The sequence below is a fragment of the Erinaceus europaeus genome, chromosome 4, assembly GCF_950295315.1.
Source record: "Erinaceus europaeus chromosome 4, mEriEur2.1, whole genome shotgun sequence".
In the NCBI taxonomy this organism is placed as follows: domain Eukaryota; kingdom Metazoa; phylum Chordata; class Mammalia; order Eulipotyphla; family Erinaceidae; genus Erinaceus; species Erinaceus europaeus.
The window spans coordinates 68,624,123-68,695,960 of NC_080165.1; the positions used below are offsets into that span (position 1 = coordinate 68,624,123).

Below are 71,838 nucleotides of genomic sequence, written 5' to 3' on the forward strand. Positions count from 1 at the left end.
CGCCCACAGCTGCCAAACCACTAAATGCACCCAAGACAGAGACTCAGGCCTTTGGAGCCAAAAAGGACTGTGGGGGGTATTCCCCCTCCTTTCACCTCCCTCCCCTGAAGGAAGCCACACTCTTCTGGTTGAAAGACCTGCCAGGTTGGTTTGTGAAGCCTTTTCCGAGTTGTCCCCCTCCCACGGGAACAGCAGTGGTGGTTTGGGCAGAATGACTCCAGAGGCTCCAGTGTTGGCTGTGGCAGAGCAGGGACATAGGGAGACCAGGGACCTAGATCCCAAGTGGGCAGGGTGGGAAGAGAGCTGTAGTGGGGCTGTGAGGTGAGAGGCCCTTAGGGGTCTGCACTGGGCTGCTTGCTATACAGGCAGGTAGAGGGCCTGGAAGGCTGAGGCCACGCTGCCTTCTGCTAGGCCACCACGAAGCTACAATTGGATGATGGTCCAGGTGCTTCAGGCTTGCAGGGTGTGCCATCAAGGGTCACAAGCATCTGTTGCCTGGGGCAACACGGAGTGGCAAGAAGGGGCTTAATCATCAGGAAACTTTGTCCCTGGATCTCAATGGTCCCTGTGTAACGTGAGGGACCTAGGTTCCCTGAGGTATGTGTGGTTGAGAGGGAGAAAGAAAGCAGAAACTAATAGGGTTAACATTAATTGAGTTCTTATTGGAGCACTGATGCAACATTTTACATCAACTTCATATCATGTGTGTTATCATCTCACTGAGTTTCCCCCACACCCCCATCAGTCATTTTTTCCCTCAGCCCTGCCCATCAGTCTCTCTTTTTTTTTTTTTTTTTTGCCTCCTGGGTTCTTGGTGGGGTTCGGTGCCTGCACAAGGAATCCACTGCTCCTGGAGGTTATTCTCCCCCCCCTTTTGTTGCCCTAGTCATTTTTTAAAAAAAAAAAAAAACAGATTTTTTAATGTCATATGAGTGAGTTTCTTTCTTTTTAAAAATCATTTATTTATTGGATAGAGATAGGGAGAAATTGAGAGGGGAAGGAGAGAGAGAGAGAGAGAGAGAGAGAGAGAGAGAGGGATCTGCAGTACTGCTTTATCACTTGTGAAACTTCCTCTTTGTAGGTGGGGACTGAGGGGCTCAATCCCAGATCCTTGCTCATTGTAACATGTGAGCATACCAGGTGCACTACAAGCCTGAGTGAGAGGGTTTCATAGGAGAGAAAAAGAGAAAGACAAAGAAGACATTCTAGTCTACCCAGCAGCTTGGACATGTAAGTCCTGCACTCTACTAGCGGAGTCACCCCCTTGGCCACCACATCTACCCTTTGCTGTCACTGACTGAGCCTCTGTCTTCCCCATAGGCAGTGTGTAAGACTCAGGGCAAAGGTTGATTCACCCGTTCATCCTGAGACCAGTCATTCTGGCCATCTCTGGTCCCTTGGCCTGCCAAGTGACCAGGAACATGGGAACAGTGGTTGGTGGTCCTAGGGAAGCAGGTGGCAGTGCTAGGGAGGGAAGTGGCAGCACCCCTATAGGTGGTGGAATCTGGCACCAACACCAGACACCCCTCTATGCCTTTCTGCTAATCTCAGCTGACAAGTTAAGCTGTGACAGGATCTCCACACTTCTTTCCTTACCTATGCTATGCCATGCTCTAGTTTTCCTCTCTCTCTCTATCACACACACACACACACACACACACACACACACACACACACACACACACACACCCCTCTGTTTATTAATACAAGACAGAGGAGAAAGAATCAGATCATGACTCTGATTACTCTGGCACATGTAATACTAGGTATCAAACTCAACACTCCATGCTCTTGGGCCCAGCACTCTAACCACTGCACCACCTTGTGAGGGCTGCACTGTTTCTTCTACCAGTCATTCCCTCCTTGTCACTATCTTCATTTGGTAAAGCCTGGCACATTTGTCAAGGCTCAAAGCCTCTCTCTCTCTCTCTCTCCCCCAATTCAGAAGACCTCTCCCTTTGTACATTTAGGACAGAGATCCTGGAGTCCTTACCACCACCCCCTGCCCTGCCCATAACCTGGCACTGATATCACCACAGTTTAGTCATCCCCTTCCCCCACATGGTGTTCTAGAGGAGAAAACATGGAGTGGACAGAAAAGAGACAGGAGGAATGAGAAGTGAGGAAGCAAAGATGAGGAAAGAACAGGGCTGGGTGGAGTTGGTGAGGGAGAGTGGGGCACAGCGGCTCAGGGGGGATAGTCCAGAGGGGGAGAGAGGGAGACTTCATGCTGCACAAATGGGTTTTCTGACCCTGGGGATTTGGTTCAGCCTGAGTTGTTCTGGGGCTGGCTGGGGGTAGTGTCAGAAGTGGGGAGAGAGTTTGCCTGCTTGTTAGCAGCATCTGTCAATAGTCTGTGTGCCTGCCCCTGTGCTGGGCACAGGGCCCCTCTCCCCTGCCAGTTGCTTCAAGCAGGGGAACATGAGTGATGGAGAGCAGGACCCTCACCATCAGCCTCCTGCATCCCAAAAGAAATAGATTCTGGTCCCTACACATAACCTGAAACTTGCTCCCTGCATGGGCTCACTTCTGGAGCTGTGTGCGGCAGGGATGCCACCAGGAGGCCTTGCCAGTCTTGCCCCATGGGGAGCTCTGAGAGGAGTGGGGCTCCCATCCAGGCTGGCTGCCTACACGCCACCCCTGCCCCAGGAAAGTGAGACTTGGCCAGCTGGCTGCTGCCTGGCCTGCCAATGAATCGTCCCCAAGTTTGCTGTCTTGTCTGAATACTCTCATTTCTGAAAGGGACTGGTGACAAAGGGGACATTGACATCCTCCACCAGACAGAGCCACCAGCCCGCACACACAGGGGAAGCCCTTCAGGGCGGCGGCAAAGGATCCAGACAGGGAGAGGCATTCTATTGCCGAATGGCCTGGTGGGCTTGGCTGGCTTCTTGTCCTTCCTGGTTCTGGGCCTGGGGTGTTTGAGGTGACAGAAAGTGTCCTTGGGAGTGTCTGTGACCCAGAGTGACCAGCGGAGCTAGACTAGGGACTTGGGGAGGGGTGAGGTCAAGCTGGCGCATACACAGGAAGAGAAATGCAGCTGCCCTGGACTGGACACTCCCTTTCCCCAGGAACCTGAGGACCAGAACTCTCCCCAGCCTTCCAAAACCCTGAGCCGAACTGAGGAGTGCGGGGAGGGTGGGGGCTGGCACTGTGTCTTTCTTCAGATTAGGCTGGGTCTCTGTCCCAGTGGGCCCCCGTGGCTCCTGGCCAAGTGAGTGGCCTGCGGGTGGGGGCCTTGGTGTTCAGAGTTCTGGATCTGATTAGGATTTTTGTTTGTTCTGAAGTTATTGGGAACAGGATTTTCTGTTGATTCAATTTCATGTGCATGCGTATGTGAACGTTTGGTTTGCTCCACCAAAACGATGACTTTCTGGAGCCTGATTAGTCTGTGGCACCGCCTTTGGGCCTGGGGTAACTCATGCATTTATTCAGCAGATTTTTCTTTCTTCCTTTCTCTTTCTTTCTTTCTTTCTTTCTTTTTTTTTAAATGAACATGAAATGTAGCAAGCAATAACTAACTGGGAATCTGGAGGCCCAAGGGGAACCCTCACCCAGTCTCCAGGAGCATGAGAGAAGGGTTGGACAAGAGACATCCCAGAGGTGCCCTTGATGAACCCATGGAAACAGACAAGTTGTGGGATGGGGTGGCATTCTGCACTGGGTCTGTGGCCACACCATGTCACTGACATCCTCTAAGTGCCCTCTGAGTGTCAGGCACAGTACCTGTGGTGGTTTAGCCCACAAGATTTGCTTTTCACATCATCACCAAAAAACGTGTGTGTGTGTGTGTGTGTGTGTGTGTGTGTGTGTGTATTGGTGTGCATATCTGTGTGTGCACGCATGCTGGGGTGTGTATGTCCACATGCCTAACTAGGAAGGGCACTGAGCGAAAATACTGGCTCTGCCATTATCTCTATGATGACAACAGTGTTGTCTCTATGGCAACTGATGTGTTCTCCCTAACCCTTGGTTTCTTCATCTGAGGAATGGGGATAATGAGAATGGGAGTGATTCCTCATCAATTTTTTGTTATTTACTTATGTGTTTATTTATTACCAAAACACTGCTCAGCTGTGGCTTATGGTGGTGGTAGTGGAGTGTGTGTTTTTGGGGGAGTGGGATTGAGCTTGGAACTATAGAATCCCAGACATGAAAGTCTTTTGCATAACCATTATACTATCTCCACAACCCTTATTAACTTGTTACTAGGCTAAAACTGTAAGCCTTGGGCTGTAGAGATAGTATAGTGGTTATGCAAAATGACTCTCATGCCCGAGGCTCTGAAGTCCTAGGTTCAATCCCCAGCCCCATCATAAACCAGAGCTGAGCGGTACTCTGGTCTCTCCCCCTGTCTCTCTCCCTGCATCTCTTTAATTAAAATAAATATATTTTTAAAAGGCCTTAATAGCATGTAGGAGCACCTTTTGCATATATCAGGCACTTGGTATATATCAGTTATTACTCCTAGTACTCTTTCTCTTGTTAGTATGTTAGATGGTGTCTTAGGTCCTGACCCCCTAGAAGCAGGCCCTTTGCTGGGGATCCCCAGCTAAGTGATTTCCTAAGGGATTGCTCCCAGGGGACACTGAGGAACATAGAGGGATCTGGGGAAGCAGGACAGGGGAAGAAGAAGCCACAGGGCTTCCAGGGATGGTCCAGTCCTTCCTGGGGAGGAAAGAAAACTGTTCTCTGTTTATTGGCTAATAGCTGCTTTGAGGGTCTTGAGCTTCCTGTGCTAGCTGTGCAGGTAGAGGCGCTCCTGCAGCCCGAGGGCTGTCAGCTCAGGAAGCCTGAACAGGAGGAGGAGCACAGAAGGTGGGGAAGGGAACCCAGGCTCAGTAAAAAGATAGATGTTCCCCAGCTCCCCACCTGCAGGGGGGTTGCTTCACAAGCAGTGAAGCAGGTCTATAGGTGTCTGTCTTTCTCTCTCCCTTTCAGTCTTCCCCTCCTCTCCCAATTTCTCTCTTTTCTATCCAACAATAACAATAGCAGAAACAATAACAACAATAACAGTAACAACAACAATGGGAAAAGATGGTTGCAAGGAGCAGTGGATTCTCAGTGTAGGAACCGAGCCCCAACAATAACCCTGGAGGCAAAAAAGGAACCCTGAGGGTGCTCCATAAGGAGTTGCCATAAGGAACACACAAGCCAGGCCAGGCTCAGAGCCTGCATAGGGGTGAGGGGGGCACTTGGGCCTGGCAGCCCCAGACTCCACCCCTCTGGCTACCTGAGGCTCCTAGTCCAAGGCCAGAGTTACCCTGGGGCCCAAGAAGTTCTGACCTATAGGACAGTGACTCCATCCAGGCTCATGGAACTGTCTGAACTCTGTGGTGAATGAGCAGCACTTCTGGTTGGCACAGGCTTACTGAAAGAGAGGAGGGAGGAGGACTGGGACACTGGGACAGCCATGTCACCCCCAGCCAGCTGCTCCCATACATTCTGCCCCTGTCACCTATTCTCTGCCTTCACCTGGCTCTGGAATTCATCCCATTTGCCCCAGGCCCCACAGCTGAGTCTCTGCCACCTCCTGGTGTGGCCAGGGCTTGGCTGTAGCTGCTCCATGGCTCTTCAGTGTTCCTCAAAGGGACTGCCTGGCTGGATGTCAGAGGGAACAGCAGAGGGTTCTGCAGGCCCTGCATAATAGGCATTTGTGAAAAGCCCTGAGTTCCTTCTGACCTGGGGGATTCAAGCAGGTGTGATTCTAGAGGGGTTCCCACACAAAGGGGGGGGGGCAACAATAACCTGAGACCTTTTCTGTGTGTTGAGTTGTGACTGTCCCTTAGGATCCTTTTATGGAAGCCATTTTACTTCTACTCACCACAACTCTGTGAGGGCCAGTTCTGGACCCCCTCACCCCTCACCCATTGCCTGCAGTCACTTTCTCCCCTTCCGTTCCCCCTTTTTGATAGAGCCAGAGAGAAATTGAGAGGGAGAGGGGAGAAGAGAGACAAAGAAATACCTGCAGCACTGCTTCACTACTCATGGAGTTTCCCTTCTGCTGGTGGGGACTGGGGACCTGAACCTGGATCTTTGTGAATGGCAATATGTGCTCCACTGGTATAGTACCACTCAGCCCCTTGGGACCCCATTTGACAGAGGACAACTAGAGCTCAGTCAGGCCAATGCCACACAGTCCTGGCCTGGTCTCCTTGTTTTTCCCTCAATCTGTTTCTAACATGTCAGCAGAGCAGGTCTGGTGGGAATAGTCACTCCACAACTATCATTCTGGACCCAGCAGAAGTTCCACATGTTCTGGGGGAAAGCCCTCTACTACCACCACCACCCACCCTACCATTGTAGTTTTCAGTGCTCACAACCTTCTCTACTGCCACCTCCCCCTTGATGCAAAGCCCCTCCAACCCCCCACCCCACACACACTGGCTGCCGCTTTGCTGATTGTCTGATGTTCCCACTCAGCTCCAGTCTTAGGTAGCATCTCCCCCCCCCCACCCCCCCAGTTTCCACACTGATTTCTCTCTCTTGCCTGAGGTCTTTCCGCTCCAGCATTATTTTCTGGTCACTGCCACTAGCCTCTATTCCCTCATTTGCTTCTTTCTTTCTTTCTTTCTTTCTTTCTTTCTTTCTTTCTTTCTTTCTTCCTTCCTTCCTTTCTTTCTTTTTGTTTGTTTTTATTCTTGTTGTGACCATGCTGAGCTGGATTTTGTTTAGAAAGAGACAAAACTGGCAGAATAGCTCATTTGGACAGTGCACTGCTTTGCCATATGTGCCACCCAGGCTTGGGTCCAGCTTTGCAGGAAAGAAGCTCTGGTGCTAGGGTGTCTTTCACTGTCTCTTTTCCTTGTCTCTATCTTAAAAAGAAGAAGAGGAAGAAGAAGAGGAGGAAGAAGAAGAAGAGGAAGAAGAAGAGGAGGAGGATGAGGAGGAGGAAGAAGAAGAGGAAGAAGAAGAAGAAGATGAAAAAGAAGAAGAAGAAGAAAGAGACTCCAACTCTGTCTGTAGCTAAAGATGAGGAAAAAGAAGGAGGAGAAGGAGAACAAGATGAGGAACAAGAAGAAAAAGAAGAGTAGGAGGAGGAAGGAGAAGGTGAAGGAGAAGGAGAAGAAGAAGGAGGAGTGGAGGAGGAGGAGGGAGAGGAGGAGGAGTGGAGGAAGAGGAGAGGGCAGAGGCCTCCTTGCCAACACAGGTCAGCATTGTCCTAAGCTGCTCTTATTGGTTTACCAGCAGATCCCTTTTCAGCCGGTTCTTGTGCTCTCCTCTCCTGTTGCCTCTGAGGACAAGGAGAAATGCTGCCCTTTTCCCTAAGCCCTGGATTCTCCCCAAGCTCTAAGTCCACAGGAGTTCATCAGACTCTGAACTCCATGTCTAGAACTTCCTCTGAAAGGCCTCCCAGGCCCTCCAAATGCTTGCTCACTCAAAGTTAAGTTCGCTGTGTCTCTTCCTACTGCCCCAGAGAGAATACAGGGGAAGGACCCTAGAATCAGCTCTTCTCAGGGAGCAACTTGGCCCAGAGGTCACATGGACAGTTGAAACTGAAGGGGTTTGGGCTGCTGAACCGGGGTCCAGACCTCCCCATCCTGTACCCAACTTCCTGCCGCAGATGTGAGGCCAGGGGAGGGAACTCCAAAGCCACTCACCCTATTCTCTTGGAATGAAACAATTTCTTGGGCTAGCAGAGGAAGTCTTTTGGAGGAGGAGGGACAGCAAGCTGCCACTTGGCACTTGAGTGACACCTGACAGTCTGAATCCTCTTCCTCAAGCCCGGTTCTGAGAAAGATCCCCCCCACCCCCATCCCCTGTTGCTGACCCCTTTGCCCTCTTTTTCCAGAGGTCCAGAGCCTTACCTCTGGGAATTCCCAGAGTGCCTGACAAGGATATTCTTCCCCCAACCATCTGGGTCCCCCAGGGGAGAGGTGGACTTCCTTTTCTCCATGCACCTGGAATCCTGGGCACAAGCTATTGCCTGCCCCTGCCCCACCTGCATCCAGGCTTCCTAGTTCCGGTACTCACAGGTGGCCACTGGATCTTCCTAATGGACCCATCCATGTCTGTATTGGCCAATGGAAGCACATTCTGGAAGGAGGCGAGAAATAAGAACCTTCACCAGGCAAGCAACCCCTTCTCTGGCCCATGTGAGTCCCTGGGGCAGAGGGTGGCTTGGTGGGGGGTAGCTGGGGGTCAGGAAGATACACACACACATACACACACACACACACACACACACACACACACACCAGCATACCCCTCTCCAGTCTGGTGGTCATCTGGACTTACCTGCATAGAGATTATACAGGTCTGGTTGGCAAGAGGAGGCACCCAAGCCTGGCATCTCAGAAAAGCATCAACAGTTGACCATGAACTTTTCCTCCAGGTTTTGGGATCTAGGTGGGCCTCTGAGTGGGCAGGAGAGAAAAAGACACTCATTTCCCTAGGATCTCATGTACCATAGCTTTGGGGGGAATCCCCAGTACTTCCTCTCTGCCCCCCCCCCATCCCCCAGAACTGAGAGGAAAAGGGGCCTCTCCTTTGAAGGCTGGAGCTGTCCCTTAGAAGGCCGGCTTTTCTGGGGGTGCCCGAGACCCCTGGTTCCTCAGGTTCTGTTCTGTGAGAGGTTGTGTTCCACATCCATGTGGCAGACTGACCTTAGCTTCCAGCAGCTCCAGCTTGTTTGGTGTCTCCAATGCACATACCATCAACCTTCACTGTCTCACTTCTCCTGGGACACTGGGGTCTCCCAGACCAAGAAGACCCCAAGGTTAGGACTCACTGTGACTAGTCTGTACCCATAGGCCCAGAGGAAGAAGGGCCATATAGCAGCTGGTTTATATCTTGTCTCTAGCATTTTCTTTCTTTCTTTCAAAAAAAAGAAAGTTATTTATTTATTTTAAAGAGAGAGAGAGAGAGAGAGACCAGAGCACTGCTCAGCTCTAGTTTATGGTAGTGCTAGGGATTAAATTTGTGATTTCAGAGCCTCAGGCATGAAATCTTTTACATAACTAGTAAACAGTCTCCCCAGCTATCTCTCGCATTTTCCAACTTCAAGGCTTCCATCTTATGACTTTGCCTCTCACTGCCTTAACTTTGCCTTCTATAAGATGGGTAGAACAATAGACCTGTTTCATACGGTTGTGGACAAATTAGCTGTATGGTCATACAAAGTGTGTAGGACAATGTTAGGCACCCACTAGATGCTCAGTTAATGTCACCTGTCACCTCATGTCACCTCCCAGCCTCCCTTCCTGTGAGCTGGGAGACGTTCTGGGGTTAGGAGAAACTAGACCTTCTCCCCTAGAATGACCTGGTCCTGTAGGAGGTGAGAGAGGAGGAAAGAGGCCCTCCCAGAAGCCTCCAGGCCCCGGGGCTTGTGGCCGCTCTGGAAAGCCCCGACTCACCACACTGTTTGGATTGGGTTTACATTCCCAACGCTGGGGAGAGGCCTGCTATTTATAGGCCCTCCATCCCACCCCACTCAGCCAGACAGTGCGTGGGCCGAGGACCGCAGGCTGCCAGCCCGCTGCCCCCACCCCACCTGGACACCATGACCAGGACACGTTTCACATGCTGCTGACCCTGCCAGCTCCCTGGTGCCTTCCTCAGTCCTGTCCCATATTGTCCCACTCCTTGGGAGCAGCAGACACAAAGGGAGCATTAAGGCTGTTCACCTTTCTGTCCTGTTTTCTGTTCTCTAGCAGGGTCTCTGAGGAGAGTTGGTATGTGTGTGGGAAGGAGGGGGTGGGAGTGACACGGTCTTGCTTTCTGTTTCCACCTTGACTGTGGCTCCTGGCCCATGTGGCATCTAGAGTGGTTAAAACACAAGCCCTGGAGCCAGGCAGCATGGTCTCAAGTCTCATTCTGGGCTTGTGCCTCAGTGTCCCCAACTTTCAGGTGAAGCTGCTGGGAGTGACTGCCTCATACAGCAATGGGATACCTGAAGAAATTGCTGCAAATGAAATGACTAGCACTGAGCTGGGCCACTGGAAGCCTTCTATCCACACTGGCATTCCCAGCCTCAATGCTGGAGGGCACCCTGGCTGCCTTCACAGAATCGCTGTCCCTATGTGGGGAAGCTGAGTCTCCAGCAGGGCAAAGAGCCTCTCCAAGGTCACAAAGTTACTGATGTGGAGACTTGCCCTCTGGTGGCACATTCCCATTCCCATTCCCATTCACCAAATAGATTAGACACTCATTCAGGCAGTGCCAGCAAATGAAGATGGGGACCTGGCAGGTGTGTGTCCAGCAGGAGCCCATCCCCTGGGCCCACCTGCCCCTGGCTGGCCACCCCAGCCAGCCCACTCAGGACAGCTGCTATTCTGAGCTTGTGGTGTTTGCTGCTGGTGGGAAGTATTTGCGGAGGTTCGTTCTGGTGGTGTCCCTTGGCTCTGTCCCTTGCCACTGGTGGCTTCAGAGCACGAGGCTTGGGTGAACCTTTCCCCTTCTTCCCAGCATGTGGCCACTTCTCCTTCCCGTTTGCCCTCCTGCCAAGCCCACAGCTTCTGTTCCTGGCTCCCCGCCGCCAGCACAGTGACCGCCACTCCAGGTCTGGTGGGATGAACAAATCGGGCCAAGTGTGGTTTCCCTCCTGGCCCAGCACTGTCCCTACACAGACAAACCTGTGGCTAACCATCTCGGCTTTGCTAGGTGCTGGAAGCAGAGTGCCAGTGGGCTAAGGTCAGCTCTGCCCAGCCTGGCTGGTAGCACAAGAAGGTGTCCTCTGGGTCCCAACCTCAAGCTGGTGGCCCTGGCTGGTTCAGACAGGACCAGGATTGATGCTTCATGTCAGGCCTAGTGTGTGCAGGGGTCTTTATGTCACCCTCCTGGAGTCCAGCTGAGCCAACCCACTTGCCCAGTTGAGTGAGGCTCAGGGCAGGCACATTCCTCTGTGAAGCTAACCCGAGAGCAGGCGGGCAGCCTTAGCAGTGGGTGTGAGTTCAGTTGGGGGAGGCCTGCAAAGAGTGGGCTGATTAAGAGAACAGACTTTGGAGTTTGTGCACCTGTCAGCAGGACACACAGAAGCAGCATGCTCACATCACCTCCTCGTGCCTCAGTGTCCTCACCTGTGAAGTGAGGTAACCACAGGCTTCTTGCAGGAGTAGCGTGAGCTGAGGCTCTGAAGCAGTGGGACAGTAATGGCTACGTGCACTTCTCGACATCATCCTACCAGCAGTTTGGCCCTCTGCCCCTCGCCTCTGATCCTACACATCCATTCCTGTTACTTACATCTTTCTTCCTCCTATGTCAGGTCTGCACTGGTCCCAAAGCCCTCATACTAGCAAGGCCCAGGGCTCCATGATAGCATCTGCCCTACCCTCCTCTGTACCCCCCAAGGCCAGGTGCTGGGGGAAGAAGAGTAGTTATTCCCCTGCATCTTCTCCTGCTAGTGAGGAGCTCAGTGTCCTGGGAAGAGGCTGGCAGGACAGGTGCCCTCCGTTGGCCCAGTGTCCTCTGCCCAGGAGGGTGCAGCAGCTACTGAGCTCAGGTCTATAAATAAGGTATCTGGGAGGAGTAGCTTTAATTTGCACTTTACCTATTGGTGTTTACTTTGCTATTTCCAATATGGTCATTTAATTCTGTAGGGCGCCTGGCTGGGGGCTGAGGGGCACCTTGGGCGTGTGGTTACCTGACCACTCTGGGTATGAGTCGCAGCTCTGGACATGGACACTCGAGGACAGTCACGGCTTGTCAAGGCTCCAAGTGAGGGTGCAGTGGGCCTCGGGTGGGCCTTGTGGCCCCTCTGGACCCAGGCCCACAGAACTCTCCTTCTCTCTTTTCACATAGCCCTGCAGATACCCCTCCTTCTAGCTTTCCCACCCAAGAGCTCCTCTCTGCTGGGGTGCCCGTGTCTCTCTGCCACCCTGGATTTGTTCTCAGCTTTGTTTGGTGTTGGCCATGTATCTTAGGATGGGAAGGTCTTTGTACCCACCTCCCCTCACTTGCTGGAGTTCATAACAATCTTTTTTTTTTTTTTTAAAGATAGAGCCAAGGAGATAGATAGATAGATAGAGAGAGAGAGAGAGAGAGAGAGAGAGAGAGAGAGAGAGAACCACCAAAACTTCCTTCAGTGTGGTGAGAACTGGGCTTGAACCAGAGTCACACACACATAATGAAACAACGCACTGTCCAAGTGAACTGTTTTGCCAGTGCTACATTTTTTGAATGCTATGTTTTTGATAATCTTATAAGCTCTTTCCCCAGATGGGGGCTCCCTGGGGGCAGAGAATGTGATAAACACCTGAGATTAGGGTCTCTCTGGCCTAGGGCCTCCCTAAGGGCACAGGAATCTGTCTGCCTTATCTTAACCTCTATTTTCCACCATGACCACCAGTGGTCCAGGGCCTGAAGCTCCCTCCAAACTGTGCTCCCATTGGGCAGGAATGCCCATTAGGGTGACCAAGACTCTTCTTGTCCTCCTTGCTGAAGGTAGGCTGGGAAGGTGACACCACAGGTCACTCAGTCACTTGTAGGCCCCAGGGCACCCCTTCTCTATCAACAAACACCCCAAGTTACATCTCAGAACTGCACAAGTTCAAAGGCAGACAGATTCCTGTGTTTTTAAAAAATTTTTAAAAATATTTATTTATTCCCTTTTGTTGCCCTTACTGTTTTATCGTAGTTATTATTGTTGTTGTTATTGATGTTGTTGCTGTTGGATAGGACAGAGAGAAATGGAGAGAGGAGGGGAAGACAGAGGAGGAGAGAAAGATAGACACCTGCAGACCTGCTTCACCGCCTGTGAAGCAACTCCCCTACAGGTGGGGAGCCGGGGTCTCGAACCGGGATCCTTCCGCGGGTCCTTGCGCTTTGCACCACATGCGCTTAACCCGCTGCGCTACCTCCTGACTCCTGCAGATTCCTGTTTTAAACAAGCATATTTTCTTTGACTCTGAGGGTAATTTTGTTTTCCTTCTGACTTAAAAATAAGTCCAACCATTTCCACAGCCTCCGGGACATGTTGTGGACTAGTGCTGTGCCTTGTGAATGAACTGGGATGGGGGGGGTCCTTCCTGGAGGCTGGGCAGAAGAGCCAGTGCTGGAGGTGTGTGCGGCAGAGCTGGAATCCACAGCGCACACTGTTGGCAGCGCCACAAGGGACTCCCTGGACTACACACAGTTGATGCCAGGTGCTTCTCTGGGCACCCAGTCACCTTTGTCTTAGCTAATCCTCAGTGGTCATCTTACAGGACAGGCGTTGTGATGATGCCCTGTTTTTCAGACAAGGAAAATGAGACTCAGAAGAAAGGCACTGGCTTGAGGTCACCCTGCTATTAACAGAGTGTGGACAGGGGAAGCAGACAGCCAGTTCCAGAGAGTCCAGGTTTTTCCACTGAGGTGAGGGTAAAGGTCCAGGCCTAACTTAGAGGGGGATGAAGGAAGGTGACAAAACTGGCCCTGGAATCTGCAGCCTGGGGGGCTCTCTGCTTAGAGCTGAGAGGCTCTCAAACTTGATTCCAGGCAGGGATTCCTGATGAAGCCCCCCCCCACACACACACACACACACTACCCTTCTCTCTCCTCCCCTCCAGCCACCTTATTCTAAAGACTGAGAGTTTCATTGGGGCTGGGCGCTGTGGACCGCAGAGGGTGAGAGAAAACCTCTAAGATGGGGGGATGAGGAACTCAGTGGTGGTGGGGGTGGTCAGCATTGATGGGAACCCTACCAGTGATGGAGTGGGGGTGCTTAGAGTCCTGCCCAAGGTCCTCAGTCACCTGCTCCTGCTCAGCTGGTCCAGTTCATCATTTATTGCCCTTTTTTCCTTTTCTGAACTTTCCACTTCTTTCTATTCTCCCCTTTCTCCTCTTCCTCCTTCCCCTCTTCTTCCTCTTCTTCCTTCTCCCCCTCCTTCCCCCCTTCTTGCCTGCCTTTTGGCCCCATCAATCCCTTTCATGGCCTTATCTTTCCCTGCTTCTTCCTGTCTCCCTTTCTGTCTGTGCTTCCTCCTGACTCTGTCTTTATTCCTCTCTCTCTCTCTCTTTCTCTCTTTCCACCCTCCACCTGCGGCTTCTCATCCTCTGTCTCAGAGAGCACCTTTCTCCCATCACTGCCTACAGCCTGTCTGTCACTCAGCATCTCTTTGTCTTTTTCCTTCTGCTGTTACGTTGAGACCTGACAGTGCCCAGCCCAGCAGGGACAGCACATTCTGCAGGCAAATGACCCAACAAAGGCAGAAAGAGAACGTGCTTTACGGAACGGTAGAGACCAGCCCTGCTGTGTGTGCTAGGACCCACGGGAGGGGGGCAGGAACTGATCAGGTGTGGATGCACCCCCCCCACCCCCGCACACACATTGCAGGGAGGGGCTGGTGGCCACATTGGAGAAGGAAAGCAGGAAAGGCCTTTTGTGCAGATCCAGCTCCAATTGGCTTTCAAACAGCAGATCTTTCTTCCAAAACCAACCCTTTGATCCCTGGGGACACAAAAGGACACATCTGCATTTGCCTTTGGTATAGATAGTGCACTCGAGAGTGTGTGTGTGTGCATGTGCGTGTATGTGTGCGTGTGTGTTGGGGTGCAGAATAAAAAGTCCAATTAGCAGACATTTACAGGGTATTAAGAAGGGTCACTCTGGACATTTTTGAGCCCTGACTTTAACATCCACCACTGTGCCTTTGAAACTGGGGATTTATCTAGACTTATAGAATGACCAACTGAGGAGATTTCAGCAACAAGAAAGAGAATGTGTTGGTGCTAAAATACCCTGTCAAAGGGGCTTTGAGGCTTTGGTGACGGCTAGGAGGGAGCCACGCCTTCCTGACTCACAGGGCTTTCTTTTTTAAAAAAATTCTTAAATGAATTAATACTGATTTACAACATTATAAGATAAGGGGGCTGGGCAGTAGTGCACCTAGTTAAGCACACATAGTCCAAAGTGCAAGGACCCTCACAAGGATCCAGGTTTGAGCCCCTGCTCCCCATCTGCAAGGAGTACACTTATGAGTGGTGAAGCAGGTATATAGGTGTCTTTCTCTTTCCCTCTCTATCACCCCCTCTTCCCTCAATTTCTCTCTGTCCTATCAAATAAAATGGGGCGAAAATGGCACCAGAAGCAGTAGATTTGTTAGTGGCAGCATGGATCCCCACTGGTAACCCTGGAGGAAATTTACATATGTATATATGGTAATAGGGGTATGATTCCACACTGTTCCTACCACCAGAGTCCTGTGTCCATCCCCCTCTAGTGAAAAAATGCAATCTCTGGGCTTTCTTTCTTTTTAATATTTATTTATTTATTGGATTGGGAGGGTAGGGGGTGACAGAGAGGGAGACAGACAGAGAGACACCTGCAGCCCTGCTTCACCATTTGTGAAGCCACCCCCCTGCAGGTGGGGAGCCAGGGGCTGGAACTGGGATCCTTACTCTGGTCTGTGTACTTTGCCACATGTGCACTTAACCTGCTACACTACCACCTGGCCCCCCAATCTGTGGGCTTTCTTTAAATTCTTCATTCCCTCCAAGTCACCCACCTCTTCCAGGAAGCCTCCTAGATTAGCCCCAAATCCCTAGCGTCTTTCCTGGGCCTCTGAACCCTTTCTGTTCTTCTCTATGTGCTTACTCTCTACATGAGAATAGGTTCTTATTATTTCCATTTCTCCAGAGGGTGTTTCAGGGCAGGGTCACATTTTCACATTTCCTACTGGCTTTGGGGTCTGATCCACGTGGGGTGCACAGGGGATCCTTGGTTCCTCTGTGTTTTTGAGGTGCCTCTGGCTTTCTGGGCACTTTGGCAGTTACAATAGCATGTAACTATTGACCCTTACCTGGCCTATGAGTAAGGCAGGAAATGCACAAGCACCCCCATTTTATAAGCCAAAATACATATTCAAAGAGGTCAAGTCACCTGTTGAAAGCCAGTTAGCAAGTGGTATTGGTAAGAAACCAATAGCCTGTGGCTCAGGAGATAGTGCAGTGAATAAAGCACTGCACTCTCAAGCATGACCACTGCACAGGCAGAGTGATGCTCTGTTTCTCTCTCTCTCTCTCTTTCACACACACACACACACACACACACACACACACACACACACACACACAAATAAATAAATAAAACTTAAAAATAATAAAAAGGAAATTAGGAACCTGTCTTTAATTCCCATCTGACAGATGAGGAAACTGAGATAGAGTCTAAAGACAGAGTGCAGACTGAAGCCTGAGCTTCCAGGCTCTCTCTTCCTAAGCATGAGGACTGGGCCACTTCTAGCCCCTGCCACCCCCACCCCACTCTCCCAGCTTGTGGAGACTCTTGGCTCCCAGAGAAGGTGCAGAAGTTCCTGGTCTGGTAGGGGCCTTGCCAGGGCAGTTTGCTGTGTTTGAGGGATCCCTGATGTCCTCTTGGAGCACTGGCCAGCGGATAGGCCACTGCTCTGCCCGTAGGTGATGGGAAGCAGAGACGTGGGCTGGTTGAAGGACATTACTGTCTATTTCTGTCTCTCTCGTGTGTCAGGTAGAGTGCAGGGCTCCATCTTTGACTCCCTGGAGAGGATGACTGTGAGACGAAGAAGGTGGGCTGGTCCCAGGAGCTTTCTATAGCTTCTCTTAGGCCCTGCTCCATCCTCATTTCAGATAACAAGAAACTTATGGCCTGAGAAAGAGACTCACCTTTCTCCAGTCACGTCAGTTCTCCCTACCTGATGCTCTGGAGTTCTTGGCCTGGGCCCCACCTCTCCCAGCCCCAGGAGTTCAGGATTAGTGCCCTGCCAGAGGACCATGTTTTGTCTACTAAACACACCATATTTATTAAGCTCTGATCCACCTGCCCCATTTTATTAACAAGAGGTGCCTGCTCCTAAGATAACCTGGGTTTCCGGTGTTACTGCACTGACACAGGGCCAGATAAAGTCAGAGATCTGGCATGTGAGTTGAGGTAACCAGAAGGTTAAACAGGAAGTGTCTGAGTTACTGGGAAGAACTCAGGGACTGTTCTGACTGTCATCACAGACTCCTGAGGCTCTGGGTCCCATGCTGTGGATGCTAAGAGTCCTCACAGGGCTCATCTGTAGCAATATGGACTACACTAACACAACATGCGCATGCGTGTGCGCGCGTGTGCGCACACACACACACACAAGCATATTAACATACTTGCTTTGGAAGAACCCTCAGGTTGGGCCCAAGGTGACATGAATTGGTGGCCCCCAGCTCTTTGGGCTCAGTTCTTTCCTCAATTTGGGCCTTGTACCCTCTCATGGGAGGTTGTTCTCTTGAGCCCTGCCCCTAGGCAGGGCTGAGGTCTGAGTTGGGAAGGATACAAGAACAAGAATATACAAACTAGCCTGCAGATAAGACCGTGGGACTGAAGGCTCAGGTCCAAGCCATGTGAATCATCGCTATAGGCCAGGGCAGGTCCAGGAGATGAGCAGAACTGGGACCCAAGTGGAAAGCACTGGGGAGTGGCAAGGAGCCCCTGGCTTCTAGGAGCTGGCTGTTTTCTAGCTTCCTGGATTCCACCTTCAACATCAGTTTCAACATTTTTTTTTTTTTTGCCTGTAAGTTTCCCTTCCCAATCAGATTTGACTTCAACTGATTTTATAATTTTTCATTTGTTTTATTGCCACCAGGGCAATTTGTTTTATTGTCACTGGAGCTTGGCACCTGCACAATGAAGGCACTGCTTCTGGCAGATACCCTCCCCCTCCTTTACTTTTTACTTGATAGGACCAAGAGACATTGAGAGGGGTGGGGGGAGGAGAGAAGGACAGAGGAAGAGAGACTCCTGCAGCACTGCTTCATGACTCATAAAGAGTCCCCCCTGCAGGCCCTTTGCATATGGTAGGTAACATGAACTCAACTGCATCATGGCCTGGCCTCGATCTGATAATTTTAAAGTACTTACTACCTGTCATGGAGAGAGTTTCATATGAAACATGCAGTGTCATAACTAATGTGTAACCCTTGAGAAAGTGTCCCGGCAGAGGGAGGGAGCCAGAATATGTGCTCAGAGCTGGGGGAGACTTAGCTGGGGGTGTGGCTGTCAGTCATGACAATCTCCTAGGGATGCCAATGATCCCCTAGGTGACTCACAGTACCCATGGGACCCGGGGAAGGTGGTAGATGACAGCATTGCAGTCTGGCCACCAGTCTGAGATTTATTTGCAACTCATCAATTTAAAAAGCTCTGAGAGGATAGGCAATGTTACACCCAGCTCAGTCCCCACCTACAGGGGAGATGTTTCACAAGCAATGAAGCAGGTCTACAGGTGTTTCACTTCCTCTCACCTTCCACTCTCAATTTCTTCTTCTTCTTCTTCTTTTTTAATATTTATTTATTCCCTTTTGCTGCCCTTGCTGTTTTGTTGTTGTATTATTATTGTTGTTATTGATGCTGTCATTGTTGGATAGGACAGAGAGAAATGGAGAGAGGAGGGGAAGACAGAGAGGGGAGAGAAAGATAGACACCTGCAGACTTTCTTCACCGCCTGTGAAGGGACTCCTCTGCAGGTGGGGAGCCGGGGGCTCGAACTGGGATCCTTAATGCCAGTCCTTGTGCCATGTGTGCTTAACCCGCTGTGCTACCGCCTGACTCCCCTCAATTTCTTTTTAGCCCATCAAATAAAGAGGGAAAAAAAGAAATAAAGAAAAAATGGCTGCCAGAAACACTGGATTCATTGTTCAGGTACCAACTTCCAGCAATAACCCTGGTGTCAATAGGGAAAAAAAGAAAAAAAAAAAAAAAAAAAGACCTAGGAGCAGATCTTGCCCAGCTCCTTGGTGTTACAGACATAGAGATTGTCATTGAATTGAAAGGGACCTACCGTCACCCCACAAGTAATAACTGAGAGCCTACAACTTGAGCCTCATGAAACCCAGTCCAAAGCTCCCCTCCACCATAAGTTCCTTCCTGCAAGTAAAAGGCTGGGGGTCAGGCAGGGAAAGAGGGGTACATATGAGGAAGGGGCTGCATTGGGTCAAACTCTTCCTGGTGTGTTCCTTCTCTCTGAACCTCAGTTTCCTTATCCAGAAAATGGAACGCTTGCCTGTCCTGAGCTCTATCCAAGGCTTGCACATATCCCTGACCAGAACATTCCTTCCTGGCCACAGAGGCCTCAGGAGATGGGATGGAGCCAGAGTGAAGTGGCAGAAAGGATCCGAGACAGCAGGCGCCGGGGGTGGGGATTGGGGGTGTGGGTGGGGGAGAAGACAGCAAAGTTAGTGCTGTGCCCTCCACCCCAGCTATTTTTACCTTAAAGAGCTGGACTGCCAGAGGCCTGGCTAAAAATACCAGCAACCCCAGCTCTGGGCATCCTCTCCCCAGAGAGCACAGGGGCTGGCAGGAGCTGGGCGTGGGACTGGGAGGGTGAAGAGCATTTGTCCTTCTACTTTCTGGAGCTGGCGTGACATAGGGGTGTCCAGAAAATGGATCCCTCTCTTTAGAAAGACTCTCCTTCTAGACAAACTCCCTTTAGATGATCCAAGAATAAATTTGTTTTTATTTTCAGCAACTTAAAAAATAATTTTCCCAGCCAGTGCTATCCATATATAATAATCAGAGTCAATTACAGTTGTTTTCTACTCTTTTCCACTTATTATTTCACAAACATTTTGTTGTTGCTATGTGGTCTCCATACCAGTGAATCTTAATGGCTGCATAATACTCCATCCAAGGGACATGTCTATGCCTAGATCATGAGGCATTTATGGTTTCCAACTGTCCACCATTATTTATAAAGCTGCCTTGGACATCTTTGTGCCTGTGGCTTTTTCCTTCTTATTAATTATTCCTGTAAGATAAATGCCCAGGTCAGCAGGCATGGCTGTTTTGGTACTTTCTGATGTGGTTTGCCAAACTGCTTTTCAAAAGTGAATGAAGGAGGTTTAATGTAAGGATGCACCCCGCACTGAGAGCCAAGTACAGTCAGGCTTCAGGGAAATTGGAACTGGGAGCCAACATGAACTTAAATGGTGCTTCCAGCTCCTAGGCACTATCTTGTTCCAGTTTCTCTGCTTTCCCTGCTCCACCTACCTTGTAGGCTTTGTACTTACTTATTTACTTAGCCTAGTAGAGCTACCAGCTCTGGGTATGTATCATTTTAAAGTGACAGCTGTGTAGTCTGGGAGCTGGCACAGTGAATAGAGTGCAAGACTTGCAAGCATGAGGTCCTAAATTTGATCCATGTGTCAGAATTATGCTCTGATTCTCTCTTTCTCCCATTGCCTGTATTAATTGCCTTAATATCCACAAACAGTCTGGGTTGGGGATGATCATTATCCATAATTTACAGATGACAAAGCCAAGGTGTGGAAAGACTGAAGTAATTTGTCCCCAGCTGCAGTCGGCTATGGGAAGAAGGGGAGACCAGGTCCTCATGATCCTCTCTCACTTGAGAGGAGTGTCCTCATGCACTGCACCAGTCTCCATCAATGGTCTATCTGTGTCTCTGAGTTCAAGTTCTGAAAAAAAGGAGAATCTGGTTGGATCAGTCCATCTAGTAGGTGGGAAGCTGACAAATCAAGGTCCAATCAGCTGGGAGGAGGGAGTTCCCTAGGCTATTGAAGAGGCAGCGGATGATGGGGGAAAGTGGAGCTACCCACCTGATGTTCCAGCATTGCGTTTTGTGGAAAGAGGTTGAAAACAATGAGAGTTCCAGAGAGTCTCAGGAGCTGCCCAGAGAAAGGAGGGCTGATAAAACCAGGAAGATAAGGCTGCATCTCATTGCTGGCTCCCTAGTATGTGTACTGACCCAGAGTGTGCAAAACCCAAGATGACTGACATTCTTGAGCCATTATTCTCTGTATGTCATGAACAACAGGTCAGAGATTTTCATATATTTGCTCCTCATGCCAGAGATTGCCAGAGATGTCCACAGAATCCTTAACTTGCAAGATCAGCAGACAGAATGTTCCAGAGCTGGTCATGTGTTTCCTGTTGCTGAGACCACAGTGGCCTCTATATTTGCTTCTATAATAACAGAAGTTCTAGTAGGGGGCAGGGGAGATAGCATAATGGGTATACAAAAGACTTCCATGCCTGAGGCTCTGGGTTTCTGAGGTTCAAGTATCTGTCCCCAGCATCACCATAAGCTAGAGCTGAGCAGTGTTCTAGTCTCTCTATTTCTGTCTTTTTCTCTGTATCTCTCTTATGAACAAGCAAGTAATATGATAATGATAAAAAAGAAGATGAAGAAGAAAGAGGAGGAGGAGGAGAAGGAGAAGTTGTTATTTTTGCTGGGTACAAAGCTCTCCACTAAGGACTGCAGTGTCCAGTTTCCCTTGCTGTTTGAATGTGGCTTGCAATTAAGAGCTGGCCTATGACAAAGAATTTATCTTCTCTTTCCTGCTGACTAGGTTGCAAATGTGATGCAGGAGCTGGGACAGTCATTTTTGGATGATGAAAACTGCATTGAGAAAAGCACAGCAATAAGACTGAAGGGAGTTTGTACCATTAAGATACACATGCTCTGTGAATTACTTACTTGCTTGTTTATGGAAAGAGAGGGCAACTTCAAACCTATTTAAGCCTCTGCATTATGGAATTCTTTTTTCAGCAACTGAACCTACATACTCATGACTCAGTGTCTCTCAGTGACAAGGCCACACTTCGGTCTCCCTGGCCGTGTCCGGTTACTGGTGAGGCTAGGGACCCCATGTTCTGGCAGATGATGACTCTGGAAACCCATATCTCAATGACTCTAGACTTGGCTGTGGCTAGTGGAACCTCAGTCAGTGGAACTTCAGCAGAGACTTGGAAAGAACTCAGCACTGTTAGCTTGTCCAGTAAGAACACTGACTTCCAGGAGGCTCCTTCTCCAGCATCCAGCTGCCCTTCATGAGAAAGTAGCATAGATATCAGAGACAATCTGAGGTGGGGAGCAGAGGCCCTGCCTTCAACCCCAGCAGCCTCTGTACCCCATGTTTTGGCATGTGAGTGAAGCCATCCTGGTAGCAGAATGGGCTGTCCAAACTGCAGAATTGGGACGACTGATGCAATGACTCTTGTCTTAAGCTATTAACTCCTAGGGTCCCTTGTTAGTTGGCATTTGGTGATTAAAGCACAAGTGGCTAGCCCAAGGTTTTTTAAATTAATCAATTGATTAACTTACTAACTAATTATTGATAAACCAGAGCACTGCTCACCTCTAACTTATGGTTAGGTGCTGAGGATTGAATCTGAGACCTCAGAGCCTCAGGCATGAAAGTCTTTGCATAACAACTATGCTGTCTCCCCACCCCTGGCCCCAAAAGTTCAAAAATCACTCTGATTTCTTCTGCATCAAAATGCTAAACATCACCACCCTTGAGAGTTCAGCTCCACTTAGGAAATTTCTGATGGTCTGATCATATGGGGACAGTTATGCCCTGTTCTCAACCCCTGGAAGAAGGTTATCATTTGGCTTTATGGTTGTATTTTTTAAAACTTTGTTTATTTATTAAAGAGAGAGAGAAAGAAAGAGCATACCAAAAATATCATTCTGGCCCCTGTAATGCCAGGCATTGAATTCAGGACCTCACGCTTGAGAGTCCAGTGCTTTATCCACCATACCACTTCCAGGATACATGCTTGTATTTGTAGCTTTGGAATAGGTGACAAGTTCTAGCCACCACCCCTGCCTTCTCACACAGCTACTAAAGTGCCATAGTTTTTCAATGAGGGCTTAGGATAGTGTTTGGCAGGCAGAGGCTGTCCCTATAGATAGTGGGACCCCAGTGAACCCATGAGTAAGTGCTGGAAGGACAAATGAATGAATTAGTGAACTCTGAGGGAAAAGTAACTGGTGTGGATCAAAGTGACAGAGTTATAGAGAGATCTCCAGGGAGGGCAGTGTGAGTGGAGAGTCCAGGTCTAATGAGAGATTGCTTTGGAGATATTCAACACTTTTAGAATCTAATATAATTATAGCAACCTGCAGGGCCGATGAAGGTGGTGAAGAGTGCAGCAGGTATCTCTTAGTCTCTCTGTCTCTTACCTTCTATAAAAATTGGCCACTGGGAGTGGTAGAATTATGTGGGCATGAAACCCCAGGAAAAAGTCCTAGTGGCAATAAATAAATTAGTTACTGTAGCCAACCTTACTGAATTCTCCCTATGCAGTTGGAGCTATGAAAATGCTTTATGTAAGTTACTACATCCATCACCTCAGCAACCCTGGAAGGGATATGGTATAGCCTTCACCCCATTTTATGGATAAAAAAAAAACGGAGGCCTAGAGAGGATAGATAACTTGCCTGAGTAGGGGTAGGTGAGTTTGAATGTAGTCTGGCATAGATACCCAGAGGTATAGCTGCCATGCTCTGAAGTCCCATATTCTACTTTTGGACAAAGTTATCAGGCCTGGTATGCTTTAGGGTGGGAATGCCAACTCCAAGCCTACCCACAAGTACCTTGGAAACTGAAGTCACATCTGAAGTGGCAGCAGATGGAGGACGAAGAGGAAAAAGAGGAGGAGGAGGAGGAGGAGGAGGAGGAGGAGGAGGAGGAGGGGAGTGAGTCTGAGGTCTATGTGCCTACCAGTGGGTGCATTGACTTTAGAATCTAGAGATGGTGTTGCCTGCTGCCCCAGCACCCACTAGCTCTTCAGAAAATGAGTCTGGTGTGTTCACATGTGTCCCTAATTCCAGGTTCCAAGAAAGCCACCTAAATACCTGGTATTTGAGATGTAAAGGGCCTGGCCTCCCTGTACTTAGCACTGCACTAACTTTTCCAATTATAGAGCCCTATTTTCCAAGGTCTAAAATGGACATATGTTATAACTGTCTTGGGCCCCACAGTTGCAGAAACACCCTTAAGGTTCCTGAAATACAATCTTGTATTTTAGACTAATTCCTAAAAGGCCAAGTGGGGTGATCTTTAACATCTGCCAGCAATGCACACAGACACATCTGCTCTGTCTGCAGACTAGCTTGGGGTCTGGGCACATGGCAGCCCCAGGTATACCCAGCTCAGTGCTGGGCTGACCGGGAGACACAGCCTGGGATGGGGCTGGGGTGAGGCAGGGGGCATAGTTCTGCTTTCAGGGAACCCTAGTCTGGGGGAACTCCTTGCCTAGAGAAGTCCCCAATCAGAGAAGGAGGCATGACTCACACAAAATCTAGCAAACCACCTGGCAACAGCTGGACTGAGTAAAGTCTGTGATGCTGTTGTCACAGGTGGGCAGGTGGGCAGATGACAGAGTCAGGCAGCGGGGCTGTCAGCCTACAAACTCCCTGAATAGATAGGAGCGGGGCATGGAGCTGAACTTTAAGTACTCCCTGTGTGAAGTCACGGTGTAACTTCAGGCCTGCCAACTGGGGCATTCTCTGGTCAATCCCTACCATCATTATTAAGCATTTATTATGCAAGGGAGATGTGCTTTTCTGGTTGCAGCCCTTTGGCCAGTGGACTTGGTGAGTAAATGGACTAGAACTAATCCTGGAGCTAAACAGTGAGGGCTTCAGGAAGGTGCACGCCTCCTGGACTAGCAGCTCCCAGGGAGGGGTAAGGCTATGTGGTCCCAGTGCTCCACCCACGATAGGAGAGCCAGCGGACCGGAGCTCATTAAGAGATAAAGGACATTAATTGGGAGTTTGAAGAGGTCCCATCAAGGGACAGAGCCCCAAACTGGTTGGAAGGGAGCCAAGTTCAAGTCAGTTCATGCTTTAATTTTCAGGGCATGGCCTTGGAAACTTGAAACTGGGAAGGGCACTCTGTCCTTTCAGTCAGGTCTGAAAGAGGAGGGAAGGGGGTGTATTCCCAGTTTGAAGGGGTGGGGATGGGGGTAACAGCCAGTCTGAGCAGAGAGAAGACAACCAGATAGGACTCATAATTTTTTTAATTATTAATTTATTTTCTCTCATTACTTGCCCCCCAAAGGCCCAGGCTCCTGGGGCAGACTCCTGGAGGGCACCATTATGGCCCTGAACACAGGCGGGAAGTGGGGTAGGTGCTTCACTGTTGTCTGGAGTTGGCTATTGGGCAGTGCCTGCCTCTAGTCCCACTTGAGTCCCACAGCTCAGACCCACAGTAGGTCCACAGGGCCAACCAGATGTCCCTCTGGAACTAGTGGGTCCCTTTTGTTCTGGACAGGGAAGCAGTCTGGACTGACCCTTTCAGTAGAGAGGGTCAGGAAAGGGGCAGATCTGGATCTGGGAAAGTTCCTTCTCAGACCAGAGGTTTGGATGCCAGGACTATCCACTAGAATGTGTGCTTTCTGAGGTGAGGACAAAGTCCTGTGCACGGCTTTGTCCCCAGAGTCTGACACTGGACCTGGTTAAAAAAAAAATCATTGAACTAATCAGTTCCTTTTTCTTTTTCTTTCTTTCTTTTTTTTGCCTCTTTTTCTGGCACTATGAATCCACTGCTCCTGGTGGCCATATATATATATATATATATATATATATATATATATATATATATATATTTTTTTTTTTTTTTTTTGATAGAACAGAGAGACATTAAGAGGGGAGGGGAAGATAGAGAGGTAAAGAGAAATACAGATACCTGCAGACATGCTTCCACTCATGAAGCATCCCCCTGCAGGTGGGGAATAGGGGCTCAAACCAGATCCTTTCACTTTGTACTATATGTGCTTAACTGGGTGTGCCACCACCCAGCCGCTGCCTTTTCCTTTCCTTTTTTTTTTTTTTTTTTGGTATTAATTTGTTAGCTAGAGGCAGAGAGACAGAGAAAGAGAGTAAAAAAGACCACAACATCAAAACTTCCTTCCAGGTTATGGAGGCCAGGCTCAAACCTGGGTCGAGCACATGGCAGGCAGAGCAGGGCACTATCCAAGTGAGCTATTTTGCTGTCCCTCATTTCCCCTTTCAACACTAATTTAGAACTCACCTCAGATGGGGAAAAAATAAGTTCTGGATAAAGCTTTGCCTACTGCAGTGACAACTACTAAGCAGCAATGACTATAATATCCATTTGCAAACATAATCAATTAAATGCCAACAGCTTGCTATTTTGAGGGGGAAAATTGATGAAATTCAACCGTCATTATTTTTATGCAACAAGTCCTATGCTAGTTGCCTTATAGATAGAATATTCAAATAGAGGAGAGACATCACAACATCAGAGCTTCCCTTGGTGCCCTGGCACTCCCATGTGGCACTGGGGCTTGACAGTGGACTGGATACAACAAGGCAGACATCCTAGTCAGTGAGCTATCTTGATGCCCACATTGATTAATTCTTGAAGGAGGGCCCTGTTTTACAAAGGAGACTGAGGGTAGGGGAAATGGCACCGTAGACCTGAATCCAGGATATTTGCAGATCTGGGATTTGAACACATTTTTGACTTGACCCTTCCTGACCCCCCCCCCCCACACACACACACTAAATTACATGGGTCTTTCCTTTTCTTTCTATCTCCTTCTTTCTTTCTTTCTTTCTTTCTTTCTTTCTTTCTTTTTTTCTTTCTTTCTTTCTCTCTTTCTTTCCTTCTTTTTTTCCTTCCCCCCAATATTTACGTGATCCAAAAGTAATTCCACAAAGATTTGCTAAGCTCTTGAGTGTACCCAAAACTCAGCTATCAGAACCCAGAAGCCCCAACCCCAGAGCCCCCAGGCCAAGGGACAGTGGAGTACTATGCTTCTTCTTGGAACAGCTGTTCCAATCTCCCCCTGGCAGTGGTGGCCCTGCCAGCCTTGGACGTAGTGACACTTGCAAGCCAGTAGAGCTGAAAGGATTCATCCTACAAGCTGTCTACTGGGAAACCTTCATCTCTATTGAGACATTCTATGTGATTCTTCTCATGTTACTGTGAGTGTGTGTCTTGTCTCCTGTTATTACACTCTTAGTCTGCATTCTACTCTGAGCAGACATGATTTCTTGCGTTCTTTAGACTCCATCTCTGTCACTGAAAGTCCTGAAGGCCAGAGATAAGATTTGAGTCTAGAACTTGCAACATCAAGGAGAACTGGAGTCTTTTCTTCTGTCTATCAAAGCAATTTTTAAAAGTCCATCATTTAAAACAAAGTCACACACAAAAAAACCCAGCTTTCCACACATCAATGTGATATCTGTGTTCTTAGAATATCCCTAGAAGGAAAGAAACTGGTTGCAGCATGCCCCAAGGAATGGGTCCTTTAAAAAAATTATTAATGAAAGAGAGAGACAGAGACAGATACAGAGAGAGAGAGAATATGCACCAGGACCTCATTCTGGCACATGCCATATGAGATTTCAAGAATCAAACTCAGGAACTTATGCTTGAGAATCCAACTCTTGATCCACTGCACCACCTTCCAGCCCTGAGGAATGAGTTCTTGTAGTTTGAAGGAATCTTTCCTCTTTCCTTCTTTTCCATTTAATTGATTTTTTCTTTGCTTTTTTTTCTTCATATTTTCAAAAATATATGGAAAATTCTGTTATGCTTATATTGTTAAAACTAGGAGGAATGTTATATTTACACACACACACACACATATGAAAATTATATTTCAAAACCATCTATTTCAGGTCTTTTGTCAGAGCTCCCATAAGTCCTAGTGTTGGGTCTTGGACAGCTATATTTGGACCTAGGGTAGGCACCACAGCCTCCAGATCTCAGCCCCACCTCTCTGCCACTTCTCCCCTCCATCATGAGTCCATGGCTAAGTACTGCCACTTCATGCTGGGTGGTGGCCTTAAATGTCTATAACCCTCTCCTCAATTTCCCTCCAATAACCTTTTCTAGCAATATGTTATAAGCCTTAGATCTGCCAATATATCAGTACCACCTAAGGACAAAACCCCTGTGTCATGTGGTCCCACTAAACACCAGAGGTGTCAGCCTCCAAAGCCAACAGGTCTTTCTTTCATTTCTATGTTTGCCAGAGTTCTGCTCAGCTTTGGCTTATGGTGGTACTGGGGATTGAACTTGGAATCTTTGGTGCCTCAGTCATGAAAATCTTTTTGCATGACTACTATGCTTTCTCCCCAGTATAGGTCTTTTACCTCCCTCCCTCCCTTCCTTCCTTCCTTCCTTCCTTCCTTCCTTCCTTCCTTCCTCCTTTCATTTCCTTTCTTTCTTTCTCTCTCTCTTTCTTTCTTTCTTTTCCTTCCTTCCTTCTTTCCTTTCTTTCTCCCTTCTTTGTTTCCTTTGCTTTTTTCAACCTGTTATCACAAAGTTTTCACTGTTCTGGGCTGATTTTCTAAGATAGAGAGAGACAGAGAGAAAGAAGCTCCACAGCACCCAAACCCCCAGCGCCATAACACTCCCATGTTGTACTCCAGGGACTTGAACTTGGGTCACAATAGGCAGCTAGGCAGGTGCCCTCCTAGGGGAGCTATTTCACTGGCCCTCAATCTACATTCTTAGGAGTATCTTGTAGAAACAGGGAGCTTCTAGCCGTACTGTGTTACTGGTTGACTTTCTCACTCTCTCTTTTGTCAGGAGACCACAGCCAAGCAAAGCATAGCATTTCTCTGCTCTGAGGCATTTATGGGTATCTAACAGCTATGTGAGAGTGAAGAACTCTGGAGCCAGACATCCTGGGTTCAGATCCCCAGTTCTACATTTAGACATGTGGGTTTGGGGCAAGTTTCTAATCTGTTTAACATGAGGCTGAAAGAAGCTGAGACCATATGCACAGAGTTGCACCTGACCAAGCAAGATCGAACAAAGGGTGATGCTCACAACGATTCCAATCTCCAAAGGAAGACCAATACAAGGTAGCAATAGACATTGGACTTGGGTGGCTGACAGCTTGGCATCCAATTCCCACTCTGTGTCTTTCCAGCTCTGCAAAATCTCTCAAGTTCTCACTTTTCTCATCCACAGGAAGTGTGTGTGTAGGGTGGGGGCTAGTGGTCATTCCTAAGTCACAGGAAGATTGTGGATGATGCCTGGGGCCAACTAGATGCTCTACAAACATTTAAGAATGAACCATGGAGGACTAGTAAAATAGCTCGCTTGGATAGTGTGTTGTTTTGTCATGTGCTTGGCTAAGGTTTGAGCCCAGCCCTTACTGCACTGAAGGAAGCTTTTGTGGTGTGATGGTGTATCTAAAAACAAACACAACAATAATAGAATGAACCACAGAGTGAAGATGGAAAGGGGACCCTGATTGGAAAGTGATGGACCTGGCCCTCCTTCCTAACAACTTGGAATGATCAAGGAAGACCACCACTGTTCATGAGGGCCAGGGGGCAGGCCCACCACATCATGCTGAGAAGCTGCCATCAGAAACATTCACATCCAGGAGGAAACACTGCCTCAAGGGTGGGAGTCTCATTGGGCAGCAGGTGGCTTTCTTGTCAGTGGGCTTCCAAGATGTTTGGGCTTAGCTTGAGGGGTCACAGGACAAGCTCAAGTGTGGTGTGTGGCAGTGCTTGCGGCATGAGCCCCTCCTGCCCTGTCCACTGAGAGGAACTGCCCCTTCTGCCTCTGGGGAGCCTCCCCCTACAGCTCTGCTTCAGGGGACCTCTCTCCACCTGTTCCAAAGGACAAGAGGAAGGCAGCCTCTGCCCTCACTAAGCCTACTATCCACAAGATAGGGCCCACTGGGCAGGAGGTGTTAAGAGCCCACCTTTAAGCACAAATAACCCATCTATGCCTCAGTTTAGTAATTACTACTTAGTAATTACCTCAACTCTCCCAACTCTTTTTTTTTTCTGCCAAAACTTTGTCTGGCATTGGCCTTTTCATAATTCTACTACTCCCTGCAGACTTTGTTGTTGTTTAGATTTTAAAAAAAAAAAAAGGTGAAAAACATAGAGAGAAGAGAAGAGAGATGGCACAGCATAGCAGGGCTCCTCTGCTGATAAAACTTCTTTGTGTGGTGACCAGGGACTTGAACAAGGGTCCTTATGCATGGTAAAGTGGGTGCTCTATTGGGTGAGCTCTCTCCCAGTACTCCAAGCTCCTCTTTATAGGCTAAAATTCCCATCAGGGAGAGGCAAGGTCTTATTCATCTTACCACCATTCCTAAGAGCTAAGTAGGTGAAGTTCAAGTGCAGCACTATTGCTGATATCTCAAAGATAAAGGATCCAAACAGTAGCGAGATTAACTGAGCATGTGAGAGGGGCTAGGCAGTCCATGAAGCCTTGGCCAGGCTGAAGCTTATTTAACCCACATGATTTAGCTCTAAACATCTTGATACAGAAAGAAGAAACTGAGGAAGCGAACCATAGAGTATGCCTGAGGTCAGCTTGAGGATGACAGGAGCCAAACCTCAGTTCTGTGGATTTGGAAGGCCCTTTGGGCTACACCCCAGGCACCTGGAGGCATGTGTGGAATGAATGAGCCACCAGCTCCATGCAGGCACATGGTTGGGGGGCGGTGGGTGGTATTGGGGAGACTGGAGAGCAGGGCCCTGGCTTCTGAACTGGCTTAAGGCTGAAATCAGCAGCTTGGCATCTGAAGGCCTCTGGGCTCTGGCTCCTCCTCACCCCACTACCCACCTGCCCCCACACAGGCAACCCAAACAGGACTTGGTTGCTAGGGCCCTGGCAGGGATGCCTTGCCTGGTAATCCCAGCCCCCCAAGGAAACCTGGCCTCACCAGCTACACAGTCAAGGTCACCCAGCGTGACCTGGCTGCAGGCTGCTCCTGACATGCTAGGCCAGGTACACAGCTCACCCTCCCAACCCCCAGGCCTCCCCAGAACATTTTTATTTTCTTCTTTCCTTCTCCTCCTCCTTCTTTTCTAAGTCTTTTCCTCCTTCCTTCCTTCCTTCCTTCCTTCCTTCCTTCCTTCCTTCCTGTCTTTCTTCATGACTTTCTTTCTTTCTTTCTTTCTTTCTTTCTTTCTTTCTTTCTTTCTTTCTTTCTTTCTTTCTGTCTTTATTCCTTCCTCCCTTTCTTTTCTTTTTTTTTTTCCTTTCTATTTTATTTGAGAGGATAGAGAGAAATTGAGAGGGGAGAGGGAGGTAGAGAGAAAGAGAGACAGAGACATATGCAGCCCTGCTTCACTGCTGTGAAGCTTTCCCACTGCAGCTGGGGAGCAGAAGCTGGAACCCAAGTCCTTATAAAGAGGAACGTGAGTATGAGATGAATCAAAACACATAAAGGTACACTTTTAAGCGTGGTACCTTCTAGCTTTTAGTTTTTGTGACTATTATATTTCCTCATACCCTTGTTTATTTTAAATGTACTTACTTTTTTCAAGCCATTTTTCATTTATAATTAATTTTAGTTTATAAGATTGTAAAATTACGGATATAGTTCCATGCCACACCCACCACCAAAGTTCTGTCCTCACAGACTTCTACCTGTCAGAGATAACTACCGTAGTTCTTGTAAAGTCTTAGAAACCAATTGTTTACTTCTATTTTTTTGCAAGTTCATATGTGTAAATTCTCTAGATTTCACATATGAATGATACCATCCAATAGTTGCCTTTCCCCTCTTTGCTTATTTTGCTATGCTAATCACCTCTAGTTCTGTCCATTTTGTCCTAAATGATACAATATAACTTTTTGTTGTAGAGAACTATTCTGTGAAGTCTATATTCCACAACTTCTTTGGCCAGTCATCTGTTGATGAACATGTAGGTTGCTTCCACTCTTTGGCTATTGTGAATAATGCAGCTGTGAACATAGGGGTGCATATGTTCCTGTGAATTAGTGTTCTCATTTCCTTTGGATAAACGCCTCAGAGTGATATTACTGGACCGTAAAGTTATTCCATTTTATTTGTTTAAGGACTTCCATAGTCTTCCAAAGGGGCCCATCAGTTTGCATTCCCACCAGTAGTGTAGCAGAGTCCCTTTTCCTCCACAACTGTCATTTCTTTTCTCCTTCTCCTCCTCCTCCTCCTCCTTCTTCTTCTTTTTTCCTCCAGGGCTATTGCTGGGGCTTGGTGCCTGCACTATGAATCCACTGCTCCTGGAGGCTAATTTTTCCCCTTTTGTTGCCCTTGTTTTATTGTTGTTGTTATTGCTGTCATTGTTGTTGGATAGGACAGAGAGAAATGGAGAGAGGAGAAGACAGAGAGGGGGAGAGAAAGATAGGCACCTACACACCTGCTTCACCGCCTGTGAAGCAACTCCCCTACAGGTGGGGAACCGGGTGATCAAACCGGCAACCTTATGCTGCTGATCCTTGTGCTTCATGCCGTAAGCACTTAACCTGCTGTGCTACCGCCCAAACCCCCACAACTGTCATTTATTTAACTTGCATTTAAATTGATGACTAAGTAGCTTACACAAAGGATGGGATCTGGAGGACAAAAAATTTAATGGTGGCTAGTCTGATGCACCATTAAATAATAGCAGAGTAGAGTGGCCAGCACATCCCTTGGATCTCACATAAAGGAAACACTGGGTGGGTAGGGGTAGGAAGCAGCCCCACTTCCCTGTGCTGGTGTGGACTCGTCCTCTGATGAAATGAGCAACCAATACCACACATTCAAGACTCACAGCTGGGCTGGTGTTAACTACAGACACACAGACTTCTACCTGCTGCACAGAAATGATTGAGTGCACATGTCAGCGTGTGCAAGGATTCAGGTTCAAGTCCCCAGTCCCCAACTGCAAGGGGGAAGCATCATAAGTACTGAAGTAGTGCTGCAGGTGTATTTCTTTCTCTCTCCCTTCCTAGCTCCCCCATTCCTTGTCAATTTCTTTCTCTCTGTCCTGTCAAATAAACAATATATATTTTAAAACATTAAAAAAACTTATCAACATGTGTATTCGCCACAGAAGCACACAGTTCTCTAAGCTTCCTTATGAAGAGGAGAGCTTTCTTATTTATTTATTTATTTATTTATTTACTTACTATTGATTTAATAATAATTGAAAAGAGCATAGGATAAAAGGGGGTAAATTCCACACTATTCCTACCACCAGAGTTCCATATCACATCCCTTCCATTGGAAGCTTTCCTATTCTTTATCCTTAAGGGGCATGGACCCAGGATCATTATGGGGTACAGAAGGTGAGAGGTCTGGCTTTTGTAATTGCTTCTCTGATGAAAATGGGCATTGGCAGGTTGATCCATACACCCAGCCTGTTTCTATCTTTCCCTAGTGGGGCAGGGGTCTGGAGAGGTGGGGTTCTAGGACACACTGGTGAGGTCATCTGCCTAGGGAAGTCAGGTTGGTGTCATGGTAGCATCTGTAACTTGGTGGCTGAAAAGCATTAAGATATAAAGCAGGAAAAATTAATAATAATGAACCTAAAGGTAAGAATATAGTAGATGAGATTTGGGGTCTCCACTTAGGAAAAAGCTAGTAGGTCTATTTTAGGTATATTCCAAAGGGCCCATGACTTTACTACTTTTACTGAGCTTGACAGCTAACATACAGGTGGTTTAAAGGTATAGACTGGAGAGATGCTGTTGGAGTTGGATATAGAACCAGAAAGCTAAACCAGGGAAGAGAGTAGCTCCCAAATATGGGAAGAGAATATAAATGCCATTATCTGTAAACCCCGTCAATCTGATATGGGACCCATAGTCAACATTGGAGCCTGTGTAACCACAGCAGAGGTTTCTGACTCAGCAGAGGCGGCCAGCTTGATGGCAGGGACAGATTGGCCAAGTGTCGGCTAGCCCTCTGTTCCCTTGGGCCACCATCCACCTCTCCACCATCCCCATCCACCACAATCCCCATGTTGTGCCAGTCAGATGGGGCTAGCATGTGACCTTGGACAAGTACTGACAGCCTGGTCTGAGCCAGTTCTCTGAAGTGTGATTGTTTTCCTTTCCTTTGCTTGTGCTTTCTTCTCCCTGCAATCGATAACTGTTCTTTTTATTGTTATCTGCTCAATTATCAACATTCTTAGAATGAGCTCAGTTGCTTCTTGTTTTATGATATAAGCTATGTTTTATGATATCAGTTAACACCCGCTGAGCCAGGCACTAGGACTCACTTAGTCCGTTAGCCCTTGGGGATATTGCATAGTGATGACTTGTTTGACAGATGAAAATACTGAGGCACAGAGAGGGTAAGCAACTTGCTTGAAGTCCTGGAGCAAGGACAGAGTCTGGCTTCATACCCAGATGATTACCATTTTGACCTTTTCTCACACAGGGGCTGTGTCCCGCTGGGCCCCTTCGAACACTTCAGCTTCTCCACCTCTGCCAGGCCAATCTTTGTCTTTCTGTTTTTGTTTTCCACTGGGCCTCCATGGCTTCAGACCAACTTTTACAGAAACAAAGAAAGACAGAGGGAGAGAAAGAGACTACAGCACTAAAGCTTCCCCCAGTGTAGTGTGTAATGGGGGGATCACGTGCATGACAAAACAGCCACTCTCCCAGGCGAGCTGTCCTTCTCACATCCATTCTTGTTCTCTTACTGATTTCTCTTTTTTATTATTATTATCTTTATTTATTGGATAGAGATAGCCAGAAATCAAGAGGGTGACAGAGAGGGAGAGACACAAAGAGACACCTATAGCACTGCTTCACCACTCGCAAAGACTTACCCCTGCAGGTGGGGACCAGGGGCTCAAACCTGGGTCCTTGCGCATTTTAATACATCTGCTCAAACAGGCGTGCCACCACCCAGCCCGGTTCTCTTAGTAATTTCTACCTTTAAGTTTATTTTAATTAGTTAGTTAATTAATTAATTTTTAGTGCTACCAGGGTTACTGCTGGGACCCAGTGCCAAGAATACAAATCCACTGCTCCTGGTAGCCCCCTCCCTTTAAAAAGAATATTTATTTGTTTATTTATTCCTTTTTGTTGCTCTTGTTTTATTGTTGTAGTTATTGTTGTTATTGATGTTGAATAGGACAGAGAGAAATGGAGAGAGGAGAGGAAGACAGAGAGGGGGAGAGAAAGATAGACACCTGCAGACCTGCTTCACCACTTGTGAAGTGACTCCTCTTCAGGTGGGGAGCCGGGGGCTCAAACCGGGATTCTTACGCTGGTCTTTGTGCCGGTCCTTGCGCTTTGCGCCACCTGCGCTTAACCCAGACCTACTGCTATCCCCCTTTTTATTTCAATTATTTTAAATTTGATAACAATGGAAAGAAATTGAGAGGGGTGGGGAGATAGAGAGGGAGAGACAGAGAAACACCTGCAGCAGGTTTCACCACTTATGAAGCTTATGAAGCTACAGGAGGGGAGCAGGGGCTCGAACCCGGGTCATTGAGCATAGCAATGTGTATACTTCATGGGGTGCACCTCTGCCTGGCCTTGTAGGTTTATTTCCATGAGTATATAGCAAGCTCAGTGAGGGCACACCCTGTGTCCCACTCCTCTCTAGTCCTCTCTAATCCTTCCTGTGCCTGTCAGAGCTCCTGCTTGTCCACATCTTCTCCCACATCAAACCTCCCAGGCAGGAGGGAGGCAGGACAGCAGCCACTGCTGGTGGGGTTACAGCAGGGCTTAAGGAGGCTCAGAAAAGCCACATTAAGTGTCCCAGAGCCTCATCACTAGGGACCTGGGATCGGAACCCACTCCTCTGACTGCAGTTTCAGGACTGTTCCCAATATACTTGACTGCCTCCTATAGGCACAAGCACACCACGCTCCACACAAAAGCATGGAAGCTGTATCTACATGCATCATCTACACATGCGTTAGGCACAAACATTTCTACGTGAGTATGCTATATACACATGTAGACAGGCATAGCTGCACTACATATGCAAGCATACACATAAAACACATATCACTTAGGCATGCTGATTACACAGGTACGCTATACCCACAAACATGTTTTATTAGCACATATGTGAATCTATGCGTATCATACATTCACATCAATTGATATGTAACATGTATGCAATGCTCAGACAAAAAGATCTGTCTACTTAAGTATATGAATATATACACTTAAGCCATGTTAGCACAGTACATGCTCAAACACTAGTGACACAATATGTATACAATACAATATTCAACACAACTGCACAAATCACACGCAAGCACAGGAACATGCATGGGGTGAAAACTTGCCCAAATGCACCCCCACTTATATGCACATACAAATACACCTGCACATGTGCCTATGCACATGTGTATTCCTGCCTGGTTGAGTTTGTGGGGGGTGGGTGGCAGGAGGCTGGTATGTCCAGGTCCAGCCTGTCCGCTTACACACTTCAACAAATGGAACATGGAAGGTTGGCCAAACCAGTGGGAAAGTCCACTTAAGCCAAGTGAATCTGAAACCAGTCTTCAAGAGTCACAAGACCCATATGTTGGAGGACCCAGCAGGAGGGTGGAGATCTATATACAGGTGGTACTGTATTGCTACAGGCAGAGTGGACGAGGCCATGGATCTGAAGGCTAGTAGTTCTCTAAGACCTGTGGTTTGCCATGTGGTGGTGGTGGTCCAGGATTTGGAGTTAGTGTGGACTTTCTGTATGTTTGGGGATCAGGCCTTCATCACCTGGTTCTGTGTCTGCTGGGGCACAGCCATGGATGCCCCTGCAGATACTCCCCAAGTTGAGTCCTTTCCTCCCCTCCTTAGCCTCCATCCCCAAATCAGTCTCCTTGCCACCCCAGGCTCTCCAGCTGGACACATTCCTCTCTCTCAGACATTCATCTCACGGGCCCAGCAACTTCTCCACAGGACTTGATTTGCTGCCTAGGCATTTCCTTGAGTGGCCCCTGGGTATTTGCCCTTGTCCAGATGGCATCCAGATGCAGACAACTCTGCTTGTCTCTGCTCTATCTGTAACTCTGGGGGAAACAAATCCTCATGTCATTCTTCCCCCTTCCCACCCCACCCAACTCCCACAGCCTCTTTACATCACTGGCTTTGCTCCTTGGGCCTAGGGTCAGAGCACAGGCTCACACTTCTGTCTACATTTTTGCCAGAGCCAGGACTCTGGCTGTCCTCTTACTGGCCGCTCCTTGGCCTTTGTTTAATCCACCGGGGAATTGCTTTATGAGCCAAAGCAAATGTTAGCTTGATAGCAAGGGCGATAGGATGAGGTTCTGGCCCTTGTGGGGAGGGGGAAGAGCAGGGTGTGTGGCTGTATCGAGGGAGCAGGTGCAAGCACCTTGGCCCTCCACCTGAGGACTAAATGCAGATGGCCAGAGAGGGACCAGATTGTGATCCTGCTGACACTTAGGGACCAATGTTTAAGTGCCATAGTAATCTAGATAGCAGCTCATGCAGTTTCCCGATTATCCCCACAGCACAGACAGGGAGGTGAGGCTTCTGTGTGCTGGGCATGACAGGCAGGTCAGCCAGCCTCATCTTTGGAGCACTTTAAGAGCTGGCCATGCTTGTCTCCACATAGACAACAGAGGTGGGGGGGGATCTAACTACCTACACCAGACTCTGCTACTTCGAACATGGCAGAACTTGGCTGTAGACCCCAGGTTCGTTCCCCACCCCCTGGGGCACATATGCATGACCTGGCTGGGTCATCAGCAGGGTCCAGCTTTCTGAGACTGTCCCTAAGCCCTGTTTTATTATACACAGCCAGCCACCGTGTATGGGAGGGGACTTCTCCAGAAGCCCCAGGAAGAGTCTTTGGTAGTAGTTCCTATTCCTGGAAAGTGGGGGTGGGGTGGGGGGTTAGCTTAACTTTCCCCAAGAGGCCAGGTTCCAGGATTTCCCACTCTGTTCATCACTGAACTCTCAACCTAGCAGTGACAGCCAAGCAGAGGCCATTGTCCTTAGAGAAGAGAGAGGCAGGGCAGCCCTTGTTGGTCTCCATTTAAATGCTTTCTCCCACCCCCCCCCAAAGTTAATATTTGTACACATCAAAGTGGTCAGGAGGGTTTCTCTGATCTGAGATGCCCAGGACCCCCAAACCACTTATAGGCTCCAAGCAGGGTCCTTGAGACTGTTTCTAGCCAGAGAGATGGGGCAGTAGTTCTATGCTGAGATGGATGCTGTACTCTCTGCCTTGATAGAAGATGAGGCAACTAGCTCCAGCTCACTTCCTGGTACCTCCAGGCATCAGTCTCCAGAGGTGTGAGGAGGGAAGCTGACCATAGTGGGGTGCCTGATGGCACCTACATGGGCTTGAAGTGTGCAGGTAAGGTCATTTCACCCCTCCTAGGGAAGCACCTATTTCTGGTCTTCCCAGCCCCATCAACACTGGAGCTGAACCCTCAGGGAAATATAGGATCAGAGTGGGAACTTCATGCCAGTCTGAACCACCACCCCCAACACCTCCTCCAGGTGGCCTCCCAGCTTGCTGCGGGAAGCAGAGTGTTTCAGCACTGAACTCTTACCACCCCCCATTCCCTTTAACTTGCCTGCCAACCTTCCTCCCAAAGTTTATCCAAGGTTCCTTTCAGAGGATCAAAGGTGTTGCCATTACCAGAGCTGACCCCAAACCCCAAGGAGCTCAAGGGAAGGTCCTAGGCTGCACAAGAGAAAGGATCATCCCTGCACCACCTGGCTGGCCAGGTTGCACCTGAGGATCATCGGGTGGGTGCTTTTTGCTGGAAGCAGGCGAGTAGAGGCCTGAGAATAGCAGTGACAGTCAGGGGAAGAGGATTCTGTCACCAGCTGCCTGTGGGTGGCCAGGTGGCTTGGGAAGGGGCACAGTGGCTGGCATGTTTTCTCCTGCAGGTTAATATTTGACTGGATGTCACGTGTTTTTCCACTGGGTATTTTTATCCTCTGTACCTGGCAGTGGACAACTAGGCACCCTCCTCTATGGGCAAAGGAGGGAGGGGGCACTTTGTAGAGGTTGCACTGGGCAAAGCAGGAAGGCAGAGAGGCCAGGGACAGCTGCTTGTGGTGGGGGAGTGAGGAGACATGGGGCGGACCAGTCCTCCTTAGCGCTGTCCTGAATCTACTCCAGCCCATAGTTGTCCTCTCCTGGAAGACTGGGAGGGGCCTCAGGATACTCCTGGGGTAGATGGGGGCAGTGGTGGTACTGTAGGAGCATTATGAACATACTGCTTTTCAGGAAAGTTTGAAATGCCCCCATGTATTAGTCTCAGTAACAACAGATCTCTTGCAGCCTAGGAGGAGACACAATGGATGAAGTATTGGATTCTCAAGCATGAAGTCTTTAGTTCAGTCCCTGGCAACATGTGTGCCAAAGTGATCCTCTGATTCTCTCTTTCTCATAAATAAATAAATAAATAAATAAATATTTTTAAAACAATGGGTCTCTTTCAGATTCCAGATATCACAAGGCAGAGACACCTTCCTTCTGGTCTTATGCAGATGGGAGTGGTAGTGGTAGTAAGTCAATGATGATGAGTCCACCCCTACTCTGAAGGGTCAGTCTGATGGGGGAGCAAAGCCCTACTTCTACATAGCAAAAGCTATGTCCTTTTGTATCCAAGGAACCTAAAATTGAATTTAAACCATTATTGTGTTATTTACCCCTGAGCTTCCTAAGCCCTTACCGGCTCTTGGGTTTTTTCTCAGCACTGGGCAGTCTGGTTTTATGAAGTTATCGACCACTACTTAACCAGAGGCCCTCTCATCCCTCAGGGGTGAGAGGGAGCATGGGGAAGGGAGTTCCCTCAAAGATCTCTCAGTCTAGAGCTGACAGATGCCACAATGCCAGCCCAGTCCCCACTATGAGGATGAGAAAGAGTTTGAGTTGATGCTTGACAAGTCTGCTGAAAAGTAATACTACCCCCCTTCCCAGCTGATCTGCCTACCAGATGACCCCCTGAACAAGCTTCCCCACCCCTGGTTCACAGCATGGGATCTGAAATAGGATGGTTAGGCTGTCTCTAACACCATATTTCTCAGGTTTCCTGGGGCTAGAATGGGGTTGGGGGGACCATCCAGGAAGGAGCCATTCTCAAGAACAGCCCCATGAGGGGTTCCTTAGGACTGTCAAATCAGAGCCCCCAGATCAAAGGGGGCTAGAGAGGTTTGTAGGAAGAACAAAGATTTCCAGAGAGGGGCCTACTCCTTTCCTTCTTCCTGCTTGAGGTCTTGATATGGGGCATAGGAGCAGGATTGGGGTATTGTAAACAGTCAAGTTCAAGACTACCACCAAGTGTGATAACATTTCCCCCAGGGCAGCAAGCTCCCTGCCTCCACTCTGCCTCTCAGTAGACCTTCCCTTCTTAAATTGCCTCTTGTCAGACCCCACCACCTCTGTTCTCTAGCCTGTGCCAGGCACCAGACTGGAGTCCCCTACCTCCAGGTTTCCTCTATTTCAAAATACAGCCAGGGGATGCATCTCCCTATGCCCCCACTTACAAATCAGGATACTGTAGAGAACATCACTAAACATTTAACCCAAGTCCACTCAACCAATCAGTAGTGTGGCTGGAGTTTAATTCTAAAATCTGTCTGGCTCTGGATTCAATCAGCTGAGAGATCCCATGGGCCATTCGGATTGCTGCTGTCCACCAGCCTCATGCCTCTGACCACAAGAAAATTATTCCTAGGGTGTAGTATTGGTGCTGCCTGCTGTTTTTCACACTGGGACCAACAATGGTGTAGTAGAGCTGAGTTTTGACACTTGTCTCTGGAGATGGGCATTCCTCTGAGGAATTGAAAGGTGAGTTGCTCCTGGTTGTCCTAAGACCAGGAGGCTATGACACTGTCTCAGGGCACCTTCCAAAGGAAACTTAGACCTGGGAACTCTCCCATCTCTTAGTGACATGGCAGCAGATAAGAAGCAAGCTGGGTCCATCAGAGGGTCCCTGGCTTCTGGTACTGATTAAATCTCTGGGGAGAATTTGAGGCTCTGCCCCTGGGGGCATAGAGAGCTCCTGGCCCAGAAATCCCCACTCAGTCTGGCCCTCCCTGCAGAGGAAGCACTGAGGGGAAAGGACTGGGCTTGCACCCATTCCCCGAAATGCAGGAATCTGGTTCCTCATGGGGTAACAAGGAAGGGAAATTCCAAAGGCCTGCTCCAGAGACCTGGCTTTGGACCCACTTCTTCGGATTTCCTAGAAGCCTACTGCTCTCTGGGGGAGTCCTGCTCACTCTTGGCTTCTGCTGACTTTGGGACTGAGCTTGGCAGGTGGACCACATTGTTCCCACCTTGGACAGGGGAAAACACAGACACAACTGGGCTCTTCAGGCATCCTGGCCTGGGAAATTAAAATAGAGACAGCCCTCCTTGGAGCCCACCTGAATTCCCTTTGAGGCTGCTTTGCCCCTAGAACACCCAGATCAGAGGAAGCCCCCTGCCTTTCATAGTCCCCTGGTGAGAAGTGGGGAGAGGAGCAGCCTGGGCTGTTGACCTGGGTGCTATCCATCTTTACCTCTGTTTCTAGGTAGTTCTGGTCTTATTCACATCCTGACCAATAGACACAAGTTTTCTCTGCTCAGTGCAGGGCCCCAAGATAAATTCTTTGCCATCCAATGAGAGACACAGCCACATCCACAGCTCACAGTGCCAAAGAACACAGTGAATGTCCCTTTAGTCCCTCCAAAATGAGATCAAGTTCAAGAAAACCCATTCAGTCCTCTACATACACCCTAGGAAGTCAGTGCTGGAATTTATGCCTTTGACAAAGGGGGAAGTCAAGGCCCAGTGTGCGTGAGTACTGTGACCCAGGAGTCTCCCAGCTAGGAAAGAGGGAGCTTGAATTCCAAGTAGTCTGTCCCATCTCTAAGGATCTTATGCTGTGTACCTCCACCACCCAGCCCCACAGCCACTAAACTTACAGGGATGAGCTTCATTATAAATGAAACAATTACAGTAAAATACAACTACTAGCAGGGCTGGGCTGTGGCACAGTTGGTAGAGTGCACACATTACTATGCACAAGAACCCTGGTTCAAGCCACTCACAGGAGGGAAGTTTCACAAGCAGTGAAGCAGTGCTGTAGGTCTCTCTCTTTCTCTCTTCCTCCTCTTTCCATGTTTCCCTGTCCTATTAAAAGAAAAGAAATGAATAAAATAAAAGAGAGTATGAGGGCCACCAGGAATGGTGGATTCTTTGTGCAGCCTCTGAACCTCAACAATAACCCTAGTGGCGATGAAAAAACAAAAAAACAAACAAACAAACAAAAACAAAAAACCTGCAGGTGCAGTTCCTCAGTTACATCAGTCAGTTACTTCAAGAACCTAATGGTTCCATATGGCTGGTGGCTACCATATTGAGTCATGTAGATACTGAGTTTTTATTGTCTCAAGACAGTCTGTTGACTTGGCATCAATCTCTTATGTCTCTCAAGAATCTAGACGGAGCAGTGAAGAATCATCCTGCAGTTTATAGAATAAAATAATAATTAACTGTAATGATAATAATGGCTATAATTGACGGAGAGTTTCCTACGTACCAGGCACAGCGCCAAGCCTGTAATCCTTACCCAATCCTGGACTCAGGCAGGTTACTCAGGGTCACAGTGGCCAGGAAGTGAGTGTAGTTCTGGTTCAGCCCAGCTGGGTTCTTCCCCTGCCTCCTCCACTCCCTGCTGTGCCCTCAGGAGGAGTTTAAAGCCCCTGGGGAAGAGAAGGAAAAGACAAATGCTGAGCAGTTCACAAGCTCAGAGATCAAATGGGCACATAATTAGCATCATCACATTTCCTCCAGCCCACTGGCCAGAGCATTGTGCTAATGAAATCAAGGTCTTGATCTTGAGCCCTGCAAGCATTTCTTTATTACACACAGAGAAAGCCTCTTAACTCCTGACCCCAATGGCATCTATCAGCTCTCAGATGTTGTAGTTATGTCTGCATAGTGGTGCACCTGGTAGAGCATGCCATGTTCCCATGTAGGAGTACCTGGGTTTAAGCCTCTGGTCCCCACCTACGGGGGGGGGGGGGGGGGGAGCCTCACAAGCAGTGGAGCAGTGCTGTAGGTGTCTCTCCTTCAGTTTCTGTCATTCTGAGACCATACATTAAAAAAAGAAGAGGACAAGAAAAAATAGAGAGAATGAAAAAAGAAAAAATAAAGGAAGCCTAGAGCCTGTGGATATGTCAGGAAATCTTGTGACTTGGTATTAGGAATCCAGCTTAGGACAAATTGCTCCAGCTAGAGCTTGACGTGACTCAATGCATCGATTTGTCCTGTGGCCCCACCTAATAGTGAAGGGACTGGGAATCAGGCAGGGCGACCTAAGAGTGTGTGCTGAGTGGTGAATGTCTCCACCTTCCCGCTTCTCTTCTCAAACCCAATTTTCTCCTCTTATGAGGACTCTGCTGTCTTTTAGTGCTGGAATTCCAGGTCTCCGTGGTATGGCATTCCACATATATTTCTGAGGAATCCTTCCAAAACACTAACAGACCTTGGTTATATTTGACATTGTCCTCTCAGAGGTCAGCTTTATTACTATTATTTTTAAATCTATTCAATTAAAAAAAACAGGTGAAATGTATGAATGAACAGCTTCTTATGGAAATAGGTGGCAAATGAGCATATAAAAAGATGTCCAATGCAATATGTCATTTGGAAAATCTGAATTAAAACAATGAGAAGCCACCACATACCTATAAGAAAAGTCACCACTGCCACACATACCCCTAAGTGACATCAACAGTCAATGGTGAAATTTGGAGTTACAGGAACTCTCATTATTTCCTAGTGGGAATTCAATATGGCACAGACATTTTGGAAAAGTTTTGCAGCTTCTTACAAAACTAAATATCAGATTACCATCTGATTTATTGATTGCCCTCTGAGGAATTTACTCTACTGATTTAAAAAAAAAAAAACCAACTTACAGTCAGGGCCAGATGGTAGTGCACCTGTTTAAGTGCATGTTACAATGTGCAAGGACCCAGGTTTGAGCCCCCAGTCCCCACCTGCTAGGGGGAAGCTTTGCAAGTGGTGAACAAGGCTGCAGGTGTCTCTTTCTCTCTTCCTCCCTATTTCACCCTTCCCTCTTGGTTTCTGTTTGTCTCTATCTAATAAATAAATAAAGGTAATTAAAAAAACTGATAGTCACACCAAAAAAGTACAGTAAAGTCAGCAGTACCAGAAATATAATTGCCAGAGTAACCAGGATGTCCTTAATAAACAGGTAAACTGTGGTATACAATTTAATACTCTTCAAGAAGAAAACTAAACAAACTATCAAGTTATGTGAAGATAATGATGTATCTGAAAATACAGGTTACTAAGTAAAAGGAGTCAGCCTGAATAAGTTCCATGCTGTCCAATTCCATTGATACAATAATAAGGGAAAAGCAAAAGTCTACAGATGGTAGAAAGAAGAGTTTCTGGTAGTTTGGGGGGGAGACTGGTGAGGTAAAGCACAGGTAGTTTTCTGGTAGGGTGGTGAGACATGTATGTGACACCTTGATCATCAAAACCCACAGAACTTTATCAACACAAAGAGTGAGCCTTAATGTATGCAAATTAAAACACGAGCTCTCGAACACACACACACACACACACACACACACACACACACACACAGGAGATGAGGGGATCACAAGATATAGAGTGTTACTGAAAGCATCTACATGTATTTCAAAAAGCATAAGACCACTTTACTGAACTGACTGGGAGGACAGATGCTGGTGAAATCATTCAGGAACCAAGGTGAGTCTGAAAGACTGTAAGACAAAAGATGGCCAAAGGGGGCATATCTCAGTGGGTAGAGCACAGAACTTGCTCATTTTGCAAATCCCAATTTGATTCCCAGGTTCCAGGCTGAGCCCTTAGTAGCACATGTACTGGAGTGGTGCTCTGTCTTCTATCATGTGAAGCTCTCTACTTACTATGAAATAAACCTCTTTATAAAAAAAAAGAAAGACTAAAGACTGAGGGAAGTGCACTTAAGTGCTGCACTTAACATTGATTCAAATATTGTAACAAATACGCCCTACTAATTACACATTCACTACAAGGAACCCAGATGTGGAACCTATGAGAACTCTATTACTTTTGCAACTTTTCCCTGTAAATCTAAAAACATTATGTGAAAATAAAAAAAAAAACATTGGTTTTAAATTTAAAACTTAATAATATCTTCAAAATTATTTTATTATCTTGATTTATTTATTGGATTAAGACAGCCAGAAACTGAGAGGGAAAGGAGAGATAGAGAAGGAGAGAGACAAGAGATACCTGCAGACCTCCTTCATCATTTGTGAAGCTTTCCACCTGCAGTTGGGGGCTGGGGGGTTTGAACCAAGGTCCTTGCACATTGTAACATGTACACTCAACCAGGTGCACCACCACATGGCCCCTTAACTTGTTATTATCTTCTTAAAATATTTATTTATGGTCAAAGCGGCGGAGCCAAGATGGCGACTGAGAAGCTGCTAGTTGCTTGAGCTCCGACAACATCTGCTGGAAATGCCACGAGGTTCCAGATGCCATCAGGATGCCGGCCAGGCTTCCCTGGACTGAAGACCCCACCAATGTGTCCTGGAGCTCCGCTTCCCCGGAGACCCACCCTACAAGGGAAAGAGAGAGGCAGACTGGGAGTATGGACCGACCAGTCAACGCCCATGTTCAGCGGGGAAGCAATTACAGAAGCCAGACCTTCTACCTTCTGCAACCCACAACGACCCTGGGTCCATGCTTCCAGAGGGATAGAGAATGGGAAAGCTATCAGGGGAGGGGATGGGATATGGAGATTGGGTGGTGGGAATTGTGTGGAGTTGTACCCCTCCTATCCTATGGTTTTGTTAATGTCTCCTTTCTTAAATAAAAAATTTTTTAAAAAAATTTATTTACTCAGTAGTGAAATTGAGATAGATAGAGAACCAGGGCAACACTCTCGCACATGTGATGCCAGGGATCTAACTGGGATTTCATGCTTTATAGTCCGATGCTTTGTCCACAGATCCACCTCCCAGGCCACAGAAATTTACAATTTTTTTATGTTGAGAACGACAAGGGCACCACTCAGCGGGATGCAGTACCAGGGATCAAACCCAGGGCCTCAGGCATGCCTCAATGCTAAGTCCTCTCCAGCCTGAGCTAACTTTTTAAAATGTTATTTGAAATCAAATTGAATGAATATTGCAACTAAGTTTGGGTTTAGAAAAGCCTGATTCTATGTGGTCAGTTGAACTGATTTCAGAAGTGCTTATAGGAAGGGCCACACAAGAATCTGGCAAGAATATTCTGAAAGCAAGAGGATGCTTCAGGCTGGATTCACCACAACTAATGCCCCTGGAAGGAAGGAAGGGGGTTGGCGACAGAGACTGGGACAGTGAGGGGATGAAGAGTTTCTACCTGATTTTTTTGTGGCATCTATGGATACAAATACATAGAATGTACAACAAAAACAAGAATAAAGCACTGAACAAATAGTCAGAAGAACTGCTCCTTTCTGTGCCCAACATTGGGGATGATAACTTTACTATTGTGCATAAAGTTTTGATACTTTTGGTGTGGGGCAGTGGCATACCCAATAGAGCACCCAGTAGAGTCACCATACACTATGACTCTGGTTCAAGTCCCTGGTCCCCACCTGCAGGGAGAAAGCTTTATGAGTCATGAGGCTGTGCTGCAAATTTCTCTTTCTCTCTTCATATCACCTTTTATCAAAGAAAATGGGGAGGGAGATGATTATCTGGAGCCTTGGAGTTGTTGTGCAAGTACTGAGTTCCAGTGATAAGCCTGGTGGAAGAAAAGGAAAAAAAGAAAGAAAGAAAGAAAGGAAGAAAGAAAGAAAGAAAGAAAGGGAAAGAAAGAAGAGAGAGGGAGTCGGGCTGTAGTGCAGCGGGTTAAGTGCAGGTGGCGCAAAGCACAAGGCCCGGCATAAGGATCCCGGTTCGAACCCCGGCTCCCCACCTGCAGGGGAGTCGCTTCACAGGCGGTGAAGCAGGTCTGCAGGTGTCTGCCTTTCTCTCCCCCTCTCTGTCTTCCCCTCCTCTCTCCATTTCTCTCTGTCCTATCCAACAACGACAACAACAATAATAACTACAACAATAAAACAACAAGGGCAGCAAAAGGGAATAAATAAATAAAATAAATATTTTAAAAAAAAAAGAAAGAAGAGAGAAAGGAAGGGAGAAAAGGAAGGAAGGAAGGAAGGAAGGAAGGAAGGAAGGAAGGAAGGAGGGAAGGAAAGAAGGAGCAAAGAAAGAGGGAAAAGGAAAATTGTGGTGCATTTTTCCTTTTAAAAACTCCACCTGTCCTCTCGATGACCCTGCCTGAGAGAAGACATGTTCCTTGTTCCCTGGAGTGTCAGTCTTCAGAATGTGTTCTACAGAATCTGTTCTACTGTCTCGCTGTGTGACCCTGGGACATTAGCCAGCCTCTCAGCCTTGGTCCCACTTAGGCCAGAGTCCTGCTTCCTGGAGGTGATGGGAAACTGCAGAGAATGTGTGTGAGCTAACAAGTTCAGCGCCAAGCATGGAAAAGGCCTTCAACTAATGACTGTAACAATCTCATTCATGGAGGAAAAGCAGATTAACCCAGATGGCCTGTACTGGGCTGTGCTCTCAAAAGGAAGAGAAGGTCTTGCTGACTGAGCCACCACAGGAAGGACCACCCTGTGTCCCATCTAGACAGGTGGGAAAGGCTGAGGGGTGCATGTGAGCAAACCCTGAGGGATAAGGGAGGAAGGGGAGAGCTGGCTGTGGGGGAAGGGGCTCAGGGGTGGGCAAGACCATCAGACCCCAGGAATCAAACCCTCTAGAATATACTCAACCTCGGCTCTCTCTGGTCACCCTGCTACTCCAAATAAATCAGTAAGGACCAGCAAGATAGCTCCCCTGGACAATGCAGCCCAGATTCAAACCAGGCCTCTGCACTAGAGGAGGCTTTAGTGCCATGGTGTCTTTCTCTCTCAGCTGTGTTTCTGTCTCAAAAAAAATCACCCCAGAGCAGTAAAGCTCTGGTGATGACAAATTAATAATAATAGTAATATTTAATAATAATAGTAAATCAAAATAAGTGGTAACTGAAGATAGCATAACAGTGATACAGAAAGACCTTCATGCTAGAGCCACCAAAAGTCCCAGGTTCAATCCCCAGCACCACCATAAACCAGAGATGAGCAGTGCTCTGGTTAAAAAAATTAAAAATAAAAATATAAAAAAAGGTAAGTGGTAGGTAGTGAGTAGCATGTCTGGAGAAGAGATGGAGCAAGGTTAGAACTAACCCCAGGACTGAGAAGGGGCCCTGATCTAAACTGGGTTTTGGTAGGTACTCAACACCACAGTACCTCTCCTTGGAAGTCTAAGAGCCTTTACCCTCTGGGCCATCCTGACCCCTGAGCCTTCCTAAGATGGTGAGCCCAGGTGGGGTAGTCCATGATCTTTGCAGACAGGATCAGGCCTGCACCTTCAGGTCTAGTGGACCAACAGGAAGCAGGAGTCTACTGCTGGGAGGGGCTGGTTCTCCCCAGGATGGGACCTCTCCTCTCTCTTACTTCTCCTGGAGTTCTTCTACCCAATACATTCTTGGAGTTCAGGACCAAAGTGCTTGCTAACTTAGAGGATCCAGGAAACAGGAGCTGAACTACAACAAAGAGAGGATTTTTGTTGTTTTTCTGCTGACCAATTTCAAAACACATCCCCCCCCCTCTCTCTCTCTCCCTCTCTCTCTCTCTCCCTCTCCTTCTGGTGGGTAATAAGATGCCTCCCCTGGGCCAGCAGAGCTGAGCTGGCCCACCCACCCCCACAGGGGGGCAGCCTGGCTGAGGCCCGCATTGTAAATAGTTTAACAGTGTTTATATAGGAGTAACCTGTACTGGCTACCTTCCATAGCAGTCACATTCAGAGGGCAATCTTGGGTGACTGGCCTCACCTTGCACACAGGCTGGCAGTCGCTGTAGGGGTGGGTGGCCTGAAGGCCCAGCTCCACTGTCCCAGCAGCACTGTTGTGGAGCAGTCCCTGCCCCCTCACCCCCCTACCCCCCACCCCCATGCCCAATCACGTGCTTGTTCCTGATCAGCAGGAAGCCGGGCCTCTGCAGTACACCCACCTCTCCTCCTTTCAGGCAGGGGCAGGGGCAGGGGCACATGGGGATTGACACTTGCCTATTGTGCACACATGCATGGACACAGGCCCCCACCCTGCTTTCAGCACTAACCCAGGTTCCTACTGCTACAGTAGCCGCTCAGGTTGCTAATACCCACTCAGCTCTGTGGAGCCCAACTAGGGGCCAGGCATCCTGTTTCTCTTGTCAAGCCTGCATGTATTTTTGCCACCAAGGTTTTTGCTAGGACTTTATACCCTACACAATTCCACTGTTTCTATCAGAGTCTCCTTTTGTTTTCTTCCCTTTCCTTTTCTTTTCTCATCTTTTCTTTTTTCCTGTCTCTTTCTTTTCTTTCTTTCTTTCTTTCATCTTTCTTCCTTCTTTTCTTTCTTTCTTCCTTTTTGCCACCAGGATTATTGTTGGGTCTTAGTACTACTTTACGATTCTACTGCTCTGGCAACCACTATTCCTCCCCTTTTTTATGAGGTAGAAAAAAGAGAAATTTCAAAGAGAAATTGCTAGGGGATAAGAGGAGATAGAAAAGAAGAGAGATAGAGAGACACCTGCAGCATTGCTTCAGCACTCCTGAAGCTTCCCCCCTGTGGGTGGGAAATGGGACCTCAAACTCAGGCCTTTGTTGCATGATGATATGTGTACTCTACTAAATGTGTCACCACCTGGCCCGTATTTTCTTTCTTTTTCTTTTCTTTTTTTAGATAGAGGGAGAGACAGAGAGAGAGACCACAGCATTGTTCCACCATTCATGAAGCTTCCTCTTTTCATGGTGCTCCCATGGGGTGCTTAGTGATCTGAATCCAGATCTTTGTCCTTGGTAAAGTTAGTGCTCTATCCCGTGAGCTATCTCTTGGCCTTTACTTACTTGTTTATTTATTTGCCACTAGAGTTACTGCTGGGACTCCATGCGTCCACAGTTCCTTCTTTCCCAGCAGCCATTTTATTTATTTTTTTGATATAGGATGAGAGAAAGTGAGAGGTAGGGACAGAGAGATAGGGAGACCGCCATAACACTGTTCTACCACTTGTGAAGATTCTCCTCTACAGGTGGGTACTGGGGACCTGAACCCTAGTTCTTAAGCTTGGTAATGTGTCAGTAAGTCATGGTCTGGCCCGTATTTATTGATCTTCTAAAGGAAGAGATGCCAGAGCATGGAAGTCTCCCCCAGTGCTGTAGTACCGCCAATGTCATGTTCCTTGGGCTCCAACCAGGGTTCCACACATGGCAAATCTGGCACCCTCCCAGATGAGTTATCTTTCTAGCCTTTTTTTTTTTTTTTTTTTTTTTGTATTAGTATAAATTCTTTTGTGTCAATTCCTCTAGTAGTATGAATCAACCCAGAAAGAATCCCTATTCAACATTCCTTTAAAAAAAAAATTGTTACGTAAATGTTTTTCCAGCCCCACATGGTTGTCTCATAGTACAGTTATGTTTAAACCTGCCTGGTGGGGGTTGTATGCCATTCTGACCCTGTAGTGCTGTTCCAGAGACTTGGGAATGGTGTCTTTGTTAACTATAAAAAATCTTTATGATGAATGGGAAATCTGTATGTAAAAGTCACATTAAGTTCCTGTAGTCCAAGTTGTTTCCACTTTGAGAGAACATCAGCTGCTATCACACCTGAAGAAAGATCTTGTTCAGGGATGATATGTGGTAAGAAATCCTTATTCTCTCTTTTAAATTTTTGTATGACATGTTCTTTAAAGTCAAACAATTTTTTTATGGATCCCACTTTCTACAGTAATCATTTAGATTATTACAATAATCATGTTTGTTCAAAGTAAAATGTTAAGGCGGGTTTTGACTTAGGCTTAATATAAGATGTCATGGTGTAATATAAATTGTGTGACTAAGATGTCTTGGAATCATTAATCTTTGTGATCATAGCTTTTCTGAGATGACTTACTTTCTTTGAAACTTACCTGAAATGATGGAAAAAAATTTTTTAATTAGCCCATTATGCTTTGATGACGGCACATTGAAATCTTGAAATAATATTGTTTAATGAGTAGCCAACATTCATTCCTTGAGTTGAAATTACGTTTTCCTCCTGCAGAATATTCTGATCTAGAGTGTTGGTTCTGTAACTCCTAGAGAGTACAATCTGTACCTTATAGTGAGAGAAAATCCATGTTACTGCTGAGTATTCCTTTTACCTAAAACCTTTTCTAATTTTCTATTCTGAGAAGTGCACATGAATGCCAGATGTTTTACACTTGTTTGCCATATTTTTTCATTAAAAGCCCTATGAGAAAGCAAAGCAGAAACTTCTGACATCACTAGGTGACATCACTGGGACTTCACTGCTCTAGGATGAGTTTTTCAGATATAGACAGAGATGGAGAAGAGGGAGAGAGAGGCAGGAAGAGAGAGAGAACACAGCACTGAAGTTTCAAACCTGGGGCGTGCACATAGCAAAGCAGCATACTAACCAAGTGAGCAGATTCTGTTTCTCATGCTGAGTATAAATGATGCCTTTTCATTTAAAATATGAGCACATGGCCACTCTGTGTATGGTACAGTGGAGAATATTAAACATCCAGAAAAAGAATTTCTTCCTGGGGAGGTAACTCAACCTATTAGAATACAGAACTTACATAGCTAAAGCCCCAGAAGCCCCAACTTCAATCCCCGGCACCACCTTATGCCAGAGCTGAATGGTGTTCTGGTCTCTCATACTCTGTCCCTCTTCTCATTCAGACTTTCTCTCTCAACATTTTAAAGGAACACTTTAGTGGAAAAAGAACAACTGTAACAAATTATTTGCCATTATTGAAATGCAGGTTAAGGTAAGACTATTATTCTATTTTGAAGTGAAATGGTCTATGAGTAAAAATGAAATGTGCTAAAAATTGTATTCAATTATTTAATAAAATAAGCAAAGAAATAAAACACAGACAAGCATTTATGTGGAGTTAAGGCTCTAAATCTATAGTATGCCACCAAGCTTGAGAACATAGAAGAGATAGATAAGTTCTTAGAAACATACAACCTCCCAAGACTGAAGCTGAAGGAACTAGAAAGCTTGAATAGATCAGTTACAATAATTTTTTTAAAAAATTGAAACTGTGGGAGTCGGGCTGTAGCGCAGCGGGTTAAGTGCAGGTGGCGCAAAGCACAAGGACCGGCATAAGGATCCCGGTTCGAACCCCGGCTCCCCACCTGCAGGGGAGTCGCTTCACAGGCGGTGAAGCAGGTCTGCAGGTGTCTATCTTTCTCTCCTCCTCTCTGTCTTCCCCTCCTCTCTCCATTTCTCTCTGTCCTATCCAACAACGACGACAACAACAATAATAACTACAACAATAAAAAAAACAACAAGGGAAACAAAAGGGAATAAATAAATTAAATAAATAAATTAAAAAAAATTGAAACTGTAATTAAACTTCTCCCCAATAGTAGAGGACCATGTGGTTTTACCAATGAATTTTATAAAACTCTTCAAGGAGGAGATACTCACAATACTTTTTAGGCTCTTAAAAAAAACAAACCTGAGGGTACAGAAGTACTAACACTTTCTGGAGTGAAGCCAACATCATCCTGACACCAAAATGGACACAACCAGAAAACTGTAAACTAATATTTCTGATGAGCATAGATACTAAGGTACTGAACAAACACTATCAGTCAGGATACAATAATATATTTAAAAGATAGTACATCATGACCAAGTGGGATTATTGCAGGGATGCAAGGATAGTTCCGCCTACAAAAGTCAATAAACATAATTATCACACTAGCAGTAAGGAAAACAAAAATCAAATGATTATTTTCATAGATGCAGAATAAGTCTTTTTAGGCCAGAAACCATCAAATACATAGAAAAAAACACTGGGAAAACACCTCATGATATTTGTTTCTAAAACAACTTTGAAGAATCAAGTCCAACAGCAAAGAAAACAAAACCAAAAATTAGCTAATTAGCTAATTAATTAGCATCAAACTGAAAAATTGCAGCATAACAAAAAGGGAACCAGTATAGAACAAAAAGACAACCTACTTAGTAGAAGATCCTTACACTGACATATATCAGATAAGTAAAGATAGCAATAATATGTTACTTCACATCCGTAAGCAAATCATATATCAGAAAGAACAGAAACAGCAAGTGTTGGTGAGTTTCTCTCCCCAAGAAGAAACTTTTCTACAGTGCTGGTAGGTATGTAGATTGGGCCAATCTCTACAAAAACAGCCTGGAGATTCATCAGAACACTGTACATGGACCTACTCTATAATCTGCCAATTCCTCTTCCAGGAATCAATCCTAAGAAAATGAAAATACCTGTCCAAAGAGGTCTTTGTACACCTATGTTCACAGAAGCACTCTTTGGAATAGGCCAAACATGGAGGCAACCCAGATACCCAGTCACATGTGAGTGGTTAAGGAAACTGTGGTATATAGGTATTCAGTGGAATACTAGTCAGCTATCAAAAATCATGAAATCATCTCCTTCCCTCATCTTAAGGGGAACTTGAAGAAATTATATTAAGTGTGATCAGCCAGAAGAAGGACAAATATCAGATGATCTCACCTTTTAAAGGTGGAACAGGAACAGGAAAAAGCAAAGCACAGGGAGAAACTTGGAGTAGGCATGGTCTATTATCACAATGCCTAGAACTGGGGGATGGGAGAGAGAAGCAGTTGAGTGGACATTAATAACCCAATATACTATGCCAGAGGAGTAGTGTTGGTGGTGAGAGTGGTGTACAGACACTTATTACAGTGGTGAGGAAAGTGTATCTGTGTGACAACTATGGTGTAAATCATTATTTCCCTAATAAAGCAATAAAAAAGAGAAAGAAACATCTATCAATCCATGTGGCAAATAATAAGTGGGTGTTTTTTTTTTAAAATACTTTGAAACATTTTAGTGGTAGGCAAAAGTACAAACTAATGCAGTAAAAATTCCTAAATCAGAACACATTAAGTTGATATTTATGGTTATTCTTCCAGTGTCTAAAATGAAGTTAACAGTCAATAAGAAATTTTCTAAGTCTGTGGTCCGGGAGGTGGTACAGTGGATAAAGTGTTGGACTCTCAAGCATGAGGTCCTGAGTACAATCCCTGGCAGCACCTGTACTGGAGTGATGTCTGGTACTTTCTCTCTCTCCTCCTATCCCTCTCACTAATAAATAAATAGAGGGAGTCAGACGGTAGCGCAGCGGGTTAAGAGCAGGTGGCGCCAAGCACAAGGACTGGCATAAGGATCCTGGTTCCAGCACCTCGCTTCAAAGGCGTTGAAGCAGGTTTGCAAGTGTCTATCTTTTTCTTCCCCACTCTGTCTCCCCCTCCTCTCTCCATTTCTCTCTGTCTTATCCAACAATGACGACATCATCAACAATGGTAACTACAACAATAAAACAACAAGGGCAACAAAAGGGAATAAATAAACATTTAAAAATAAATAAAGAAATAAAATATTTATAAAAAATAAAGAAATTTTCTAAGTCAACAAACATGGTAACAATTTACCTAATTAAGATAATTATCCATTTTCAAGCAAACTATAAGCAGTTAGGCATAACCAACATGAAATAAGGGAGTGAATTTAAAAAAGAAGAAGCATTTTCATTCTTCATGTGGCTTAAAATTAATATATTAAAACCTGCACAAAAATTTCCCAAAAAGATGTTCAGAAAAATAAAACTAGTTTGCCTCATTACTCAGTCAAATTAAGTGGATATAAACTAATGAGGCCTGTGGTACATCAGTAAAATTAAGAGGCTACTACCAAAAAGCTGCCATGGAAACAAACCCAATTGCTGTCACACTTTGTACAATGTTACATGGTGAGGGAAAAAAAAAAGTTCATCATTATAAACTTAATTACATAGACTCAAAGCTTAAAAAAATTTAAAATATCTGCTTCACTTTTTCTTCGTCATGTTTGCAATTTGCAAGATTGGATGGGCAGTCTGTGAATTAAATGCTATAGTCTGTTCTGTGTTTTGGGGTTTTGGGAACTGGATCTTTAAGGGTGACTGTGTGCTATGGCAGAGAAGAAATAAATGGAATAGTTTTCTCTGCTTCTATTCCTTCCAGAAGGGTATCTGTAATTGAAATAAAGCTTATGGGACAACTGTCCAAGTTTATGACTAAGAAGCAAAGGCGGGACTGGCTGAAGAAGTTGGAGAAACTTAAACTATTGTTTTATAAAATCACTTAGTGTCAGAAATAATGGTTCCCAGGGCCTTCCCAAATGGCACATAATGGCCAAGTTGAGAGCAATCAGAAAAGACTGGAGAAGCAGACAAAACTGATGTGGAAGTATAATTCAAACAAAATCCTAATGAAAAGTAAATATCATCAGAGTACTGCTGCAGATGGTATATAGCACAACAACATTATATGTTGCTGATGTTTTAAAAATGTTTTTCTTTATTGGGGATTTTTTATTTATTTTTATTTTTTATGCTGCTGATTTTTTCCCAAGTTTTGTTAAGACTAACAGTGCCACTATTTTTCTATTTTTTATTAGTGATTTAGTCATCAAGATTATAAGATAACAGGGGTACGATTCCCACCACCAGAGTTCTATATCCCATCTCCTCCACTGGAAGTTCCCCTATTCTTTATCCCTCTGGGAGTATGGATTAAATTTCTTTATGGGGAGCAGAAGGTGGGACGTCTGGCTTCTGTAATTGCTTCTCTGCTGAACATGGGTGTTGGAAGGTCAATCCACACCCCCAGCCTGTTTCTATCTTTCACAAGTGGGATAGGGCTCTGGGGAGGTGAGGTTCTGGGACACATTGGTGAGGTTGTCAGCCCAGGGAAGTCAGGATGGCATCATGGTAGCATCTGCAACTTGCTGGCCAAAAAGGGGGAAAAAATGGATAAAAATCAGGAAAAACTGTTTAATAATCAGGAACCTAAAGGTAGTAGAGCAGATGGAACTAAGGATCTTCATGTGGGTAGAAGCTAGGAAGCCTATTTTAGATATGTTCCAAGGGGCCCATGACTTTAGTAGTTTTTTCCTGAGCACAATAGCTAACATGGAGGTAGGCCAAAAGTATTGTCTACAGCTATCTATATTTATATATATTTGCCCATTATTCCCATGGTTCCACTTTCTCTTCCTTTCCAAGTCATACATTCACCTATTATTACTTCTGAATGTCCCTCCCTTTATCGTTTTTCTCTCTCCTGGTCCTGATGGAGTTCGAGTTCAGAGCCCTCTGGTCATCTTCCCCCCCCCTACCACTTCTCCCACCTGTCCAGTGCTGGGTACCCATTATCTTGGGTTTTCCTGAAGACTTGAGGCCTAACTAGGGAATCTGGATGCTTTGGGCAGGGCAGGCCTTAGAACCCCACCCCAATATCCTCTTCCCAGCAGCATAGCATTTCTGAGCAACCAGGCAGGTGTGAATCACAAGGCAAGCCCCACCCTAAACACCTGTCTTCCTAGTCCACCCAGCATCACACCATCCTGGCCTTGTCCACATGCTTCCAGGAAGGTGCATGGCTCAAATCTTCCTGGTGCCCAGTCCTACTATGCCCTACAAAGTGGACCACATGAGCCCTGCCCAGCTAATGAGGAGCCAGACACTGATGTGTCACAAAAGAAGACCCTCTGAAAAAGGGGTTGAGCAAATGAGCCCCTGATCAGGGTCAGCTTCATGGGTGTGTGATCTCCAAGGCCCCATGCTTACAAGGACTCCAAGCCCAATTTGATGCTCTGCAAGTCACCATTTTGAAATTATCAAGAATCTTGAACAAGGATCCTGACACTGGCTGAGGTTTCTATGGGGGTTGCTACACAGTCCTGCTCATCCTGCTCTCCATCCCCAGCCTTCTTGCTCCTCCTCCTGCATGTCCCTTGATCACCCAGCCATTGCCAGCTAGGGCTCTTGCCCCAGGCTGACTCTAGCTGCTGGCATGTGGGCGGTTGTGGTTTCCCAGAGCCCGCAGTGAGACCACAGTGTTTGAAGACGCACTTCAGCAGTGCCCTCAGACCATGTTCCTTCTGTCGCCTAGCTGTGGGTCTCTGTTGCTGGTTCTAACTCAGGCCAGCAGAGGCACAGGGAGGGACGGGGGCCTCAGCCCACACTCTGCTTTTGACTGCACACTCACAGGTAGATGGACTAGTGTCACCCCACCCTGAGGGATTCCAGCTCTCTCCACCCCGTTGCCTTAGATAACATGGGGATTCAGAAGTCTTTCTGCAGGGTTGGGGTGAAGAGTTCTAATAACACATAAGAGATACCTGGTGGGAAATATGATTGAGAGTGGGTGCTTAGGGAGGATTTCCTTCATTTTATTATCATTTTATTGGGGGAGGGGTTAATGGTTTACAGTCCAGTTGATACATGGGTGCAATTTCTCATCTACTCATGACAGGTATCTGTAAAATTGTTCAAACTTTTATTTTTATTATGGAGGTACCTGGCACTGAACCTGGGACTTTGGAGCTTCAAACATGAAAGTCTTTTTGCATAGCCATTTTTCTATCTCCCTGGTCACCAGAGGATCTCATTCTAGACACTCAATTAGTTCAGCATCTACTGAAAGCCTGCTGAAAATTCAGCCAGTGAGGGATAGCTCCTCCCCTAAAGAACTTGAGGATAGCTGTAAGGAAGCCTGTGAGTATACACATAGCAGGGAAACTGAGGCTCAGGGAAAGGGTATGACTTGTCCACACTAGGACTCAAGAGTCTTGCTCATCCACAGCCAGACACCACTTAATGAGAAGCTCTGTTGAGTTCTTAGCTGTGTGTGTGTGTGTGTGTGTGTGTGTGTGTGTGTGTGTCTGTGTGTGTGTGTCTGTGTCTATAAGTTGTGTTCCTTTTTTTTTTTGCCACCAGGAACATGGCTGGGGCTTGGTGCCTACAGCATAAATCTACCACTCCCAGTGGTCATTATTTTTTCCTTTTTATTAAATTTTATAAAGTTTATTTGACATGACTGAGAAAAATTGGTGAGGGAGGAGGGAGATAGGGAGAGGAAAAAAAGTAACACCTGTAGCCCTGCTTCCTGTATGCCTTCCCCCCTGCAGGTGTGGACTGGGGGCTTCCTGGGTCCTTATAGATGGTAATGTTTGTGCTCAATAGGGTGCACCACTGCCCAGCCCCTGCTTCAGGGTCCTCCTGCAGTCTGAGTTGGGATCTCCTCCATGGGAGTGTGGACATCACGCCTGCCTGTCCACATCCTTCAGATCACTGAATATTTATCAGCCTCACCTTCTTGTGTGTAGTTTCTGTGAAGGTTTGGTGACTGTCCCTAGGACATACTGCAGTAGCCTCTGCAGGATTCTGAGCAGTATGAGAGAAAGGCCAGCCCTATCAGTCTGAGGGTACTCCAGAGCAAAGTGTCAGTTGGTAGCAGGGCCCTCAGACTTAACACCCCTTCTAATTCCCATATCCTTGTGCTAATGTGTGTGCGTGTGTGTGTGTGTGTGTGTGTGTGTGTGTGTGTGTGTGTATGTGTGTGTGTGTGTGTTTAGAACAGGGGTAGGAGACATGCGTAGGTTCATCATCCAGGGGTCCAATCCACTCCAAACAATCTTTGGTGAGGCTAATCTAGTGAAAGCAGAAAGTCAAAAGGGGGGCCCAGATGAAGGGTGGTCTTGGTGGTCACTAAAAAGAGTCAGAGCAAGGCAAGAGTGGGAGGGAGCAGTTTTGTTTCTGCTGGTGTTTGGGAAGGGGTGGAGGGGGCACTGAGGGACACCGGAAGGGTTAACATGCAGTCATTGCAAAGGGCAGATACCTGCCATGAGGAACCTGAGCTCTCCAGATGGGTGGGGAGGTCTCCAGAGAGGCTTGGATATAGGCCTGTGTCCTACAGCCTGTGTGCCCCCCTTCCCAAACCCCTCCTGCCTAGCTTGGGAGCATCTCTAGGTCAATTCCTTGTCCTGTCTGTAGTCTCCAAGGCTCTAAATTATTCAGCTTGGGAACCGAGCAGTCAGCCTCCTGCTTGCCGCAGGCTTCCAAATAGGTTATTTATTTTTTTTATTAGCTGTCCCTTGTTAACGCATAATAGCAATCATGTAACATTTAATAGAGACACAAAGCAGTCCCAGGCACTGCCCCATGATCATTCATTAGCTAACAAGATGGAGCAGCTCATAAAATTAAAAAAAAAAAAAAGTGGTGGGGGGGACCGTTAAAAATTCCAGAGAAATGGAAAGCAGGAGGTGATGCAAGCCCTGGTTAACAAAGACAGAGGGCCAGGGAGGCGTGAGCGGGTGTGATCGGAATAACCCAGCCCTGATAAGCCACAAAGCAGAGCTGGCTGCTCCCTCCTCTCTCCTACTGCCTGAGTCAGAGAAGCTGGGATGTGTTCATAATCGAGCAATGTAATTAGCAGGTTGCATCATGCCCCTCGATTATAAATTACAATGGGCACAAAGAGGGTGGCTGGAGGAGCAGGAATTAGAAGGGTAACCCAATCCTGGTGCCTGGGAGGTGGGGAAGGACTTGGGGGCTGCAACCCAGGGGACCCTGGGAGCCTCTGCCTCCCTCCCACGTTATGGGGGCACAGCCAGGCTTGCTCAATGGTGGCTTTGTGTGGCCTGGGATAATGATTTACAAGCCCAGGGAATCAAGAGGTGTGAAAAGGAGATGACCCTCTTAACCCAGCTATTGTCTCCCCCCTGCCGGAATGCTCAGCACCCCCACCTTGTGCACCTGTGCACACGAATGCGAATGCCGTTTGAGGATGGGCCAGGTGAGAAGCCCTCTGGGGGGAGGGCTGATAAGATCTAAGGGGGCTGAATAAAGGTTTTTGGAGACACTGTCAGGGGTGAGTGAGCCTCAGCAAACAGTTGGCCTGCAGTGATCCACTGAAGCTTCTCCCCACAGAGCTGGATGTGATGGGGAAAGGGGCGGGCAGGTACTTCAGGTGATGACAGTGCCAGCTCTGCCCCAGGGGGTCTGGAACCTGACTAAACCCCACATGTCACTGCTATCAGTCTCCGAGTGCCTGAGGCAGCCATTTCTCCTCTTTGGGCCTCAGTTTCCCCCTCTAGGATCTACCAGCTGGCTGCATGATCAAGGCAATTCCTTTCCTGGATCTGTGCCTCAGTTTCCCTGCTGGACATTTTCACAGCTGGATGTGGGTCCTAAAACAAGCTCATCTCCGTGTCAGCAGGAACCTCAATTTCCCTATGGATGGGGAAAAATATGATCCAGACTATCTTCGGAGCCCAGCTTCTCTGGGTCGCTGCCTTTACAGAAATTCACCAGTGAGGCAGTGAGCCTTCCCCCCTGGAGCCACAGGGAGGGAGCCAGAGCTGGCAGCTCTGTGGCTGGACCAGCAGTGGGAGGCAGAGGGAAGTGGGTGCACAGGCAGGCAGCAATGTGGGCAAGGCAGGGTGCAGATGACAGTGGTACCCCTGAGCCACAGAGACACACCCGCCACTTCCTCCTAGTGGCAAGGATTTGGCCTTTGGGCCTGGCCTTTGCAAACAGCCTTTCCTCCCCAATGTTTTCTTAGCCGCCCTATTCTTGCACACAGGAAATAATCCCATTAACTCGATTATCTCTGCAGCAGAAGGACAAGGATATAGATTTCCCCCTGAAGTTCAATGAACCCAGTTCTCTCCCGAAAGGGAAACCACAGAGTGCCGGCAACTGCCCTCTGGGAAACTGCCTATGAACCCAGCTCCCTCCCTCCCTCCTGGTGTGGGAGACATGCTGCAGCTGCCCCTGGAGTGTGGTCTGCAGTCACTCTGGGGTGTCCACATCTTCTTTCAGCAGCCATGACTCTGAACTGATGCAGATAGGAGTGGGGACTCTCAGCCAGTAAGTGTCGGAGACTGAGGCTGGGGTTTTCAGGAGCACTGCCAGTTCCCCCTTTCTCAGCCCCAGACATCAGGTGTAGCCCCTGCAGTCACAGTGCTTGCTGAACCTTGTGGCTCCTATAACACTCTGTCCCTGCCAGAAGTCCCTCCCAAAGTCACTCACTGCCCCCAAGCCCAGGTCTTGCCTCCCCTCCATGTATAACCCCAGTTGTCTTATAGTGGGCCCTTCTTCAGCACAGCCTTGGGGTGTCTCCTACCTCCATACTTTTTGCACAGGCTGTTCCCCAAAGCCTGTGTCACCCTTCCCATTGTTCAACTGGCCTATTTAGATTCAGCTTTCAGGATGAGCCCCCCCTCTGCTGTCCCCTTCTCCCAGGAGTCCCCCTTCAGTTACCCCTTCTTTGGGCCCCTACTTGTGCAAAGCTCCATCTTAGAGGTCCAGGTTGACCAGCAGCCTCTGTGCAGGCCCCCACTAAATTGTGGACACCCCAAGCCTCCTTCTCTGCAGATGATCAGCACACAGGATTGTTCCTTGCTGTCGGGCTTCCATTTCTCACAGTGGGGGAAGAAACCACGGTAACCTGAGGCCAGGTCTGGAGGGTAAAAGGGGGGAAGCCAGAGGAATATGTGCATTTCATTTCATTTATTCATTTATACAATCTGACATGAGAGGGGTGTCAAGTATCCTGAACAGATAGTCCCCCCCACCCCAAAGCCCCTGACCCTGAAGGAGAAGTACACTTGAGCCTGCCATCAACACAAACAGAGCCTAGGGAGAAAGGATGCCACCCCCCCTCCCCGCAAGGACAGTGGTTGAGGGAGGCTGCTGGGCCTGCTCTTTATCAGCAGCCATCTTCCGGCTCCTTCAGTCAACAGAAGCTCATGTGAGGAGATGGTGACAGCAAGGGGGGCACCTGGAGGCATCTCCCCACCTGCCAGGAGCTCCCGGCACATACCTCCCCCCACCCCCGCGCCTGTGAGGCCACCGTCCTTGTGTCTACATCTCTCAAGCAGGTGACTACTCTGCTCCATGTCAGGGTGACATTAGATCCCTAAGTCGTGACCTCATTCAGGCATCTGTCCTTGGGTCCTATCCGCCTGGGAGCAGAGGCAGTGTTAGCACCTGGATACATAGGCCTGCCCAGCAATGGCAAAGCATTAGCAGGTGCCGCACCCTCAGAAGGTTGGGAAGCTGGGACCCAGAGACAAGGCGAGACCATACAGCTCACAGGCCCCATGGCACGGAAAGTGCATCCTTTCATCCTTTCCCCAACTTTGGGGGCTAAGCCAAGCTCCGTGGTTGGTATTTGGAGATGCGAGCAACTATATGAAACATACCTATTATATGCCTGCCACAGTCTGAGTATTTGTTTATTCTGGTGGAACCAAGACCTTTTACATGTTTGATTTCACTGCACCAGGTCACCCTTTCATTCAGATAAAGACCCAGAGAGAGGGAGAGACAGCATAGTACTGAAGCTTCCTCTGGTGTCATAGCACTTCCCATGTGGCCTGGGGCTCAACCTGGTATGCATGCTTAGCAATCAGGCTCACTACCCAATGAGCTCTCTTCCCTGCACTTGAATTCCATTCACTGCATCAGTACCAGTGAGTGTCAGGCACTGGTCCAGGTGCTAGAGATCAAGCCAGTAACTGGGGCCAGCAAGGCAGCTCACCTGGATCAGACACCTGCTTACCCAGCCTGGGCTTCCATTGTGCTGGAGGAAGCTTTGGTGTTGAGGTGTTTTCCCCTCTCTCCCTCTATCTCTCTTTCTATCTGGGGGGAAAAAAAGAGTGGGCTCAGGTCAATGAAGATCCCCCCCCGCCCCCCAGTGAAGACAGAAACAAAAAAAAGAAAGAAAGAAAGAGAGAAAGAAAGGAAGAAAGAAAGAAAGAAAGAAAGAAAGAAAGAAAGGAAGAAAGAAAAAGAAAAAGACAGAGCAGTATGCCAGGCAACAAAGTCTCTACTGTCAGGGAGCTCACACTCAAGTGGAAAAGACCAAAGAAGACCAGAAGAAGATAAATAAGTGAGCTAGTGATAAGGAAGCCAGGAGCCGAGGGTGTCCTCTTGATTCTCTGACTTGATGGCAAACTACTGCAGGAATTGAAAGAGGGAGTGTGAACTATGTCCGGAATGAAAGTGCCAGGCAGTGGAAAGGGTAAGTGCAAAGGTCCTGGGGCAGAAACATGCTTGATGTGTTCAAGGAAAAGCTAGGAGGCTATCATGGCTGGAACAGAGTGAGGAAGGAGCAGTGGTCAGAGGACATGGAGTTGGTGTATGTGAAATCATTTCCTATCACACCAGTATGTCCTGTATCTGATGAGGGAAATGAGTACAGAGAAGGGAAACAACCTGCCTCTAGTCCCACAGAAGGTGTGTCTCTCTGCACAGGTTCACTTGTGAGCATCCTTCATGGCCCAGAGCACTGGTTTCCAGTCCCAGGTATAAACTGGAATCATGCAGGGAGTTTGTAAAGGATTCAGATGACCAAGCTTCTGGTTTTAACAAACTGATTCCTAGCTTTGCTAAGCCACTGGGAGATAGTTGTGGGAGAGCAGTGGAGCAGACATTTAACCCTGGCTCTTCTCTGATCTCTCAGTGGCTGCAGTCTCTTCGAACCCATCTCTTCATCTCTGAAATAAGAGACTAGAACTGCATTAGTGAATTCCCCCTTCTTTTCTTAAAGACTTATTTTTTTATCACATGTGTGTATGTATACACACACATATATGAAGAGAGAGACAGATGACAGAGAGAGAGAGAGATAGGAAGAAATAGAGAGACCAAAGTACTGATCAATTCTGGCATATGTGGAGTGGGAGATCAAACCTAGGACTTCATGCATGCAAGTCCTGTGCTCTGCCGCTAAGCTATCTCCTTATGCCCCCACCCCCTTCCACATTTGCTTCTCAGCAATAGAATTCTCCATTCAGTCAGGTCTGTGGTAGAATCCGCAATATGAAACAGGTCCAAGGAGCTTTATTTGGAGGTTTAGTGGGATGCAGACAGCTCTCCCTGGGCAATGTCTGAAGCATGCAGTCCTCTAAGCCCGTCTTTGGTGCACATGGACCCTGGCCAGGGGATTTCAGCTCTGGATGTCTGGACTAGGTCCTCTCTTCCCAAAGTAGTGTCCTCTGGAGAGGCCCCAAGTCCCTACAGAGTCCCATTTTGTCCTACGAATCCTGCTTGGGGGGCACCTAAGGAGCCTGCTCCAAACCCCAGCTCTGAGATCTTGGAAGACCTGGGTACAGGTGATGGGGTGAGGCTGGGTACCCTGGACCCTTTGAGCTTGCCAGGCACCCCCACCTGCTCACTGTTCTTGCTGAGGAGAAAGATGAAGCGTGCTGGGGCCTGGGCAGTAACTCAACTGAGTGTACTTGTTGCCAATGTACAAGGACCCATGTTCAAGTGTCCCATTCCCTACCCACAGGGGGAAGTTTCAAGAGTGACAAAGCAGTGCTACAGGTGTCTCTTTCCTTCGCTATTTCCCCCTCCCCTCTCAATTTCTCTCTATCTTTACCCAGTCAAAAAGTAGTAGTCGTAGTAGTAGTAGTAGTAGTAGTAGTAGTAGTAGTAGTAGTAGTAGTAGTAGTAGCAGTAGTAGCAGTAGTAGCAGTAGTAGTATGTCCCGAATACTTGGAATATCCTTAGACCAGTTTTGGGGAGACCAGCAGACTGGGTGATGATCCTGCAGCTAGTGGGAACTGAAATTTGCTTCCATACAAGCTGGGTTTGTGTCATATCAGACCCACCCTCCTTCTTTCAATAGTACAAACACCTCTGCCTGACCAGGCTCTGGAACTGGCCAAGGCCTCCCACAGCCTCTCTGCCTGCGGGCCTGCCCTGTAGTCACTTCACAGACCAGGAAAATGAGGCACAGAGATACGAACGTATCTTGCTGGAGTGGTGAGAGCCTCAGACCCAGGTGTGCTGAAATTCTCTTGGATGGGAGATAGGGTGTTGGATCTAGGCCTTGCCAGAAGGCAGACAGATGGACAGATAGATCCCTGTTCTGGCTTTCCACACTCCAAAGGGGAGCAACCTCAGGTTGAATCAGGCTTCCTTTATGCATATCCTCAACATCTAATACAGCCCCCTGTATGCAGTAGGTGCCAAATAAATGCTGTGATCCATAGTCAGGCTTGGGAGGGAGGAGGGAAGTGAGTTCCCTGAGATGCCTAGGATTTGATGCTGGGTTTTTACTTACACATCCACAGAATAGGGACAAAACTGTCCTCTCCACACCTATTAGAGGCTAGAAAGAGGAGGCTAGAAACAAAGACAACACAGCCACCTACTCAACAACTAAACGTTGCTCCCACCCATAGGTCAGTACCATGGGCTGGACCCACATCTCCCTGTTTACAGGAGATTCGAAGCAGGTGGGCCAAGCCTAGGCCCCTTCACCTAAGTGCCTGCCCTTCCTGCAGCCTCCTTTCCTAGACTCTAGCATGGGGACCCAAATATTTGTTTGTTTATTTGTTTTTATTCCTAATCCCACATGAATCAGGGCAAGACTAGAGGAGGCCCGTGGTACCTCTCCCTTCCAGATGCAAACATCCAGGGGCCCTGGGAGAAAAAGACTGCTCCTCCATTGAACCTAAAAGTTCCTTTCTGGCCACCATGTGGTGATGACAGGACTCCTCAGTATACCGTGTGTGTGTGTGTGTGTGTGTGTGTGTGTGTGTGTGTTTTGGGAGGAGGAGTCTAAGGTCTAAGTGGATTCTGGGGACCCCCCACCCTCACCCCCACCCCCACCTCAAGACAGATACTGACTCCTTTTGAAGGTCTCCTTGGCCTTTCCCCAAGGACCTGCTTGTCATCTCTAGAGACTGGAAGCTCCCTGACACAGGCATATGAGTGCTCTGGCCACCCACGCAGGGGTGCGACCTTGGACAGGGAGAAGTCCTAAGTAAAGAGGCTGGGCTTGACTAGGAGAAGCTAACTCCTGTGGAGAGGCCTTCCTAGTCCCCAGAGTGAGTCTACTCAGGGTCTGGCCAGGGAAGTCACTCACGAATAGGCCCAGGCTTGGGGTCCCTTGATGTCAGCAGCTGTTCCAGGGGACCACCCCATGAGGTGGCAGCTCCTGAGCCCCAGGGGTGGTATTTTTCTCAGTTGTGTGTGTGTGTGTGTGTGTGTGTGTGTGTGTGTGTGTGTGTGTGTGTGTGTTTAACAAGGAGTGGGGCCTGCTGGACCTCTGAGCCTGGAATTTATACAGCCCTTCGTTGGCGGCTGCAGTTTATCTTGAGTGAAAGAATAATAAACTTGGTTGACAGGATGATGTATTCAAAGCATCTTCCCGTGGTCACAGTGCAGAGCCCTGGCTGCTGTGAGGATGTCTGGTGCAGCGGGGACCATGTTATCGCGGGTTTGGCCCCCGAGGATTGTCAACAATGCATTGTTTGCAGGTTTGGGGCAAGGCGGAGATGGGCCGGTCATGGTGGGAACTGGGGGTGGTGGGCGCCCAGGAGAGAGGCTGGCCATCCAAATGGGGGTCAAAAAGGAGTCTGCCTTTGATAGAAGCTGGGCAGCCTGGCCCCTCCTTCCCACTCTGATGGCCCCTTTGCTGCCTGGGAGTGAGGCTGCCTCATCTCACCTCCATGCTGGTCCCAGCCTAGCTGCCAAAGAACAGGGACTAAGTCAGGTCTCTGAACTCCATGGTGTCAGGGACATCCTCCCCACACCCCAAATGTTATTTTCTCCTTAAGTAAGCAAATAATAATGATAATAATAATAGTAGTAATCAGCAACAAACTTCAAAAACAGAGAGAGAGGTAGAGGGAGAAGTAGAGAGAGAAGAGGGAAGAGAGTGGGAGAGGGAGGCGTGGTGCATCTGGTTAAGTTGCACACGTTATCATGCTCAAGGATCCAGGTGTGAGCCCTCACTCCCCACCTGGAGCAGGGAAGCTTCATGAGTGGCAGGTGCTGCGGGTGTTGTCTCTCTCCCTCTCTTTCTCCCTCTTCCCCCTTGATTTTTCTGTCTATATCCAAAATAAATAAATAAATAAATAAAATTTTTAAAAATACAAATACGTAAAAAGAAAAGGACAGAAAAGAAAAGGGTAGGCTATCCTAAGCGCTAGAGGGGGTGAAAAGGCTCTAACCTGAGCTCTCATGTGAGAGAAACCCTGGCCCAGTCCTTTGACCATTGAGGGATTACAGTCCCACCTGTAGTGAGAGGAAGCCACTATCTTTGCCTCACTTGTAGTACAAATAGCTCTGTTGCCACATATTAAGGGATTACTATGTGAATAAAATAAGATAAATCAGGCAAACACTTTGAAAAATTGAAAGCAGAGGAAGAATTCAAATTATTTTCCTCCCCTGTCCTTCTTCCCCACCCCCCAGCTTCTGAACTTAAACTGCAGGCAGGGGAGTCTTGATCAGCATATTCCTCAACACTCAGCCTCCTGAGAGATTTCCCCACTGCCCAAAAGGAAACAAACAAACAAACAAACAAAAAAACCCTTTTGGTATGATTTGGAAGGTTACTTCTTAAGATCTAGGAATGCTCAGACTATTTCATATAAATAAGTGGTGAGGCTACAAAATAGCTCACTTGGGTAGTGCATCACTTTGCCATATGTGAGACTCAGGTTCAGGCCTGGCCCCCACCACACTGCAGGAAGCTTTTGTACTGTGGTGACTTCCTCTCTCTTTGTCTCTGTCTCTACTTGGAAATATCAGGCCAGAGTGGTGAAGCCCTGGTAACAACTAACTAATTAACTGGTGGTAATAGCACCCCTAACAACCCCCCCCCCCAAAAAAAAAAAAAACTACCAAATCACACCAAACAGGAGCTTTCTCCTATTAAGTAGCAGGAAGCCTGTGTTAGGAAGTCTTCTCCTGACCTAGTGTCAAGCTTTCTCTAAAACAGAGCTGGGGAATATTTGGCCCATGGACTATATAAAGTCCATGATGTCATAGGTTCTGGCCTAGCCAAGGCAAATAGAGTGGAGAGGGAACCTCAATATTCAATTGATGTTGAAGCTTTCTTCATGGCAACACTAAGTGCTCAATGTTAGGTTGATTATTTTGTATGGTCCAAAAGAGATATTCTCAGTATCTAAGTAGCCCTCAGCAACAGCAACAGAAGCCCCCACCCCCACCCCTGCCATACACCCTAGTTCCTATGTGCTTTCAGGGCACCTCCTCTTTTCTGATTTAGTGACTTGGTTCTAAGCCTACTCTGGGGCTAGGGGACAGTACCCCCACACTCAGGTCCAGAACTCTTCCTATAGGAGTGAGCCCCTGCAAGTCCAGCCCTCATGGATTCCAGAGACTAGAGTCTCACAAGTGTTTCAGTCTCACAGAGTTTCAGGCAGGGAAGGGTGGGTGGCCCGTGCGGAGTATTGGTCAGGAGACTCGCTCCATCCTGAGAGTTAGTGTGGAATCCTGTGCCATCTTTTTTTTTTTTTTTTTTTTTAACTGCTCTAGTCACTTTTTCATTCAGATATATATGGAGAGAGAGCGAGAGAGAGCGCTAGCTCAAAACTTCCTCCAGTGTCATAGAACCTCCCAGTTTGATGCTAGGGTCTAACACTGGGCCACACACATCTCTCCAGCCCCTTAACTGTTAATATTTTCCCATTTTACAGATAGGGTTGGGGAGGTTGGAGAAGACTCTATATCTTGCCCTCTAGCAAGTAGTGGAAGACTCAGTCCAAAAGGTATGGTTGCCTCCAGAGCTCCCTTTGACTTCACAGCCTTGAATTTGCCCTGGGCCAGGGGATAACAATCAGCAACAGGCTCCTCAGAGCTTGACAGGACTCAGCTATAATTCACTCCTAGATCCTACTATTGCATCCTCTCCCTGCCTGGGGACTCCAACCCCTCAGAGTCTTACAGGATGAACAGACTCCCAGTGAACCCTGATCCCCACTCATCTTTGGATACCAAATATGCCAGGCCCTGAGCTCTCCACATAGCCAGCCTACTCCCACTCTTTAGCTGACACTGCAGGAAGAGGGACGTGAGTACGTATAAACCACACGTTTGTGTGTTCATTGAGTCCATTAGCATTTGTGTGCCTGCCGTGGAGAGTACCAGCAAAGAGGAGATAACCAGCACACTCTCTTGCCCAGGGCAGGCTTGGGGTGCTGAGGATGCCAGCAGGAGCACAAGAACCACCTTAGCTCCCGGATGCAGGGAGCCAAGCAAAACCCAAGGCAGAAGGGGTGTGCCTGAGCCTTGGGAGGAAAGTGGCCGTGCACCTGCAGTCCTGTCTGTAAGTTCATTTCTTCCAGTACCACTCCTCTGTTACTGAGTGACTACAGTGTGCAAGGTGGTTCTGGGAACCAGAGGGAAGGTGGCCCATGAGAGAGGCCAGCTTTCCTTGGTCCCTGGTAGAGAGAGTAGAACATTTTGTGGAGGAGGCTGTGATTAGGCATCCAAGTGGGCATCTGAAGTACCTCCTCAGGCTTTTCAGGGAGACTGATCAGGAGCTGCCTGGCCTGGCAAGAAGCTGCTACAGTGTCCAGGTCAGCCTATGCTCTGGCCACACCTGGGGGACCTGGGAGCAGTCCAAGGAATATGAGCAGAAGGTAGGGAGGGCCAGGGGGTGGGGGCAGGGATCTCTAGGCTAGTAGCAAGACCAAGCTCCAGGCAGGGACACATTTGGGGATCCTAATCATCACAACAAAGAACTTGGATCTGGGGAATTCAGGAGCCCTGATTTGCACATGTGCTCCTGGTCCTAGGGTGGATTTTTTTTTGCCTGTTTGCGTATGTTTGCATAAAGCACGGCTCCTCTACACATTTACTCCAGGCATTTGGATGTATGTCCTAGCTCCCCCTCCTCCCAGCTGGCAATCCCCATGCCTTTTGCTCCCCCTTCTGGAAGGCAGGACAGGCCAGGACAATCCAGTATAAGTTTGGGGAAGGCTGAGTGTACCTTTCCCTGCTAGTGTGCCTGCCTGCCTGCCTGCATGCATGCCTGACTGGATTATGCTCTGGCTAAAATGGCTGTGAGCTAGGAGGTCCCTATGGACTCACTCCTTGTAAGCTGAGCCCCATCCTGGAGGCTCTGACTGGGCCTCTGGGAGCGCCAGGCCGGAATGAAAACCGCCTGTGGACTGTTGGTGGGAGAGCAGCTAATGGAGTGATGAGTGAGCGTCGCCTGCAAGTCTGGGGGCCAGCCTGTGTGGATCGCCTCTGCTGACCAGAGGGTCAGGGGCCTGCACTGGGATAGAACTGGGACCCCTTCCAGCACCCAGCTGCAGTCTCTGGGCTTGCAGAGCACACCCCACAAATGCCCACACTCCAGTGTGCACACACACAGGCAGGAGGGAATGGGAGTCTACCCTGGTAGTTCTCACACAGCCTGGAGCCAGCGGAAAGAATCAGAAGCTCTCAGGTGCTGTGTTGCCCTGGGTAGGCCTTTCCCCTCCACAGGACTCAGTTTCCACTTCTGTACCTTAATTATTTGACTTTTTTTTTCTTCTCAAATGTACGCAGACAATCCCAGCTCATCAACCAATCCCCAAAAGGGAGCCTCCTATCCTGAAAAACCATAGCCAACTCTAGCACCCCAGGGCCCCATGTCCCTTCCCTGGAAGTCTCCCTCCTGCCACCTTGATGTACCTACTGCCTGTCAGTTCCCTTTCATAGCATCTCTCACTAAGATGTGACTGGGGAGGAGCTAGGGAGACAGCATAATAGTTATGCAAAAGACTTTGATGCCTGAGGCTCTAAGGTCCCAAGTTCAATCCCCAGCACCACCATAAGCCAGAGGTGAGTAGTGAGTATATCTCTCTCATTCAGATGAAATGCTTTTTTTTAAAAAAAGGGTGGAGATAGATAGCGTAATGGTTATGCAAAAAGACACTTATTCCTGAGGCTCCAAAGTGCCAGGTTCAATCTCCCATACCACCATAAACCAGAGCTGAGCAGTGCTCTGGTAAACAAAACAAAAACAAACAAACAAAAAAGGATATGACTGAGGGGAGCTTCCACCCCACATCCACTCTCTCATCCCCATCTTTCAATTCAGCATGGGCAGGGAATGCCCCCACCTCTGTAGAGACAGACAGGAGGGATTGGGGGCTGCTTTGGAAGCAGGCTCTAAGCATCCCACCCTGTACCTCAGGCTGAGAGCTCTTGGATAGACCCCAGCACCCCCCTTCACATGCCCACCCCACTACACACCTCCTTTGCTATGCAGGATCAGCTTGTCACTGCCAGGCTCCCAGCTCCTCACTAAATGAGGTGGCTGGATTGTCCCTTATCACAGGGGCTTATCTCCTAGGGCCACTTGCCTGCAGCCAGACTCCAGAGAGTCACTCAGCAGGCATCTCCCCACCTCTGGCTCTTCCAGTCCCATTCTCCCTTACCCCCCACCCCTACCCCACCCCAGATGGGCTTCTAGATTCCAGAGACCGTCCCTGCCACACAGGAGTAGGGCAGAGGGAGTCAGAGAGGCCTGTGCATGAGGACTCTGGGAATTTAGCTCCCCGCCTTGCCCCCACTGCACTGAACACCTCCAGACTTGACAGCTTTATATGTGCTCCCACTTATTCCTGGTGTGATACAGATTCAGAGTCCCTCCCACCCAATAATATATCATCTTGCAGCAAAGAAGAAGTTAACACAGATTCAGGGATTACTAAGGCAGAAACTGTGTCTACCCCTGAGACTAGGGCTTCTAAGACTAAGTTGTATCCCTCCATTCAGAATGCCCCACCCCCAGGGTAGGCTGAAGTGCTCCTTGTGTGGTGCTCTCCTCACCCAATGGCCCTGTGGGTCAGTGCTCAGGGTCCAGACTGAGTCTTTCCTTGTCCAGGGATCATTTCCTACAGTGCTGCCTGATGGCAGGACTGAGGAAAGGTCCAAAGAAGAGGCCACAGGGCTCCTCTGAGGGGGAAGCAGGATTTCTCCTGTGGACATCAATGTATGTTTGTGCCTAGAGGCAGGAGAATAGATAGCATAACCTTTTTGTTGTTGTCACTGGGTGGGACTTTACCACTATGGGCCCATGTGTTCAGAGAGAGACAGAGCAAGAAGAGGGAGGTGCCACAACACTGAGATAGATGATAGATAGATAGATAGATAGATAGATAGATAGATAGATTGATAGGTGAGAGTGAGAAAGAGAACCAGAGCATCACTCTGGCATAGTCAATGCTGGGGATTGAACTTGAGATCCCAAGCACACATGTGCAGAGCCCTACCCCCAGTGTCATATCCCAGGTTAGCATGACCTTCTCAGTCAACCCTTTGGGTCAATGCAACCCAGTGTAGGACCTGAGCACTAAACATAGGGTGACACTATGATGGGAAGGAGGTTGCTTTTGCTTTATTTTGGGGGGTGAAGGTAGGTTGCTGATAAAGACAGAATGATGAAAGGAAAGAGGGGACCAACAGGTGGCTCCCCCAGTAAAGCACAAGCATTATCATGAGCCAGGACCTGGGTTTAAGCCCCAGGTCACAACATGGAAGCATCTATAGGGGCTGAAGGCGGAGGCTTCCCAAGTCGTAGAGCAGTGCCACAGTGTCTCTCCCTCTCTCCCTCTGTCTCTCTGTCTCTCACCCTGTAATGTAGAGGAAAGAAGAAAATGGCCACTGAGAGCAGTGGAGTCATGTAGATATCGAACCCCAGCATAACCCTGATGG

General features: G+C 47.7%; 1 long non-coding RNA gene across 1 annotated transcript; it reads left to right on the top strand.

The window, feature by feature from the left end:
* The first annotated feature begins 7,073 nt into the window (after nt 1–7,073).
* Nucleotides 7,074–45,199, top strand: LOC132538292 (uncharacterized). Its single transcript, XR_009549692.1, has 3 exons — nt 7,074–7,150; nt 7,871–8,096; nt 44,826–45,199. It is a non-coding gene; the product is annotated as an uncharacterized LOC132538292 (long non-coding RNA).
* Nucleotides 45,200–71,838: the final 26,639 nt, after the last annotated feature.